Source organism: Pan paniscus, chromosome 9 (assembly GCF_029289425.2).
Source record: "Pan paniscus chromosome 9, NHGRI_mPanPan1-v2.0_pri, whole genome shotgun sequence".
Lineage (NCBI taxonomy): Eukaryota > Metazoa > Chordata > Mammalia > Primates > Hominidae > Pan > Pan paniscus.
The window spans coordinates 95,793,476-95,863,850 of NC_073258.2; the positions used below are offsets into that span (position 1 = coordinate 95,793,476).

The window sequence follows — 70,375 nt, forward strand, 5'->3', positions numbered from 1 at the left end:
TTTTGAAAAAATACGTGGGACTGGAAATATTGCTTTGCTCATCTTTGGAAAATACAATTTGTTGAAATGATAAAAAGAGTTTTAAAGGGAACACTATACTGAAATTAATCCATAAACATACCTTTGTCTTCCCTCTGACTTGACATAGGTTAGGTCTTCTAACCACATGCAGGCTGCTGCTTATATATTTTGGTTAGCCTGTATGAAAGGCAAGATTTGGGATTATCTTGAACAATCAGAAATTCTAGCAATGCTGAGCTGAAATTCTTGCATATCAGCAATTTGCTGAAGCAGAGTAATAGCTGCTCTTTTAAAAGCGTGTGTACTCTCCCCTTTACCTTTTTACTGTAGACCTGTTTACTTGGTGGTTTTCCATGCATTTCAGCCCCTTTCGTTACATGCCTGGTCCCCACAGATTTTTAATTTAGATCCTTGCCTAGGGGACTTGGCTGTCCCTAGTCCAACCACCTATGATGGTGAGAAAAAAAAATCAGATCTCAAGTTGGGCTAAGAAGGTATAATATAAGTGAAACTGTTACATTTACTACATTTTAGAATGGGTTACGGGTCTACTGATGTTTGTTCTAAGTTTGCCTCCCTGAGAGCTTGTGGTGAGAACATTATTTGCTGTTAGCTCTAATTGTCTTTAATTTGAACAATGATCTGAGGAGGCTTTTTGGCATGGGTCTGACAAACTGGGGCTTCAAGACCTGAGTTGCTAGAGGTGAAGGAAATTAGTTTGGTGAACTTAGAGCAAGGCTTTGTTAACCTGGGACCGGGGATTAGGGAGTCCATGAATCCCTGAAATTATATACATAATATTATGTATATATATGTGTATGTATATACATTTATATATAATTTTATGTATGTGGATAAAGAGCACATATTTATAGATTTCTCAAAGGGTCCTTGATCCCAAATGGTTAAGAATGTCTGTAATATCTAGAGGCAGAAGATCAAAGCAGTGACAAAAGGCCTCAAGGATATTTGTTGCATGGAGAAGCTGAATGAGACCTAGTGGGCAAAGGGCTGGAATCCAGGAGGTAGCACACCAGAAATGTAGGCCTAGAAGCCAGAGAAAACTTACCTGAAGTTGCTCTTGTCAAGGTCACCACTAACTTCCGTGTCGCTAAATCCAATGGTCAATTCTCAGCCCCCGCCTCACTTGACCTATCAGCCAGTTGATCATTCTTCCTTCTGGAAATGATGCTTTCTTTTGGCTTCCAGGACTCCAAGTTCTCCTAGATTTTCTGTGATTCACTGGCCGCTCCTTGTTAATCTTCTTTAACTGGGTACTCTTCTATTCCCTGACTATAGAAGGTCCTGGGGCTTTTCTTCTCTATAAACATTCATGTCCTTATCTAGCCCCATGGATTTAAGTAAGACTTACATCCTAAAGGTTTCCAAATTTCTCTCTTTCTGTAAATATTAGCTACAATAACTTTAACCTTTTTCATAACTTCATATTTAGATACCTAACTGCCTACTCTTTACCTCTACTTGGGATGATTTAAAAGGATCCCAATCTTTTCCAGACTGAATTCTTCTTCCCCCTGCTCATCCCACCATGAGCTCCCCATCTCAGTGAAAGGGACCTCCAGACAGCATTGCCAAGAGTTCAGTGCCCGCACTTGCCTCACAGAACACTGTAGGCTTCCCTGCATTTTCCTTTGATTGAGTCAGGACTGTCACAATCAAATCTGGGAGCCTAAATGAGATCCCCTGGCCAGTTCAATGTCTCCCACAGTTATTAATGGTGGACAGAAAAAACCCTGAGTTTCCTGCCCTTCCACAAAAGGGACCCCAAATAGGGGCAATTAAAATGTGGTCAGTAGCTAGCCCATGGTGCTGGAAACGTCAACCACAGCAGTCACCAAGAGGAGAATTTGAAGGACAGACACAAGTGATGTGAGCCCTCGGATTGCATTTATTTCAGAAGAAGCCTAGTCGGGGAGGAGTGTGAGGTGGAGGCTGTGAAGGCAGAATACGAACAAATCCAAAGAGTGTAACAGAATTTGAGGCAAATTCAGGCTGCGCAGGAGGCAGGCACCATTCCGCTGAGGGATGGTGTCAACATCCTTAATTGGGCACTGGCACCTCCTACAATTATTCTGCTAATGATCTGCAACAAAAGAAAAGAAAGGGCCCTGATGCACTTCTCCATGTGTCCCAGAAAAGCAAGCTTTCAGAGGTGAACATTACTTATAGAATGCTTAAAGGAACAGATGACAGGCTTGACGCAATCATTGTTATTATTTCTGATTCTCTGTGTAATTCTGCCATTTATATTTATAATGCGATTTGAGAGGTTGCTATAAAGCAACACCTTCCTGTAACACATATAATATTCCTCTAGTCCAGGGTAGAGCAAATGATAAATGTGATGCCCAGTGTTTTCCCCTTTCAGAAGGGCTCCTTACCTGCCCTTGTCCAGGCCCTGTGGGTTTAGAGCTTGGCATTTAAAAACCAGGTGGAAGTAATTTCTCTCTCTACCCTCTTAGCATGTTATCTAGCCCTCTACTAAATTCTCATGACTTTGCACTCTTTATTATAGTTACTTTTTTTTTTTTTTTTGCAGTTGTTCCTGTACCTTCTCTCCTCTTACAGTTTGGACTTGTGGAGAGCAAGGACCATGTCTGATTTATCTTTGATTCTCTGGTATTTACCACAGTGCCTGAAACCCACAGATGTTTAATAAATGTTTGCTGTGTAAATGAAAGAACGAAAAAGAATAAGTGAAGGCAGAGACTAAGTTTTAACAGTGAACATAATAGAAATAGCTACCATTTTCTTTTTACATGTTAGGGGTTATGCTAACAATTACATGTTGGACTCCAAAGCCAGTCAGAATAATCACTAGCCTGCATGAAATGGTCTGAAGAGTTCCTGAAAGCCCTTGGCCAGTCTGTCTGAAATGCATACTCTAAGTTTGCAAATGTGATACTCAAGTTGAAAGGCAAAATTGCAAAGGCAAAGGTGTTAACAGGAGATATGTCATATTAGCTTTGACTGAGAACATATTATTACCAAAGCTCTATACTAAGTGCTTCTGTGCTTTTTTTTTTTTTTTTTGAGGCGTAGCCTCGCTCTGTCCCCCAGGCTGGAGTGCAGTGGCACAATCTCGGCTCACTGCAACCTCCATCTCCTGGGTTCAAGTGATTCTCCTGCCTCAGCCTCCCCAGTAGCTGTGATTACAAGGATGCACCACCACACCTGGATAACTTTTTTTTATTTTTAGTAGAGACAGGGTTTTGCCATGTTGGCCAGGCTGGTCTCAAACTCCTGACCTCAAATGATCCACCGCCTTGGGCTCCCAAACTGTTAGGATTACAGGCATGAGCCACCGTGCCCACTCAACTTTATAAATTAGGAAATTGAGACACAAAGTTCAGTACTTTGCTCATGTTCCCACAGCTAGTGGGTGGTAAAGTCCAGGCTATGAACCCAGGCAGTCTGGCTCCAGACTCCTAACCACTGTCTTAGGGCAGTCATTTCCTGGAGAAGGCATCAATGTACCCAGAAAATGGTACACCAGTGGTACCAAACCTCTTTGGTACCAGGGACCAGTTTCATGGAAGATGATTTTTCCACAGATGGTGGGTGGGATGGTTTTGGGATGAAACTGTTACATCTCAGATTATCAGATATTAGATTCTCATCAGGAGCGTGCAACCTAGATCCCTCACATGCACAGTTCACAATAGGGTTCACACTCCTATAAGAATCCAATGCCACCACCAATTTGAAAGGAGGCAGGGCTCAGGCATTAATGCTCACTCACCCTCTGCTCACCTCCTGGGTACGGCCCGGTTCCTAACAGGCCACAGACCAGTAGCCCAGGAATTGGGGACCCCTATGGTACACAATATCTTAAAAGAACTGTGTACAAAACAACTCAGTCTTGATGCTAAGGGGAAACGGAAAGGTGGGACGCTCGGGCATTGCTTGAAGTGACTTCCGAGTCAGAGTGTGTTGAGTTAGGAGGCTCTGTGGGGGTGGCAGCCACTGTGGTGTGCAGCTTGGATCTCCTCAAGAGGACCTGCCATGGGGAGGTCGCTGGTCAACGGCTTTCATCCATACACATTTAGGTCCATCCAAGCCTTCATGCTGCAGCCATGCTCTCCCAGGCTGCTCCCAGCCAGTGAGGTAGGCATGGCAGGGGGACTGTGGCCTGGCCATCCCTGTTCAGTGCAGATTTCTCTGGTGAGAAGGGTCTCCTTTCACCTGGTGCTGCCTCCTTCCTTCCCTCTCTCCTTTCATAGGTGTCAGACCTGTACCAGGGACTGAAGCCTTCCTCACCTGCTCCTGCTCCTCTCCTTATATCCTTTACAGTGTTTCCCAAATAAACCTCCTGTACATCTCATTCTCTCTTGACATTGGCTTCTCAGAGAACCTGAACTGACACATGAGAGACATAAAAGAAGTGAAAAAATATATATATATGGCTTTCTTGTTTTAATGATTATTTAAGAAGATTAAATGTACATATTTAATGTAAGAAACCATTAGTGGCTGGGCATGGTGGCTCATGCCTGTAATCCCAGCACTTTGGGAGGCCAAGGTGGGTAGATTGCTTGAGGCCATGAGTTAGAGACCAGCCTGGGCAACATGGCAAAGCTCCATCTCTACTAAAAATACAAAAATTAGCCAGGCATGGTGGCGCACACCTGTTGTCCCAGCTACTGGGGAGGCTGAAGTGGGAGAACCATTTGAACCCAGAAGGCAGAGGATGCAGTGAGCCGAGATCACACCACTGCATTCCAACGTGGGCGACAGAGCCAGACTCTGTCTCAAAAAGAAAAAGAAAAAGAAAAAGAAAAAAGAAAGAAAGAAAGAAAGAAAGAAAGAAAGAAACTATTAGAAACCATTCAAGGCATCCTCTAATTTCTGAAATGTAGCATTTATTCTTTTTACCATAAAGGTTGTATGCTACTTACAAAAATACATATGACTCAAAAGACAAAAATAGTGGAGGGAATCCAGGCAAAGGGAAAATAAGGCTGGAGAGTGACTAGCAAAGGAAGACTGGGATGAGTGGGTGAGGCGTGAGGATCCACTTGGAACCCCATAGCTGGTATGAAGATTATTTTAAGCTGAAGATGTTTGAAATTCAACAGATGCAGAAATAAGTTTTCTTGGAGCTTCCTTTATCTGATTAAAATCAGCAACTTCTGGGAAATGAGGCTGCCATAAATTCCCTCTTCAGGAGGGTCTACTTTCAGAAGGAAGAACTGAAATATACCTACCATAAATCCCCTGGAGTTTTATGGCCCTGAAAAAGACCACTTGTAAGTACCTACAGAAACAAACATTGTCACAAACTTTCTTTTTCTTGTTCTCCTAAAAACCCAATTTGTCTTTCTTAAAAAAACGATTTGTTCTTCCCATAGGAAGAACTTCCCACTTCCTCCCCACCTCAACTTTAACTTTAATGAGCTAGTTACTTTAGTTACTTCTTTTGTTAGCTCATATGCATGTGAATAAACCTTTTTTCTCCTGTTAATCTGTATTTTATTATTTTAGTTTGCAGACCCCAGCTCCTGAATCTAAAAGAGTCGTAGATTTTGCAAAAATCTTTGCATATGAAAAAATAAAAAATAAATTAAAAAAATAAAAGAGTGGTAGAAAAAGTTTTCTACCTCATGACAAAAAGGATCCATAGAGATCTGAGACTTTCTTAGTGACTGAGCAAAGAGGAGCATCTAGCCTTTACAGGACTCATTGAGTCTGTGGAGTAAAACCAATCCGGTTTCTCTTGAAGATGCACTGCTTTTCCTGTTGGAAAGACCTGGCGCCATGGGAAATACTCCCATGACTCCTCATCAGAAAGACCTTGTTGTATGCAGTGTGGAAGATGGTCCTAAACAATACCCCATAAAAGCTACCATAGGATTTTGCCCAGGGCTGCTTTTCATGATATTCCACAGTGGAGAACAATTGCCTACCCTTGGGCAACTGTTCAGCAAAAGTGAATCTGTGGGCATCCAACTTATTGGTCTAAGAGCACAGCTATTTCATGTCCTAGTTTCATCCAGTGATAAAATTCATAATATGTAGATGAATGAAGAAATAAGGTATTTTTATTCATTGCTCCATTAACTTGATTTTTCATAAATCAGGCTCTTATAATGACTAAAATGTGGAAAAGCTCATGGTGGTAGCCTTTGGCAGGACCTTGAGGTATAACTACTACAAGTGGCTACAAGGGGTAAATTCTTGTGCTTTGCCAATTCTTGTGCTGCCTGGAGAGGGCAGGGTTAAATTTATCCTTTGAACATTAAGAGATTGAATTAAGACATGTGTCTGGAAGGGCCTTATGTGCCTGGAAGAACACATAAGCACTAAATCTGCATTTACAGGAGATGTGAAGTGAAAGAAGGGGGACGGGAACAAACCTTAGCCAACCTCACTACTGAAGATCTGTTTGGGGTTACAGTGAACCTAAGGGTAAAAATGGTATCTGGGGACTTAAGACTATGAATTAAGCACTGTCCCACTGTCGTTCATAATGTAGAAAATGGTTGCATTGCTCTTTTTCTCATGCACCCAAAATATGAAGAAGCCAAACAGAAACTGATGCAAATTGATTTTGCTTGTGTCTTAGTCTGTTCTGTGCTGCTATAAAAGAATATTACAGACTGGGTAATTTATAAAAGAATATAAATTTATTTCTCACAGTTCTTGAGGCTGAGAAGTCCAAAATCAAGGTACCAACATCTGATGAGCTGCTCCTTGCTTTCACAATGGTGACTTGAATGCCATGTTCTCTTGTGGGGAATGCTGTGTCCTCACACGGCAGAAGATGGAAGGGTAAGAAGAGGGATCGGCTCCCTCTGTCAAGGCCTTTTTTAAGGACATCTAATTCCATTCATGAGGGCAGAGCCCTTAAGACTCAATCACCTCCCAAAGGTCACATCTGCCAGTACATTGCTTTGAGGATTCAATTTCAACATGAATTTTGAAGGGAGACAAAAACATTCAAACCATAGCAGCTTGCTTGTTTTTTGTTTGTTTGTTTTGAAAGGGGAAGACAGTATGGAATCACTTGCCATATTCAAGCAATTAATCAAATATTGAGGACCCTCTATTTTTCTTAGGGATGGGAGGAGGTGAGAATAAATAACACTAGGACTCTGTGAAAGGTCAGGAGCTCATAATGTGGTATGGAAGAGTTAGACCCATGAGATCCCTGATACACCAAAAAAGAAAATACTGTGGAAATATGAAAGGAAAGGTGCTGATTGTGTAAATGGCATCTAGGAAAGTTCCTGAGAAGATAATAGATTTAAGCTGGACCATGGAGGAATGAGCATAACTTGGAAAGACAGTTTGGGATGAGTGAGTTGGCAATCAAAGGAGAAGGAATAGTTTGAGTGAGGTCAAGAAGCAGGGAGAGTGACAGAATACCTGAGAAACTACAAGCAGACCAACATAGGGCCTGAGTTAAATGGTGGTATTATTATCTTGAAGAACATTATTTAGGAAGCAGGGAATAGAGAGACTTGGAATAAGCCACAAGTGGCAAACACTGGCCTCCCTAGACAACTGTTCCTAATGTAGCAGGATTCTCAAAATCAAAGCCTTTAGGGTTGAAAGGGGTAAAGATCCTCTCTGCCCTCCCCAGCACGCTACACTTGAGCGCCCTCGCCCAGAAACCCAACCTGAAGCCATTTAGCCCACATTCTCACTCCTTGCCAGCACACAACACTGCCTCCCTGCACCTTGACAGCCCTGCCCTCGGATGGTGCTTTCTTCCCCCAGGCTGAAATCTGTCTTTAAGTCCAGACTCATCAAGGCTCATTGCCCATCCACACAACAGTCTTCCAGACAGATGAGTACAGGCATCAGTTCCCTTCTAGCCAACCCCTGGATGTTCTATTTTCTGGATTAAATATGAGATTTCTTCAACAGTCCCCTAAGTGGTAAAATTTTAAATCCATTCTCCATTCTTCTTGTACTTTCTAATTTACTTATTTTTAAACTTTTATTCAAGCCAGGTGCAGTGGCTCATGCCCGTAATCTCAGCACTTTGGGAGGGAAAGGTGGGAAGATCTGTTGAGACCAGGAGTTCAAGAGTAGCCTGGGCCACACATAGTGAGACCCCCAACTCCAAAAAAAATTAAAATTAAAAAATCAGCCAGGCATAGTGGCATGGGCCTGAAGTCCCTCCCAGCTACTCAGGAGGCTGAGGCGGGAGGATTGCTCGAGCCCGGGAGTTCCAGGCTGCAGTGAGCTGCAATCACACCACTGTACTCCATCCTGGGAGACAGCAAGACCCAGTCTCCTAAAAATTTTTTTGTCTATATTTTACTTATTTGTGTATTAGAGACCTGGTTTTGCTATGTTGCCCAGGCCAGAGTGCAGATGGTATTCGCAGGCTCGATTATAGCTCACTACAGTCTTGAACTCCTGGTCTCAAGCCATCCTCCCACTTCAGCCTCCTATGTAGCTGGGACTATAGGCGAGTGTCATCGCACCCAGCTTCTTGTACATTCTTGTTCTCCTCTGAATATGTTCATTTATTTCTCCTAAAGTGAAGCTTTACTATTTGACACTCTGCCTTCCTCCTGCATGCTACTTTGCACTCCTTTAAGCACTGGGAATACAGCAGTGAAGAAAATAGATATGGCTATTGTTAATATGAGGGGTGGGAGTAGGTGGGGTGGAGGCAGGAGCGAACTAAGATTTGCTGATCATTTACTAAATACCAGACAGTATACAGTATGCAAATAGCTGTATATATGTTATGTCTTATTCTTACAAGGATGGGATAATTATACCCATTTTGCAGATCAGTAAACTGAGGCTGAGGGAGATAAAATGGCTGGGCCAGTAAGTGGTGGAGCTGCGACTTGAACCCATCTCTGTTTGATCCAAGACAGGCTGACAGTCATGTCAGAAGACAGCATTATGTCTTAAACATCTTTCCCCGCATTTAGCATGGTGTCTTGCATATAGTAGGTAGGTGCTCAGTTTTAGAACACATTTTTTAGGCCTGCCCTCTAAAGAGAGTGGTGACTCACTGTTATAAGCAAAGCCCCATTCCAACTGCATTTCCTCTCTCTTTCTCCTGCTCTCTTCCTCTTTCTCCCTCTGTCTCCCTCCCTCCCTCTGCTTCAAAACCACAAACTTTTCCACACGAATGATCTTTCACTTTTCTTGGTATGCTGCTGGGCCTCGATACTCTCAGCCTTCTGACAACCTATTAAATTATTATGTTCTGCCTTCACATGTTTTATGAGCTCTTTTCCAATGACCCAGCTCAAGAGATAATGGGAGGGTGGATATAGTTATGTTCATCCAGGGCTGATGGTTGGGTCTGCTAGTCTTCAGTAATTTTCAAGTGTAAGAAAAACAGAAACTCAACGGAACCCTTTTTTTCTTTCTCCGATTTACATGGCCTCAAACAACTCTATTTCCCTCAGCCAGGCTAGAGTCCTAAGCTGCATAATTGCCTCCAGGCTGCTCTGACCTGGAGCCCCTTGTTGCTGGTGGCAAGAGAGTCAAGAAGAGCCCAGTCTGCTTCTCACTACACATCCACCTCATCGCCTGCCTCATCTTGCCTCTCACTTGAGTCTTGGTCAATGACAAAGTGGTAAAAGGTATCAATTCTGAGTGTCACTTTCCTCTCAAGGCTCTCAGACTTGGTTTATCTCTAAAGAACATTTTTTTACCTTAAGTGCCAGCACATTCTCTTTGACAATTCTGTGAACTTTTCCCCCAAATTGAGGGTTTTCTTACTTTAGAAAGGAGAGAAGGAAGGAAGGAAAGCAAGGAAGTGAGAGGGAAGAAGGGCGAGAGAACTAACATTTGCTGAACACCTAAGCTTCTTACGTGCGTAAGATCTTTTAAATCCCCACAAAAATTCACGTTCCCAGGATAAACACAAATGAAGAAATGGCAGTGCTGCCCTAAGTCATGATACCGGATGGAGAGATGAGGGGTTATATTCTGGAGATGTTTATTGAATTTTCAGGGCTTTTGGGCCATAAGTGGAGATGCTCATTAGAGAATTGGAAATAAAGAATAGGAGTTTGGAATATAGATCTGGGCTGGAGACATAGAGATCAGCGGCATAAAGCCTGTGTCATCGTCTTCTGAAACAGCTTAAACCAAGCGGAGAAAACTTCTTCCCATTTCCACTCAACCTCCCTATCACCTACAATTCCCTAAGTTGCTGAATTTTCTTTCTTTCTTTCTTTTTTTTTTTTTTCTGAGATGGAGTTTCCCTCTTGTTGCCCAGGCTGGAGTGCAATGGCGCGATCTCCGCTCACTGCAACCTCCGCCTCCCGGGTTCAAGCGATTCTCCTGCCTCAGCCTCCTGATTAGCTGGCTTTACAAGCATGGGCCACCATGCCCGGCTAATTTTTTTGTATTTTTAGTAGAGACGGGGTTTCTCCATGTTGGTCAGGCTGGTCTTGAACTCCCAGCCTCAGGTGATCTGCCTGCCTCGGCCTCCCAAAGTGTTGGGTTTACAGGCACGAGCCACCGCACCTGGCCGGTTGCTGAATTTTCAAAACCCCGGGGACTGTGACCTGGCTATCCTATGTGGATCTTGCTCACAATGTTAAGGGTAGGGGAGGCGGCCTAGGGAAACAGGCAGGAAGAGCTTAAGTGGAAGAGGCAATGAAATGAAAGGAAGAAATGAAAGGTCAACATCATGAAAAACCCTCATTGGAAGTGTCCATGCAGGGCATTCTCAAAACTTGAGGCAGCAAGTCCCCTTGTTTGTAGCATGAAAGGGAACAAGAAAGTTGTCGCAGCTGGGGGTGATGCCTGACATTCCTCTGTTCTCCTGTCCAGCCAGTACTTAGTATGACTTTGTGGTGACTGCCCAAACCTCTTCAGTACAGCACTGCTCAAATCCTCTTTGAGTTTATTACCACACTGTTCATATGAGGGGGAAACAGAAAAGAAATAGAAAAAAGAAATAAAATGAGCACTTAATCAACAGGTGATTGCTTGCGTAAATTATTGTAAACTTGCTCCAGTGATATACTGGCTCCCTGAAAAAACTGAAGACCCTGATTTATAGTGTTTTCATTATATAAAAACTGAAAAGCAGAAAGAAGGTGAAGGATCTAAAGCTGAAGAATATAATGTCAGGAAAGGATGGTTTGATAATTTTAGAAAGACAATTGGCTTTAAAATGCCAAGAAAACAAGAGAAGCAGCAAGAGGCAGCAGACGAGTTTCCAGACCCTGTTAAGAATATCACTGAAGGCCGGGCGCGGTGGCTCACGCCTGTAATCCCAGCACTTTGGGAGGCCAAGGCGGGAGGTCAGGAGTTCGAGACCAGCCTGGCCAGCATTGTAAAACCCCGCCTCTACTAAAAATACAAAAATTAGCTGGGCATGGTGGCAGGCGCCTGTAATCCCAGCTACCTGGAAGGCGGAGGCAGGAGAACTGCTTGACCCTGGGAGGTGGAGGTTGCAGTGAGCTGAGATGGTGCCACTGGACTCCAGCCTGGGCAACAGAGTAAGACTCCATCTCAAAAAAACGAAAACAAACCCCCCCACACACACACTTTTAAATGGACTATAACATTATTAAAAATACATTTGTAGATATGGGGCTGGGCACGATTGCTCAGGCCTGTAATTCCAGTACTTTGGGAGGCCGAGGCAGGTGGATCACCTGAGGTCAGGAGTTGGGAGACCAGCCTGGCCAACATGGCGAAACCCATCTGTACTAAAAATACAAAACTTAGCTGGGCATGGTGGTAGATGCCTGTAGTCCCAGCTACTTGGAAGGCTGATGCAGGAGAATCACTTGAACGGTGGGGCGGAGGTTGCAGTGAGGCGAGGTCATGCCACTTCACTCCAACCTGGGAAAAAGAGTGAAACTCCACCTCAAAAAAAAAAAAAAAAAAAAAGAATCCGTAAATTTGAAAAATCAATCTGCATAGTCACAACATCACTAAATTCCAGAACTGAATTTTTGAGAACAAATCACTTAGTTGTCTTAGGTACAACATGAGTGAGAGAATGCAGCAGCAATAAAATTTTTCCCCTGACCTTAGGACATTCTCTCAGGGTCAGAAACACAGATCTCCTAAGGCCTTTGGGCTTCCCTGTGGATCCAGAATTCCCACACAAAATGTAGTCAGTGTACCTCCGGACGAGCTATACTTGGGGTTTAACCAGTGAATTAACTTTGAAGAATGCCTCAACGTGAGTTAAAAATACATTCAGAACCTATATGTTTTTCTAACATGATAGAGCATCTTATCCTTGCTGTTCTAAAAAATATATTATAAATACCAAAAGTGCATGAATTGCTGGAGGGAAAGGCAGAGTTGAGTTTGATTTTCCGCCTTGCCAACTCTAACCTCACCATCCTCCCTGGGGTCTGGGGAGTCCTTTCTCTCTGTCCTTTCTTAGGGAGTAGTTAGTGCAGCCGTGACATCATGCCACCTCCCAGATCGTGGAGAAACAACTGGGATGGTAAGATCTTCATGCACTGTGGCAATTTGGGGTAGGTTGAGGAAAACAGATTGTGTATGTATGTGCATGTATGTGCAGGTGTGTGTGTGTGTGTGTGTGTAGAGAGACAAAAAACAAGTGTATATGTGCACATGGGTGTGTGTGCCTGTGAGAGTATTTTATGATGTCTACTTTGAACCCAGACTAGCCTGTGTACACTTGCCCTGATATATAGACAGAAACATGCAGAATTCAATTTTTTAAAAAATGACTTATGGGTAAGATATAGTGCTGGGAACCTTAGAAGGATAACATGGGATTTCTTCTTTCAAGAGGGAAAAATACAGTCTACTATATGACAAAAGCACAAATAAACTTTTATAAAAGACAGAATATATGTGTTAATATGTGTATGCTATCTGAACCAATGAGATCCCATTTCTGGACTCCATAAAGAAAGTTAAAATGAAAACCAAAATGTTGATGACCTCACTTCAAAATAAATAATTTATTCAATAGATGTCTTGGTTTAAAAATAATGACCAAGCATTTTATCTCCTCTTTCTAATAAGTAATGTGAGAAAGATTTTTTTAAATTACATGTCTAAACCCAGAACTGAAATAAGTTTGAATTGACTAAGATTGCATTTCTTATTTTGGAGAATAGGGGTAGGAAACACAAATTACATTGAATTATGGTAAAGCAAAAGTAAATATATTTTTGCATGCCTGAATGTGTGGCCTGAGAATTATTTACCATATAGAGGGCAGGAATTGTGTTTAAATAGATATTAATTTTATATATGTATAGTATATACACACACATACACACACAACACTGAAGAAAAAGATTTTGGTGGTTTAAAACATAGACAAAATTATGCAAGTTTTCAAACTAGGAAATGACGCAGTGGTTTTCAAACTAGGATAAGTATTGGTATTAACTGGAGAGCTTTATAAAATATTGATGCCTGGCTCTTATCCCCAAAGATTCTGATTTACAGTTGACCCCCTCCCTCCCCTGTGCAGTTAGAAATCTGCATATAATTTTAACTCTTCTAAAACTTAACTACTAATAAGCCTACTGTTGACTGGAAGCCTTACCAATAATGTAAATAGTCGATAAACATATTTTGTATGTTATATGTATTATATAGTGTATTCTTACAATAAAGCAAGCTAGAGAAAAGAAACTCATAAGAAAGAGAAAATATGTTTACTGTTAAGTGGAAGTGGACTGCTATAAAGGTCCTCATCCTTGTCATCTTCATGTAGAGTAGGATGAGGAGGAGGAAGAGGAGGAGTTGGTCTTGCTGTCTCAGGGATGGCAGAGGCAAAAGATGTGGAGGAAGTGGAAAGGGAGGCAGGAAAGGTGGGCACATTAGGTGTAACTTTGTGGAAATACAGTGTAATTTCTGTCTGACTTTTTTGCTTGTATGTGTCTTTAAAAATGTTTCTACACCATACTGATCCTTTCGCCGTTTGCTTTAGTTTTGGTACCCATATCATAGAAGGGTCCACGTTGTAAAAGAAGTCAAAAGCAGTCTTGAATAATGAGAATTCTTCTGACGGATTGCTTAATGTCAATTTATTTTTTGGCTCTGCTTCTTCTACATCTTTCTCATCATCTGGCACTAGTTCAGAAGCTCTAACCTCCATCAAATTGCCTCCTGTTAATTCCTCTGGTGTCTATTAGCTCTTGAATTGCCCCAAGATCCACATCTTGAAACCCTATCCCCCACTGCCCCCAACCTTTTTTGCTATATCCACAATCTCTTTCATGATTTCCTTGATTGACTTTGTCATAAATCCTGTCATGCACAACATCTGGACACTTCTTTTTCCAGCAGGAATTTATTGTTTTGGGCTTAATAGCTTTCATGCTTATGCTTTTTTTCTGTAAGAATAACATCTCCAATGGTATAATCCTTCCAGATTTTCATGATGTTCTCGATCAGGATTTTCTTCCGTAGCATTGACCGTCCTTTCCATAGTGTACCCTGTGAAATTAACCTTAAAGGTCCTGATGACCCCCAATTTAAAGGCTGAATGAGAGATGTTGTGTTTGGGGGCAAGTAGACCACTTTCGATGTTGAACTCATGGAGTTCTGGGTGGCCAGGGGCATTGTCTAATATCAAAAGAATTTTAAAAGGTTGCCCCTTACTGGCAAGGTACTTCCTGACTTTAGTGACAAAGCATCAATGGAATCAATTCAGAAAAAGGGTTCTGCTTGTCCAGACCTTCCAGTCCAAAAGACTGGAAACTGGTGTTCATCTTTTCCCTTCAAGGCTTGGGGGTTAGCAGCTTTATAGATAAGGGCAGTCCTGATCACAAACCCAACTGCATTTGCACAAAACAGTAGAGTTAGCCTACCCCTTCCTGCCTTAAATCCTGTTGCTGGCTTGTTTTCCTTACTAATAAACGTCCTTTGTGATACTTTTTTTTTTTTCTCAGAATAGGGCACTTTTGTCTGCATTAAAAACCTGTTCAGGCAGATATCCTTTCTCCTTAGTTAATTTTTTTTTTTTTTTTGAAGGAGTCTTGCTTTATCACTCAGGCTGGAGTGCAGTGGCACCATCTCAGCTTACTACAACCTCCGCCTCCTGGGGTCAAGCAGTTCTCCTGCCTCAGCCTTCGAGTAGATGGGATTATAGATGCCTGCCACCACACCCAGTTAATTTTTGTACTTTTAGTAGAGAGAGACAGGGTTTCACCATGTTGGCCAGGCTGGTCCCAAAATCCTGACCTAAGGTGATCTGCCTGCCTCGGCCTCCCAAAGTGCTGGGATTACAGGTGTAAGCCACCACACCCAGCCCTCAGTGATGTTCTTAACAGGTCTGGGAACTCATCTGCTGCCTCTTGGCAGGCAGAAACTGCTTCTGCTATTATCCTGACATTTTAAAGCCAAATCTCTTTCTAAAATTATCAAACCATCCTTTCCTGGCATTACATTCTCCAGCTTTATATCTTTCACCATCCTTTTGCTTTTAAGTTATCATATAATGACTTTGCTTTTTCTCAAATCATATTAGAGTCTATATGTATGCCTTTCTTATAGCAACCCTGTACCCACATAAAAGCAGCATTTTCAATATGAAATGAAGGAGTACTTCACAAAAAGTTCAAGGTTGTTGCACTTGGTGTCACAGCAACAGCCACAACTTCACAAATCGCTCTTTCTTTTTATGTACCTACGCTGTATTCATTCATCTTGAAATGGCTGGTAAGTGCAGCTGCAGACCTCAATCTACAGTGCATATCAAGAAATTCAACTTTTTCTTGTAATGTCATCACTTTGCTTCTTGAGAACACTTCCAGCACTGTTAGTGGCACTTTGTATGGGTCATATATTCAAGCTTTATGGTACTGCACTAAACATGATGAAAAATATTCAAGAACTGAGAGATTATTTTTTATTGCAACCTGCAACTTACTGGAGAGATGAATTGCTCAAGAGGAGATGATCAGCATCACACAGCACTTTAGGTGGATACTAGCAACACTTGAGCTCACTGCAGTAGCAGCAGGAGGTGACTAAAAAATTATTACAGTAGTTCAGTATATACTACAACTAATTTTATGCAGCTGTAATACTACATCTTTATGTTTGTTTACATTTCTCTTAACTGTGAATGGCATAATGTATGGTCTGTTTGTGTGCATAAGTTTTGATCAATTTTAACTTTTTAAAATAGATTCGTGTATAATTTTTGGTAGTAATTTATAAAATAGACTAGTTTTTATCTATATGCATTTACGACACATGTAACATCTTCTTAATTTTTTGGTATTTCTAGGCTACACAGTTCATCTGGGAGTTTTTTCAGATTGTTACATATCTCTACAATTTTTTCCAATATATTTATTGAGAAAAACCTGTGTATATATGGACCTGGGCAGTTCAAACCTGTGTTGTAATCAGTTGACCTGGGATGTGGCCTGAGCATCAGAATTTTTTAAAGTTCCCAGGTAGTTTAAATATGCAGCCAACGTTGAGAATCACTGGAATAATAGGAGAGGTTCAAAGAATAAGAAAGAAGTCTTGGCAATTTTAAATCTGAGTACAAAACTTAATTGAAATAATTAATTAGGTGAAATAATTGGAATAATTAGAAAATACCCTAGAAAGTAGAACAAAATGATAGAGACCAAAACATGGGAAAAAAAAAGAAAGACAGATGTTAATCTACAAACCAAGTGAAGTTCTGAAAGAGAGAACAGAGGAAATGGAGGAGATATTATAAAAAAAATGAGAATTTTTCCCAGAACTGAAGCCTATGAATCCTTGAAGAGTTCACTGGGAACCAAACATAGTAAGTGGTAAAAGACTCACGACTAAAAAAAAGAGATGATCCCAACAGATTACAGATTCAAAACAAAACTAGAATATATATATATTCTAGGAGAGCATTAAAGGCAGTCGCATAAATGACACTCATCCCTAGGCCACAGCTTAGATTGGATGGTTCTGGAAAAGAGAGGACTCGAATATATATAGAATATACAAAGAAATATAAAGGAGGTTGACATCAGCTTTCAAGAGCAATTCTGAAATTTAGAAGAAAACATAGCAAAAGCTTTCAATAACAGGATAAATTTATTTTTAACCTATATTCAGGAAAACTATCGTGTGTGTGTGTGTGTGTGTGTGTGCGTATGATGGAGGAGGGGTGGCAGAATAAAGTTAGATGTACACATACAAGGGCTCAATATGTTAAGTCTCCTTCATTCTTTCTTAGAAAGTTATTTTAGGATGTACTCCATGAAAAGAAAGGAGCAAATCAGGAAAGAAGAAAACATGGAACACTGGAAATTTAGGGGATTCTACATAGGAGAGCATTAAAGGCAGTTGTATAAATGACACTCATCTCCAGGCCACTGCTCAGACTGGATGGCTGGAAAAGAGAGGACTTGATTGTGTATCTGATATAATGAAACAATCTTTTAAAATAAAGATAATATATGAAGAAATTACAAGAAGAAAGCCAATCATTCTAAGAAAAAAAATCTGAAAAGGAAATTTAATCATAATACTGGCATTTTAAATTCTTTGATCTACAAAATCTTTCTGTGTAATCAATTTACCTGTTTTGTTTTTCTCTTATGATTTCTGCTTTTGATACCATGCTTAGAAAGGCCATCCCAGCTCAATATTAACACATATTTACCTATTTTTTCTCCAGTACAGTTTTTTTCCTTCAAATTTTTTAGACCACATGCAACTTATCCTAGAGAACTTGTGAGGTAGCAGTAGGAGAACAGCCCTGTGCTGGCACCCATGACTTCATAGCCATCTCTACAGGCGGCATAGGCAGGACGTGACCTACAGCTGGTCTGAATCTTGGCAGAACACTTTGTATCTCTCCTGGACCCTAAGAACATAGGATGCTTAGGAGGAGCTGCTGCAAGGGGCATTCCTTACTTGTTTCTCATCTCCTGGTTCTGGTGAGGTAGGAGGTGTTCTTCCTCACCACCCTTAGGGTACACCTGGAAGCTATAAAACGTTAGCTGCAGTGTCACACTAGGGTGTCCAATCATTAAGAGTCACTGTCACTTGGTCTCTTTTGTTTCTGTGTTGCCCTACACCAGGGTCACAGGGACTAGCCCCTTTGGCTACTTTCTTCTGAGTCTGACAGTACCCAACGATCTAAATCTAAAAGGATTTTGTTGTTTCCTTATTCACTGAATCTATCAGCCTTGCTTGGCCTTGTGCTTGACAGTAGCAACCTATTTTCTAGCAAATTGTTGGTAAATTTTCCTGACACTATTTACTAAATAGTTCATTCTCTTTTCCATTGTTTTTCTTACTTCTTCTCCTTTTAGAATTTTTTTTCCTATATACTAAATTATTTTGTAGCTGTGCTAGTATCTGACCTTTTATTATGGTCCATTTTTCCTTCATCTCTTTATTCTGGGGATAGAACCACACTAATTTTTGTACATTTGTAATGCATTTAAAAATTGGTAGAGAAAACCCCTCTCATTATTCTTGCTTGCAAGATTTTTTTTTTCTGGATGTTCTTACAAATTTATTCTAATGAAAAATTCTAAAAGAATTTGGTCAAAACACCAATTACATGGGTTAAAAAATATCCCAACCCATTTCGTAATTTCTTTTGGATAGAGAACTGGTATCTTTATACCACTGAGTCTTCTCATCCAGACATATGTATTCCTCCACATTTATTAAAGTCTTATTTAATGCCCCACAAGAGAGTACTGGCATTTTCTTCAAAGAGGTCCTGTACATTTCTTCTTCAGTTTATGCCTATGCATTTTACATTCTCTGTAGCTATCATGAATGGGATTGTCTGTCCATTATATTTCCTAAATGGTTATTGTTTATTGAAGGGTCTACAGGGATGGTGGGGTCAGGGTGGCCTAGCAGGAGGCACAAAGCCAGCTCAGGAACTGGGGCATCTGTGGGGCCTGCTGCCACAGGGAACATGCTTGGATGCTCTGCAAGCTTTGCCATGTCTGCTATCCCAGTTTTCTTCTCGTTAGCAGCTTCTTCCTCCCTTGTGACTTGTTTGATGTAAACTCTTCAAGAGAGTGACTCACCTCCCAGTTCTTACTGAAAATACTCTCTGGAAATAGGCCTCTGAGACCAAGAGTTAGACTTTGAAGGTGTGAGTGCAGAGGAAATCTCAAGGTGCATTAGAATTCTCTTCTCTGAAAAAGTCAAAATATTATTTAAGCCCCCACCCCTCTTTCCCCCTTTCTTGGGCTCCAGCACATACAGAGATGGCTGAGCTCCCAGAAAGCTGCTTCCAATTAGTCTAGGACTTTTAGGAGCCATTTCTCTGCCTCTTTCTGAAAAGGGAGGCTGTTTGAGACCACCCTAGAGAGGAAACCTGGCAGACGCCTCTCTCAGGAGTGTGAACACAACAGGTTTCTTCCTTCTCCTCTCACCTCCTAAAGTGCCTCTGAGAGCTAGGTCAGGTGACAGAGAACAGGACATTTTAAAAAATACAAAACTCCTAAAAGGGCCCTGTATAAAGATTTCAGGAACATAGATGTATGTGGAGGCTCTGTGGGAGTGTAATTTAGGAAAGATGCTGGTGACACATCTACAACATCACCACAAATAACAACAGCACCACAAATAAAATGACACCAAGCATTTACTAAAAGATGACTCCGAGGTGGATCCCATTTTTTCCATGCTTGACCTTGGCCAATATCCCACCCTTCCAAAGCTCTACCTGTCTCCTCTCCCAACATGAGTGGCTTAATTTAATTAGTCCTATTTCTTTTCTTTCTTTTTTTTTTTTTTTGTACTTTTAGTAGTGACGGGGTTTCACCATGTTGACCAGGCTGATCTCGAACTCCTGACCTCATGATCTGCCCACCTCAGCCTCCCAAATGCTGGGATTACAGGCATGAGCCACCGCGTCCGGCCTGATTGCCCTATTTCTGTATAAGTACCGTGCGCTAACCGATTGCGCCACTGGAGCTCTTGATTGCCCTATTTCTAAGAAGGTGCCCTAAAGACAGGACAAGCCCTCCCCTGCCCACTCGTGCCTGTGCTTCCGGTATCCAGCAGGAAACTGACCCAGCAGGACCTGATCCTGGGAGTCCTGCCAGGATCTTTAAGTTGCAGCTTTTCCACCCTGCCTGTATGGGTACCTGCCCCTCCCCAAGCCTGTGCCCATGCCTGCACCAGAAGTAGGCAGCAGAGAACCTGTCCTGGGGAGTCCAGGAGGCAGGGACCTCATATGACCCAAGCCTCCAAGCCCTGACACATGCTCCACTGTTCCATAACATTTTATTACAAAACACACATTCAAAGATAAAATTATGAACAATTTTAAGACAGCAACGGCTGAGCATTATACCCTGAAGGTGGGCTCCTCCTGAGTGTGGGGCGTGAGCAACTGCACTGGAGCCAGGATGCTGATTTGGATCCTCAGTTAATACTTTTCCTCTGTTTTAGATGATTGGAAATTTGGGTGAGGAAGACAAAGGAATAATCACCCCCACCCTCCAAGAGCGCCCAACAATTCTATAAACTAGGTACTTGTATCACCTCTAATCTTCAGCTTTTTGGGGGAAGTGTTGTTATTGTCACTGTACAAAGGAGGAAACAGGCTTAGAGATTTAAATAATTTGTTAAGGCCATAAGGCTGTCAAGTGGCAGAACTAAAATTTAATCTAGTTTCTTCAGGCTCTTGTGCTGTTTCTACTCTATTATAATGTTTCCTCCAAAATAGCACATATTTGAAGCCACCCAGTTTTTAGACAGGCCTTGCTGTGTGCCCAGCATGGTGGAGAAGATGCAGGTACTGCCCCTGAGGAGTCCGGATTTACAGCTGCAGTATCTTTGGTTTCCAGGTTTTATGTAACATGTACAGCTGAATATGTCAAGAGATTGTACTGTCAACGTCTTCCTGTCCGTGCCCACATTTGTTCCAGGTAGCCGGGTTCCTGCCCACTGCTCACAGGACCAGCTTTGTCTCAGGACACAGAGGCTCTATTGGCCGGTGGAGCTATAAAGACATGAAGTCCTTCTATCAAGGAAGCCAGAAGCATGAATGAGTGACCTCCATTTTTGTGGTACAGAAACCAAGTCTTGCAGAAAAAGTGGAACAGACAAATAGAGGGAAACCAAGAAAGAGCTGAATAGAGGAAATGCCTTTTAAGTCTTCTAAAGGTAAGTCTTCATTTTACTTGAGTGCTATGACTGAGTTTCTAATCCTAGTGACCAGGCAATGCCTGTCTCGGCCATACCTATGGCCCAACCAAAGTTCTGAGGGGTCAGGGAGCCTCTTAATTCAGAATCAAACTTTATGACAGAACAAAACAATAGGCTTTTGAACTTTTACACAGCCTCTGCTAAATGCTACTAGAGATAGGTGAATAGACATGCATGAAGTTTACTATGTGCCTGCCAGATATTTAAACCTTGTTATTTAATCCTCACAAAACTCTCTCATGATTGTCCTATTACTATTGTTCCATAGGAGAGAAAACAGTCAAAAGGGCTCATTAACAGAGAAGCAGTCAAGCAAAGCAATAAAGTGGATGGGCTTAGAATAGAGTTCTAGGTTTCAATCTTGGCCCACCTCCCTTACGTTTATGACTTTGCTTGTTTTTAAACTTCTTACAAATGACAGTTTCCTTATCTATAAAATGGGGAAAATAATATCAGCTACCTAATAGGGAGTGGTGTCAATTAGATGAGTAAAGTACAAATGCAGCTGGTGAACATTCAATAAATCTTAGTTCTTTTTTTTTTTTAATTTTTTTTTTTTTGAGACGGAGTCTCACTCTGTCATGCAGGCTGGAGTGCAGTGGCACCATCTCGGCTCACTACAACCTCCGCCTCCTGTGTTCAAGCAATTCTCTTGCCTCAGCCTCAGTAGCTGGGATTACAGGCACCAGTCACCACGCCTGGCTAATTTGTTTTGTATTTTTAGTAAAGATGGGGTTTTGCCATGTTGGCCAGGCTGGTCTTTAACTCCTGACCTCAAGTGATCTGCCCGCCTTGATCTCCCAAAGTGCTGGGATTACAGACGTGAGCCACCACACCTGGCCAATAAATGTTAGTTTGAATAAAGCTTGAAGTGGCACAGATGGCTTCACACCATGTCCTCCTGGTTTCAAAGACCTCTCTTTCCAATCAGCATCAGCTTTTGAAGGGATAAGACAGATTCCACAACCACTCCAACAAGAGGTATTTTACAAGGAGGGTACAAGGCAATTTAGCTAAGTATGTTGTTACTCGCGCTGTAAATCTGAAAGCTAACAACACATTTATGTATCTCCTGGATCTGACTCAGGTTATAGGATGTTTTACATTGAGAAACCACAGGGAAAGGAAGAAAGAAATCAATGAAATCAGCTTTACTCTGATTCTTCCTAAACCTTTCAGGCTCAAATAGGGAATCTGAAACAAGTGGACCCTGGAGAAATAGTGCACCTAAGTCAGACCCCTGGCCCTAGAGATGCTAAAAAGTGCAATTCCAAGAACCACAGTTTTAGAAGTCTGATAATGCCCATTACATCTATAAGCATATTTTTATGTAATTGTAAGGTGCTCATACATGATCCATCATGCATTAATCCTAAACAAGTTACTTGGCTTGAGCTTCATTTTCCTCAACTTTGAATAACACAGCACTTCCTACCTAAGGTTGCTATGAAGATAACCAAAAATGAATGTAAATTCATTTTCTTTTTTAAATTTTTATTATTTTTGAGATGAAGTTTCACTCTTGTCATCCAGGCTGGAGTGCAACGGCACAATCTTAGCTCACTGCAACCTCCGCCTCCTGGGTTCAAGCAATTCTCCTGCCTTAGCCTCCCAAGGAGCTGGGATTATAGGCACCTGCCACCACGTCTGGCTAATTCTTGTATTTTTAGTAGAGACAGGGTTTTACCATGTGTAAATTCATTTTCTAAGCTGTAAAGTTGGAGATAAAAAGGTTTTAATATTAAAAGCTTCTTAAAAACACTAGCTGAAGTATCCAAAATTTTGTTTAGGAGCTCAGTTTGAAAAAATTTAGAATATAAATGTGGAATCCAGACCTGGGCTCCATTTCCAGCTCTACACCGGACTCAGGATAGTTATAACCAATGTCCAAGCTTCCACTGGGAAAATGGAACTTTCCATTTAATTAGGAAATGAGGTATTAATGGACTTAAATAGTAACATATTATTTTGCTTTAAAACTTCTATCTTTAACCTTAGGAACCTCAGTATTTTTCATGGCTGAGGAAGCCTATGAATGAGTCTCTATCTATAAAAGGCTCAATTTTTGGTCTCAAATTTTCTATCAGAAGTGGCCTTCTTAAATCACAGCCTAGGTTCACAAAAACTTCATTTTCCAGAACTACTGCTTTTAGTATAGCCTAGTCTTCCTCTCACTTCGCATAGACACATCCTCCAAGATAACAAAACTGTTATTTCCAAAGGTTTTATTTTATATATTGTTTGAAGCTTTCTCAGGCTTTGCACTAAATGCATGTCAGGTGCATATTCAATCTCTTTCAAAGGAAACATGGCAGTTGAGTATCCAGAACACAAGTGAGTACCGTATACTTTAAAAGAATGCTTACAGAGCTCTCCTCTTCGGCCATGAGAAAAAAAAAAACAAGTACCTGCAGAAGTGAGCGATACCCAATGCTCTCCCAGACACACGCTTGGGGTGCTTACTGTCAATGACACTCCTCCACACCAACATGTGGTCCAAAATAGAATCCCTCTCATCTTCCATTATACTCTTTTAAAAAATGCAGAGAAAATATGAATTAACTCATCTTAAATGTGAGAGAAACAGGGGGAAAAGGGCAAGTTAATGCACAAGCACAATACACAATGGCAATTTTTCTTTTCAAAAGAAATTATGGAATGTATTACTAGCAGCATAAATTCCAACAAAAAGTTGGGCACCCAGATTTGGTTATTTAGATTAAAAATATTTATTACAGGCAGATTTGCTTTTCCCAGGAAAACATATCACTGGAAACATTCGGAGAATGCAAACTGGGTTAAACCTATTCCCAAGTCCATTATCAAGTAAGGTATCACTAAAGAAAAAGATAGGAGTTTAAAACTGGGGAAGCCCACACACAATTTAGACAGGGGAAAAGAAAAAAAAACTCATAAAAAAAGTCAGAATGATCCTTTATGTTTTACAGTCTTTAATTAAGCACATAAAACTGTACTATTTAATATATTTCTCCATGAACTTTTTGTGAAATTCAGATCGCAGTGTGTCATTTACAAATCTTTTGTCTTTCTTCTGGTCATCTACACCTTTTGCACAGTTCTTGAAGACAACGTCATCATCCCACCTGAGGAAGAAAAAGCAAACAGAACGTCTGAAAATGTTTGTATCAGGAGACAAGAATACTACATGCACTGCAAGGCTTAGTCAGTTACACAGAAAGATGCTCAACACGTGTATCATCTGATGCAGCAATTACACTCAAAAGAATAATGTCATCCTTAATATATAATCTTGCTTTCTTATAGCAAGAATGGCAATTCCTACTTAGAACATTAAAACATTCTTATTATTTCTCCAGTAAAAGAAACTTTTGAGTTAAAAAATAGAAATATATAGATTTTAATTGCATAAATATTTAATGTTTTTAGGTCTAATAGAAAGAAGCAGCACCTAGGTCTACCCTAATATTAGTGTAGGCATCTGTACATGATAGTAGCCAATCAATTTAATGTAGTTTAGATTATGTGGTTTTGAGGATTGTAGATATTCCTCTTTTATCAGTTAATGTTTAGTAATCATCTACTGTAATATTCACATTATAGGCCAACAAAAGGAGAAGGAATCATTGGGGTATAATAATTAAGGCTCAGATATGGCCCACATGTACATTAACCAAGGAGAAGTACCAGCTGAAGAGCTCAGAGCAGAACTCTGGTTGGATTCCATAATGTATAAGCATGAAAAAAAAAACACCCATAAATAAGTTATAAAATACATGTGTTATAGAAAATAAAAAGCATGATTTCAGAATATCACCTAGCATATAAAATACAGGCCCATATACATAATATTGATACCCTCACAAATATATATAAAACACAAGTCCATATAATGTGTGTGTTTATGTGTGCATGCGCTTACATGTCAGGAGAAACTGCACATGGGAACAAATGTGGGAAAGTGCACAATGAGCAACAAACGTGGGCACCTTTGGAAAACAGTGCAGTAAAGTCATCACTGATGCAGTACACAGAAGCATAACAAGCTGAGCAGATCAATATGACTGGGATATAAGACATGTTTCTATCTCCAATTCCATTTACATTCAAAAAAGGCAAAAGAACAAACTATATAGCTTTATTTTTGTATATAATCAGTACAGTTTTTTCTGTATCCGGTCTTTCCTCAACTCCAAACAGGCTTTTTGTCCCTCCTTCCTAACACCAAAATGCTCTTTCCTGACATTAGTATTTGTCCTCGATGATCACTCCTCTCCTCCTGAAACACTTTGTTTCACTTCTTTCAGTTCTCCTCCCTTCCCAACTGGCTGCTCCTTGTTAGCCTAGACTTTTTCATTCAAAATTAACTCAATCAATATTTATCAGGCACTTGTATAATGTTTAGAGGTTGGCTAGATGATTAGAACAGGTACTGGTAACTAATAATCTACCTAACCTCTAAACATACCAAGCTCAGTTCTGACTTCTCCTCTCTAGCTATACCCTTCCCTAGGTGACTTCATCCTGTCTTATGGCTTTAAAAAGTTTATCTGAGCCGATAACTTCCAAATCTACTATCTCCAGCTTGGACTAATTCCCGAACTGTATCAGGAGTACTGCATCACTCCAGAGGGGAGAGCAGTCAGCAGTACTGCATCACTCCAGAGGGGAAAGCGGTCAGCAGTACTGCATCACTCCAAAGGGGAGGGCAGGTAGCAGTAATGCATCACTCCAGAGGGGAAAGCGTTCAGCAGTACTGCATCACTCCAAAGGGGAGGGCAGGTAGCAGTAATGCATCATTCCAGAGGGGAAAGCGTTCAGCAGTACTGCATCACTCCAGAGAGGAGGGCAGGTAGCAGTACTGCATCACTCCAGAGGGGAAAGCGTTCAGCAGTACTGCATCACTCCAGATGGCAGATAACAGCAGTAGAGGTGGTGAAAAATAACGAATATGGTTTAAAAATTAAGCACTGTGGTTCCTTGACGAATGCATATAAAATAACAACCAATCTTCCTCCCTCAGCATTTCCTGTAAGCTTTTCTGTTTTATTTTATAGATCACCATCTGAAGGATTTACAGTATTTACAACTTATATTTTCTCCCTTTTCAGCCCTCCTTTTTTACCCCTCCAAACACACACACACTGTACAGAATTTAAAAAGCAGGCCTAGTACTACAATCCTTAGAAGAAATGCCTGCTTGCAAGGCTGGCCCCTGGCTGGCATTTGAAAATTTGGATCTAAGAAATCTTCTGTCACTGTGACTATAATTTGCAAATAATGTGGTTTACACTGAACACCTACTATCCTTTTAGGAGTCTGGACTTTGGTATGTGCTAAGCAAAAGCTGCGTAAATGACTAGCCACTCCCAGTAAAAACCTTGGGCGCGGGATCTTTAATGGGCTTCCCTGGGCAGAAGCACTGCACACGTTGCTGCACTGTCCTTGCTGGGGGAAACAATGTGCTGTGTGACCACTCATGGAAGGGACAGAGCATAGTGAAACCTGCACATGGATTCCTCTATTCTCTGTGTGTGTCTTTTCCCTTTATAATCTAGCTGTGTGTCTTTATTACCTTAGCCAAGCATATTAACTATACACCAAGTCCCCTGAGTTCTTCTAGTGAGTGTCTGAATGTGAGAGGCCATCTTGAGGACCCTTGATATGCACACCTAAAATGTAAGGGCCTCAGTTTATTACTCTGTCCCTAGTGCTTACATCATTATCTAGTACACAGCTGGTTATTGCAACTATCTATTGAAAATAAGTTTATTTTCTTTCATTTGGCTTCTTCCATTATTCCTAATTGAACAGAGAAGAGTATCAGTGAATGGACGGTGGACTTTTAGAAGCTTTTTACAATGCACCTTGCTATCCAACTTATAATCTGCATGCCTGTGTGTATACACATACATACACACACACACACACACACACACACACACACACACACACACTCCATTACTCCGTTACTGTATAGTACCTTCTTTTAACTTTGAAGTTGGCCTGAGGCTGGGATGGGCCAGTGAGATTAAGGAGAGGGTTTCCGCTCAGAATGTTTTCCATACGAATCCTCTCTTCTTCAGCTTTTTGTTCTTGTTCCTGTCAATGACAAAGGAAGATTAACACTTACTTATTTTAACTCTGGGTTCAATTTTTTTTATATTAGTTCACTGAAAAAAAAAAAAAAACTGCTCATTAGGATTTTATGGCAACAAAAGCATCAAGGCAGGCTTTTTTTTTTTTTTTTTTGGTTTTCGAGGCATACTAGAAAAGTCTCCCTCATCAAAATAAAATAATTTAGCATTTTTATTATAAATATTTCATGGTTGATATCATACAGTAATTAGTCTCTTCCAACTGTGAAATGCTACAGATCCATATTTAAATATATTTTCTTTCTTGAAGTACATGTCAAATTAATTGCTTTAAATTTTAAGCATATATCAATAAGCATATTCTAATAATTTAAGAACATATTGAATATCAAAAAGATACATTTAGCAAAACTATTACCTCCATTTTAAAGGGTCATACCTAACTGTGATTAATTTTAATCTTATTTTGAATTACTAATAATGTAAACTTGCATCTCTAGGTTTGGTGACAAGTTATGAATGAAGAAGTAACTCCTAAAATAGGACAAACTACCATGTACAAAATTATATCCAGTTAACATGAATTTCTACTAATTTACCTGAGGTTGATCTATTTTGTTTTTATTGACTTATTGAGTTTTTCTTTTTTTTTTTTTTTGAGACGGAGTCTCACTGTTGCCCAGGCTGGAGTGCAATGGCATGATCTCAGCTCACTGCAACCTCCACCTCCCAGGTTCAAGTGATTCTCCTGCCTCAGCCTCCGGCACGTGCCATCATGCCCGGCTAATTTTTGTATTTTTAGTAGAGACGTCATTTCACCATGTTGGCCAGGCTGGTCTCGAACTCCTGACCTCGTGATCCGTTCACCTTGGCCTCCCAAAGTGCTGAGATTACAGGCGTGAGCCACCGTGCCCGGCCTCAGTTTCTATTTTTATACCTCCCATCCTTTATCAGTTACAACACTGTCTTTCTTCACTTTTATTTTAGCATCAACTTCTTCAAAGTCAAATCACCCTGAGTTTCCTTCTCAGAATGTGGAATATAAAATGTCTAAAATCCTTAGCTATCACTTCTAGATCTACCTGTTAACATGTTATCTTAAGCCAAATATAAATCCCATTTTGCTGTGTTTTGGGGATAACAGAAATTGATGACTTAATAGATCAAGGAAAAACAGATGGTATGGAAGTCATTTAAAAAAAGTTATTATTTTAATAATCTAATTTTTCACACAGGTTACTGATACTTCATTTCAATATTCAAATGTAAACAATGAATTTCATTTTTATGAAGAAAAATAAAAATCAAAATGGGAGGTGAGAAGATCTAACTTGTAAGGAAATAGGAAAATTCCTTTATGTCACTGGTCAGAACTTAAATCAGGAACTATACATCACAGAACAGGTGGCTTTCTAAAAGCTATATATTTATTTGTAACAAATTATACCGATGCTTAAAGGGAAAAGATATTTCTCTGAAATACTAGAAAAATAGGAGCTTAAGTATACCATATATCCAAACTTATAATGTGTATGACATATAAAGGTTATGGACATTTTATGTTTGGAATATTATTTCCTTTGGGGTTACTGAATGATTGCCACACACAGCACTGGGAAAAAAGGCATAAACTCTTTCTATATTCAAACAGCAGGCATACTATGTTTCATAATATAGGCTAGTCGTCAGATGGCATGTAGGTCAAATCCTAACTAACTGTTTTTGTAAATATTTTATTGGAACATTGCCACACTTGTTCACTTATGTACTCTGTGGGTGTTTTTATGTTATAACAGTGGAGGTGAGTAGGTGTGATAGAGGCTCCATGACCAGCCAGCCTAAAATATTTACTACCTGGCCCTTTACAGAAAGGGTGCTGACCCCTGACAAGGGCTAAATGGTTTGAAAATCTTAAATTTGGAACATGGCAAAAACCAGCCAATAGAAAGGGAAACAGGGATAAAAGAAACTATCATTCAACCACAAGAAATATCAACACATTTTAATACAGATATTAGATGAAACTCACAAAACTGCAAGGCCTTCTGTCTAAAATGTTTATCTTCCCTCAAGGTCAACCAAAAGCATTTAAATTGCTCATCTCTATGTGTCCAGAACTATTAGGCAAGCTAAAAAAAATTTGGAACAATTGCCCTCTAGTGGTATGCAAGTGGGACTGGGAATGTTTTTATAATTCTTTGACTTGTAAAAACTAGATGTAAAAACTATAAGCTATTACAGGAATTATGCTCTCTTATACAAAACTTTGATGAGAATTGTATTTTGAAATGCTTTTCTTCTTCCAATCTGAATTCTAAGTCTTCAAAGTCTATCCCAAATTCTACCTGTTTTCTGAATTCTTCCCTGGCCCTCCTGATTCACATGAAGTCTACTTCCCTAGATTCCTGGTATTGACCATGCAGTATATTTTCTTACTTTCTTTTTTAAAAACAGAACAATTCTTGCCTCAAATAAAATTTTACACAGAAATCTATGAAAAAGCTGTGCTGCTCTGGTTGAAAACAGGGGCAGACAACCCTACCTGAATGTCTCACAATGTGTCAAATTTAACATGTTCAAAACAGAACTCATCAACTACCTCTTCTCTCTGCCTAAATATGGCAATTCTTTTGCATTCCCTGTATTGATGGCACCAACATTTACCTAGAAAGTGAGGGTCCTCTCTGCTGCTACAATCAATCAGTCACTATCTGTCAACTCTACCTCCTTTTTTATTTTTTCCTGCTCCCCTTCCCACTTTGACCTCCTTGATAATCAGCTTTATCAGCATCTAATTACTTACCTCAATTCCAACTCCTATCATACAAGCTAAGAGTCTCTTAATTGGGAGGATTACTGGAACAGCCTCCTAACTCAGTTTTTTTCCAATCCATCCTCCATATTTTGCCAGAGTAATCTTTCTAAAATGCGTATCCAATTTTATCAATCTCCTGCTGAAATCAACCAGCTCTTCATGTCCTTTAGAAAAAATCTAGACTCCTTCAGTATTGTTTTGCAAACCTCTAATGCTCTGATTTGCACTTGCCTCCTCAGTTTCACCTCTTATTATCACTCTGGGTAATTTATTCAGAATTTTAACTATCTTTGAGTTTTATATTTTTTCCTCATATTGTGTAAACAGAGAGACTGTGGGGGCTCAGAGAAGTTAGGTAGCTTGACCTAGGTTATATAATATCTACTGACTGATTGCCTTAATAGTACCTAGGCAGTAGACAAGCAGAGAGATAATCTTTGTAGACCACAACTATATCTTGATCATCTTTGATTCTCCTGTCAATTAACAGATATCGACTAAATGTTGAACAAATGAATAAACAAGTAAATGACTAGCAAGCCTGTGAATATTACTCAGTGCATCTGAACTATTTGGAAAGAATTTCTTACATAACGAGGATACCTAGGATGTCATAAAAATAATCACATTTATAGATCTACAAGTGCTATAATATTTAGACACGGTAAGGGAGATTTCTAATAGAAGAAGATATTACTTATATTCAAAAAAATTTCTACCTTAGTGTATGTGAGAAGATAGATGTAAATATTTAATACTTTGGTTTTACCTTCCTGGCCTGCTCTTCAGCTCTTTCTTTTTTAATTTTTTCCAGTTCTGCAAGAAGAGCTGCAGTATCATCATCATCACTTTCTTCTTCAAAATCTTCATCTTCCTCCTAAAAGAACAGTGAGAGCCCAGAAGATTGGAGGGAAAATACACACTACCAAAACACAGTACATATGTACAACGTATCACCCTAAGAAAGTCAAAACAATTTTATGTAGCTCAAAACAACTTTAAGCTAGCAGCAAAGATACTCAAAAGTGCAAAAAAGTGTGCTAAATTCTCAGAAGAAAATAATTTCAAATGAATAATCATTAAATTTCAGTTGAAATTAGGTTTCCTGTTTTAACTATTATGAGTAACTCCATCAATTAACTCTAGAATTAACTGCTGATATGTATACATAGTTAGATATTACTCATTGGATGCCACTCAGGTTTTTCACTGTCCTGTATGTAGAAAACTGCAAATTGATTATAGGCTCTAGGGTCCCACAGAATTTTAACATTAACTGATGTGCTAATCCTTAAAAACCTTCTGCTTAGATTACTTCCCTCCCTAAGCACAGTGGGAACCATTAAGTGTATTGCACTTATAGAAGGGGACATATCTAATATGGAAAGGCCTCCAGGTACAACTCTAGAGGGCACTGTTTATAGGAAGCCCAGTATGAAGAGTGCCCTGGAGAGGTGTGTAACACAGCAGTAGTGCAGTAGTTTAGTACAGGACATTATTTTGGGGGAAAGCATATCCTTTTATAGATTCCTTCCATATTTGGTTCTCTAGAGATCAAACTTGCTCTTAAAGTCCCACAAAATAATACTTTTGGTTTTAAAATTAACTATAAAGTTTAGCACTGAGGTCAGGGCTATATTTGAATAACAGTAAGTAAACATAAATATATGTCACTTCTTAAAGCAAAGACATAACAAGTATTTTAGAAAAACATGGTAAATCAATTATTAGAGATGAAAGGAGGAAACAAAACATACATCTGTTAGAGGGTCATCGGCATCAAGGTTGGCAGCAGGAATCTGGTCTAACCGTGGCTTTTTTGACACTGAAGAGGAGGTTGTATGTTCTGGGGGGAAACAAAAATCATTTAACTTAGTAAAACAAATACTTCATTTCTTAAAATGTTTTAGGGACCTGTGAGCACAAGGAGCCCACATTAAAAGCATTATCCACAGTGAACTCACATCCACAGTGCCTGGGCAAATAAGCCTTTGGTAAATATTTGTTGTTATTATCTCTGATGACCTAAGAAAGTAGTACAGCTCACATCAATCTGTAAAAGTAAATGGTTAACATTTTCCAATTGCTACATAATGAAAAACTATCAACAACATAATTTTATGAGACAAATGTCTTGGATAGTGTTGGTACCTCGGGTTGGACGATCCCTATTTTTCTCTCTTGCAGCAGCTCTCTCTCTTTCTTCCAACTCTCTCCTGAAGTCACGGTTACGAACCTCTTCAGGGGCATCCTGAGTAGTCTGTCTAAAGTAGAAACAAACCAGGGCAAAAATGTTACTTAAACACACACACACACACAGAGACTGTAGTAATGGAAGACAATTCAGGAATGAGACTTTGTCCTTCGAGCAGAAAAAAGGGAAGTAGACAAGATCATAATTTAATGTGAAGGTTACTAACAGCCACTCTTGTGATGTTCCCAATATTTCAAGAAGTCCAAATTCAATCACATATTTTCCTATAATAAGGCTTTACAATGATTAAAATGTCTTTAATTTTTATTAGGATTATATCAACTCAGAACTTAACAGTAATACTTTTAATATACTGACTGGTGCTCATAGTGCATAATCTCTCTGAGGCATTATTATTTCTATTATTTATTGTTCTATCTACATATGAAAATTCCTGGTTAGTAGGAATTTCACGTTTTAAAATCACAGCAGAATTTTAGTGTTAAACATCCTATTGCATTCTATTCCTATGAAAATAGGTAAGTGACATAACTCAAACATACTACTATATCATGACCACGCCATTTAACAGATCTGGTCTTGTTTTGTGAACAATAAAAAAAGAAAGTCTTACTACCTGTATTTTATCTTTGTATGAGAGGGTAGGTCTCTGCTTGAATACTGCTTTGAAAGTTGGCTCAAATCACCTTCTCCTTTTCCCCTTCCACCTCTTGCAGGTTCAAAGGTTGGCCTGGCTGCTGTTGTCATCTTTTATGCTTTGAAGAAAAATATAATCAAGTTATTTCCAACATTACAAACACTCATTTTATAGAGTATTAATCAATATCCATACTGGTAAAGTAAGTTCTAAAACTCATTCCCCAAAACCTGCTTAATCTTCTTAAACAAAAGTTTTCAAGAAAACAAATTATGAGGCTTAGGCTGTACAAGGAATATGGCTTCTCAGGCTTGCCTTAGTACAAAAAATTCTGTCATGAAGATCTGAGTTTGCATCCCTATTCTCCTTCTGACTATATGGGCTTGAGCAAGTCACCTGGCTTAACTTTGTCATCTGTGGAATGGAGATATTCCTCATAGATTATAAGAATTATGACACTTGACATGTCAAAACCCTAGTAAAATACAGTACTGCCATGACTGAGTTTTAAAAATTTCCAACTCAACCTTACTCTACCAGACTCTGTAAGGTTTGCATTTTATCTAAACGTCACACAATAGCAAATAGGCTAGTAGAAACAAAAGCTAAAAACAAACAAAAAATATCACTGACAAAGTTACTAAATGTCCCAGAGAAAAGTGTGTTAAACTTCAATGACAGTTACACAGAAAAAAATTCTTAAACAACCGTTTGTTGAGCCAATTTTCTCCTACAACAGGCATCATACTATAAATCAGATCGTTTGTGGGTTATAATTTAAGGCCTGTTCAAAAAAAACAAGAACCTCACCCCCAGAGGATTCTGATGCCAAAAATCAGGGACTCATTCCTCAAGTTACTTTCTGCTTGGAGCAGTCACAAGAACACTGTGTAGCAGATGCAGTCACTAAAACCCCGTTAGTGTCGGAAAAGCAAGTGTGTGGGGAGGGTGGGCGAATTGGGAGGATTTTTTTGGGGGGGGGGCGGTGCTAATTCTCTCAACTTTCAAAAAGGGTAGAGACATGTATACAAAGAAGAAAACAGGGTTATCTGGCGCTGGGGGCGCCGCCCCTTCCCACACACCCACGGAATTATCACTCCGGCCTCCCGTGAGCTAGTCTTTGGCTATAATCAGAAACTCGCTGCCTCTTCACCCGTGCCCAGCACTGCAGGGGTGCGAAGGGTAGTGAAGGGAGGACCTGGGGTTCGCTTTACGCAGTAGGCGAGCTGCCTTTACGCTGCGATCTCCTCGGCGGGCCCGAGAGCTCCAGACGCGCCTGACAGGCACTCGGTTCCGCCCCTAGCCCGCTGCTCCAGGGCCTCCACCGCCCGCGCTCTGCACTCTGCCGCCGACTCCGACCCCAACTGCCCTTTCCCGTCCCATCGCGATAAGAAAGATAATCTCCTATCCTCTTGCCGCTCACACTGGCCGAGGTCCGATGCAGCAGGCTCCGAAGATCATACGGACGCCATTACCACTCTTGGCTCCCAGAAACCTCTGCGCCCAGAGCTAGCGCCTACGACCCGGAAGCAAAATCCAAGCGCTTCGGGGGCGGAAGCAACGACCAATCCGCAGTGGCCGAAGTGGAAGTCGGCGTAACGGCACTAAGGGGCGGGGCCGAAGCGGCCCAGGGGGCGGGCGTTTGAATTCAGTGCCTTAGAGTAGACCCTAAACCTCATTTTATACCTTCAAGAACCAATTACTTAATGTCTCTTCCGTCTTTTCCGTCCCCGACCCCCTCCCAGACTCCTTCATTCCGGTACTGCGTGGACGGAAAGCCCCGGGTAGCCGACACCACGTCCCCGGCTAGCGGGAGAGAGCGTGGAAAAGGATTACACCAAACTGTTTAAATCCAACGACTCCTGCTTCCATCCTTTCTCCTGAGCTAGAACCAACAAACCTAGAGAGTTGGGCTTCGGAAAAACTAGTGTTTTCATTTAATTGGATATGAAGAAAGAACAAATATGTACGGGGCAACCACGATCTTTACAAAGGTACCATTCCTGCAAAAATATTAACACTTCAAAGCAAAGGTTGTATTCGTAATGTTTGCTAAAATTTCTTATTTAAAAAACGTTAGTTTTAGTGGGAGGGGAGATATCAGTATTTACGAGAGCGTTTACAACGGTGGGCCCAACTACCAGGAGCACAAGATGTAATTATTAAGATGGCTACTTAAGTGTTAAGTTTTAATAAGACAACGAAAAGTAGAAAACCCGAAAACCAAAAACCCACCAGTCGTCTCTCCTCCCTTCCATAAAAACAAATTCTGAGAATAGAGATCTTGGTTGTTTAGCTCATCTTGGTATCTCATCACATAGACCTTGACGTATAGTAGCTGCTCAATTAATATTTGTTAAACAAATGAAAATTCAACTTCCCCAACTTAGTTTAAAATGTAAGGAACTCACAAAATTGAATATTTAAATGCTTTCTTACCCCTAAATTCTTTGCAACTTTTTAATGAAGAAAGAAAAGCAGAAAAAGCCCTTTCAGTCATAGAGTTCAAGATGAAAATCCTGATTTTTCTTACCGAAGGTATCCCTCCTCCAGTCTTAACACGTCTCACTAAAAGACGCGATCATCACGCTAGTTACTCAAACCAAAATCCCGGAGTGCCTACTTAAATTCCTTTTCATTCACTCTTCACATACGGTTCATTTACAGGTCTTAACAATTCTACTTTTAAAACTCACCCGAAATTTTATTCTACTGCCACTACCCTTGCCTTTGCCAACACCATCTCCTACCTGGATTGTAATTGCTTCCTATTATATCTTCCTGCGTCATCTTTTATCCTACAGTCAGTGTTGCATATAGCCAAGAGAGTGATCTTTTAAAATTAATAAAATGGTGTTACTATCCTGTGTACAATTTCACTGCACTTAGAATAAAAATCACATTTCTTAATGTGACCTGAGACCCCACGGAGTCTGGCTCCTGCCTACCTTCCAGACTTCACTTCCAATCAGTCACTCGCTTACGCACTAAGCTCTAGACATAGCCAAGTGGGCATTTCTGTTTTACAAAACAGGGCAAGATTCCTTCTATTTTAGGGCCTTTGCACTGGCTTTTCTCTATTGCCTGTGCCCCAAGATAACTGTATCACCATCCTTCATGTCTCAGGTATCACAGTGAGGTTTTCCTACCCCCACCCCTCCAACACTTGTGTTTGTACACCATCACATCACCCTGTTTCATTTTTCATACCACTAAACATTACCAGAGTCTATTCTATTCATTTTTTATTTCCATGTCTCTCAGGAGACAGCATGCGAAGGTCATTAAGAGAAAAGGATCTTCAGCCTGCCCATTTTTGTTCTAAATTCCAGTTCTGCCCTTTCCTAGCTCTATAACCTTAGGCAAGTCATTTTCCCTTTCTGTGCTTTCAGTTTCCTCACGTGTAAAATGGGCGTAATTCTAGTCCCTAACTTGTAATACTACTCTAAGGATTAAGTGAATTAATACTTGTAAAGTGCTTAGAACTGTCTCAGCAAATAGTACTTGCTAAATAAATGTTAGCTATTATTATTCTTATTAATATTATTTTTATTATTATTGTCTATCTTCCTATATTAGAACATAAGTTCCAGGAAAGCAGGAACCTTGTCTCTCTTGTTCACTGGGTGTATCCTCTGCATATAGAACAGTGCCTGGCACATAATAGGTGCTGAGTAAGTATTTGTTGAATGAATGAATGAATGAATGAATGATGCACTATGAAGTAGAGGAATGACGTAACAATGGCAAGATGGTAACACAATTATAGGAGATACCCACAGTTTTTATGTTCCAACTGTCCTCATTAGCCCGGAGTGAATCACTTCGTTGATTTAACTCCCAGCCCACTAACCTAATCTTTTGGTTGCCAGTGGTGATAAATAGCCACCCTATAATTTCATTAACACCAATATACAATATAGTCAATCCACAAAATTAAAAGCTTTTGACTTAAACGAAAGTGCTAATAAGAAAATGAAACTAAAGCTTTTGACTTAAATGGTTTGAAAGTATTAAGAAAAAGAAACTTAAGTTTACTAAAATCTTGAAATTCATCTGATCAGTTAACCTAGCTGGCAAAAATCATATAACCTCCCAAGAATTCTTATGTTAAACCTGTTACCACAAAATCTAGTTTGGCCCTTAATTCTGCCTGCCAGTCCTCTTATGCTCTCCTAATTGTTTATTTTCCCCCTCTGCAATAATATAATTTCCCACATTCCCCTTTCTTCAAGTCTACATGCCTCTTTCACCTCCTTTTCCCTCTGCATTCTCTTTCCTGGCAGTAGATCTTCTCAGTTCTCTGAGAAAACAGAAGCTCTTAAACAAGGACTTCTCATCTCCTTTTTTCCGCAGATCTATCGAGCTGCCTTTGGCTATTCCTGTATCCTCAGATTCCCATGTATTACTGGAGATGAGGTGACCCACACTCTCCCTTGTGCTCTGGGTCCTAATTCCTCCAGGTTTCTTAGTGGCTGGCATTTTGCTATATATTTTCTCTTTCTTATGATCTATGAGGCCATCCCTTTCAGATCATTTTTATCAGCTTTTGGACATGGTATAGTATATCTTAACCTTAAAAAAGGGTCTTTCATTTTAGTATGCCAAAGGTAGCATTTAATTAAATGTGAAAGGGATGTAGTTTGGCCCTTGATTGCAAAACTTACTATTTTTATGGCAGGAGTAGCATAGGAATTCCAGTTTAAAGCTTAAACAAAATCAACACCTAAAAGGGAAAATAGAAACCATAAAAACCTAAGAAGAAAATTTAAGAAACTATTTATAGAACCTAGAATTTGGAAAGACCTTTCAATCAAAGCAGAACACCTTAAGAGCTTTAAAAGAAATACTTTTAAAAATTCATTTATCCAACAATTAATTTTATAGCAGTAGATGCCAAAAACAAGTCAATAAATTCTAGATTCGCAAATAAATTTTGTAATGCCTATAACATATAAAGGATTACTGCTACTGCTAGTGATACACATAATATAAAAATCACAAATTACCCAATTAAAAATTGGACAAAAGATATAAGCAGGCCATTCAGAAAAAGCAATTTCAAATAGACAAGTCAATAAACATGAAAGACACTCAACCTTCTAATGAGGAAAATGAAAGTAAACTAAAAATGGATTATCACATTACAGCATCCGATTGGCAACAATTAAAAAAATTAATAACATAGTTGGATGGGATTGAGAGAAAAGGGGATCCAGTCAGACAGCGGGGGGCATTGGTCCCCCATTACCCTCACAGTAAAAGCCAAGGTGTTCACAATGGTTTCCAAAGTTTTCTATGGTCTACCCTTTCCCCTACCTCTTTGACCTCATCACTTGCTCATGCTTTTCATGGCTACCTCCTTCCTATTGTTGCTTGGACACGCACACAGCTGCTCCTGCTTTAGGGCCCTCACACTAGCTATTTTCTCTGCCAAGGCTATTCTTTCCTGTCTTACTCAAGTCTTTGTTCAAATGGAGGCCAATGAACCTTGGGCATCTCTACTTAAAATTGCAACTGTTCTCCCTCTCTGTCCCCTAACATTCTGTACTCCGTATCTCCCTTCCCCTGCTTTCTTCTTTTTATCTTTTAAAATTATATTATATATAATGACATGGCATTTATCATCTTCCATGACCCTATATAATTTAGTTATGTTACATTTATTGTCTCTTTCTCTACTTCTCCCATGTAGAATATAAGTTCTAAAAGGGCAGGGATCTTTGTTTTGCTCAGTAATATAGGCCAAGCATTAAAACAATGCCTGGCACCAATAGCTACCCAATAAACAGTTTCCATATGAGTGAATAAAAGAAAGAATGAATGGACGAATGAAAGAATTAGTTTTAAGAGGAAAAAATTGTGTTCTGTTGTAAAAAGTTATTGCCTTAATCTATTTTATATTTTAAAGGAAAAAAGTAACTTACATTGTATTAGTCTGAAATCCCGATTTCAAATGAAGATATGATAAGACCCAGAAATATGACTTTCTTTCGGGAGAGAATCTCTAAATGAAAAAAATCATATGAGATCAGGCTTTATATGTACCATCAAAATCCTAATTAAATCAGCCCTAATCCAATCACAACTCTAATCCAACTCTCTCCATCTCTTCCAGTTGAATCACTGTCTCCAATTCTACTAAACTCTCATTTACCAAGTTATTGGCCCACAAAATGTGAACATTTCGCTTAAAAATGTTTCTTTGTGGCTTTTAAATAGGAATACGAAAAAAGAATGCCCACCTCAGAAATTACATTTTAAAATAAAGTAACATAAATAATGAAATCTACTTCAAATTTTTAACCTGAAAATGACACATTTTCTAATATAAAAAACTAGTGCTTTCTTTGATGTTTTGACAAGTGAGAATATAAAAATAAAGTGTCTAGCCCTGTACCAACAAAATCTTGATTTTAAATGAAGACATTCTAGGGCTTAGAGAGATTATTTCCTGGAGACAGCCTCCAAATGAAATATCATTTGCTGATGGTCCAGGCTGGGTTACTGGATAATGTCATAAGTTACTCACCTCTCATCTAATCTAATCACATAAATACCTCACCAGCTGACCAGTGTACTACTGCGAAGACAATTAAAATCAAACATATTAAAAATAGTTAAAACTAAAAAACTAAAATGTAGAAAATAGAGATAGAAAAAGACATGCCAGGCAAATTCTAATTTAAAAACCTTGATGTAGCAATGTTAGTTAGCAAAAGTATTCTTAGGTTGAATAACATTAATAGGGACAAAGAAGTGCATGTATTACATTACGAAGAAAAATCCACTAGGAAAATTACTATCGGACATGTATGCAGCTAATGACATAACTTGAGAAAATATGAAGCAAAAGTAAGAAAAAGTGACAAATCTAAAATCATGGTGGGAATTTTTTTAAGATAAATTTCTCTCAGACGAGCAGATCAAGCAAACAACAACATTGATCTACTATATAAGTTATATGTGTGTACATATATGTGTGCATTATATATGTATGCTTATTGTATTTCTATGTGCATGTAAAAAGTTCACTGTAATCAGAGCAGAATATATATTCTTTTCAATAAACATTGAATATTTACAAAAAGTAATCAAGTATAAAGCCCCCCCAAAATTTCAACAAATGCCAATGTATGCATTTCCTTTTTTATTTATTTATTTATTTTTTTGAGACAGAGTCTCACTCTGTCACCCAGGCTGGACTGCAGTGGCACAATCTTAGCTCACTGCAACCTCCTTCTCTCAGGCTCAATGGATTCTCCTGCCTCAGCCTCCCGAGTAGCTAGGATTACAGGTGCGTGCCACCATGCCTGGCTAATTTTTGTATTTTTAGTAGAGATGGAGTTTCACCATGTTGGCCAGGCTGGCCTCGAACTCCTGACCTCAAGTGATACACCTGCCTCGGCCTTCCAAAGTGCTGGGATTACAGGTGTGAGCCAGCGCACCTGGCCCAATGTGTGCATTTCTAAATGATAATAGTCTTGCCAATTTTTAAATTTTATATAAACATTCAAAATGTTTATGTAAATGAATATGTATTCCTTTATGTTTTTGCTTTATTCCTCCCACTTAATGTATGCTATCTGTAGCTCTGATATACTATTTAGGGTTTCATTGTATAAAAATACACACCATAACTTGTTAATTCTAGTAATTATCTTTTCATTGTAGTGATAATTGCAAATAATGCCACAATGAACATTTTTGTAAATGTGCAAAGGTGCATGTGTGTGCATTTTTCATATATATATTTCATCAACAGGAGATGAGAGTTCTTGTTCTATAATCTCACCACACTTGATTGTCCGGCTTTTCAATTTTAGCTCATTTGGTGGGTATATAGTGATATATCATTGAGGTCTCAGTTTGCATTTCCCTGATTATTAATTCACATGTTAATTGTCCATTTGGATTTCTTCTTCTGTGAGGTATCTGTTTAAATCTTTCTATTGAATCATCTTTTCTTTATGGATTTCTATGATTTCTTAAGTTTAGGCATAGTTCTCTGTCACTTATTTGTGCTGCATATACAATTCGCCACTTCTCTGCTTCTCTTTTTGGTGTATTTTGATATACAACAATCTTTAATTTTAGAGTGGTTCAATTATCATTCTTTTCCTTTTTGCTTAATGCATGGTATTTCTTGATTATGAATGTCCCTACTTGGGAAGTCATAATGATATTCTCAGGTATTATCTTCTAAAGGTTTCATAGCTGCACATGAAATTCATTTTTGTGCGTGGCATGCTGGAGAAGGGGCCTTGAAATCCGATGGAGCAGATATTCTTACCTTGTCCCACTTTTATAAGAGTGGCTTTGCTATTCTTGGCCCTTTGGACTTTACTATAAAATTCAGGAGCCAATTGTCAAGTTCCACAAAAATACTTTTGGAATTTTAATTGTGATAACATTTAATTTACAGATTAAGAAAACATTCTTAAAAATGTAATGACATTTTTACAATACCAAGTCTTCAAATCTATTAACAGGTTATATTTTTCCATTTGTTTAGGATGTCTTTAGTTTATATTAATATGCTTCTCTAAGTACATTCATATTGTTGTCTTCATAGAAATTTTGCAAATTTTTGTTAGCATTAGTCTTGTTACTTAATGCTTAATGTTATTATAAATGGCGTCTTCCTTAAATTTTGGTTGTCTCATTGTTGCTGGTGTGTAGAAATATCATTGATTTTTATATGTAGCTATTTTAAATTCAGAGAACTTGCTAAGCTCTCTTATTAATTCAAAGGGTCTATTCAGAGATCTTTCAGATTTTGTCACATGTACAATCATGTCATCTGCCAATAGTGACAGCTTTGTTTCTTCCTTTTCTGTTTTCCTTCTTTTTTCCTTGCCTTCTTATGTTGGTTAGGACTTCCAAGATAATGTTGAATAAAAATGCTGATAGCAAGCATCCTTGTCTTTTTCCTGATCTGCAAGGGAAAACGTATAACTTTCATTATTAAGTATGATTTGGCTGAAGGTTTTGGATAGATGCACTTTATTAAGATTTTTGCCTACTATTTTTAATTTGCTGAAAGAATGATGAATTGATGAATTTTATCAAATACTTTCTCTGCATCTAATGAGATTCTCTTTAGTTTGTTAATATGTGCTATTACACTATTATTTTTTAAAGTTTCATCCTTTCATTACTGGAATAAACCCATCTAGGTCATGATGTATATATTGCTGGAATCAATTTGCTCAGATTTCAGTTAGGATTTTTTCATCTATGTTCATAAGCGAGATTGACCTATTTTCTTTTCTCATAGTATCCTTGTTGGGGATTTGTACCATAAAATGAATTGGGAAGTATTCTTTCTTTTTCTATTCTCTGAGAAAATTTATCTAAGATTGGAATATCTTTCTTGAATGTTGACTAAAATTTCTTGGTGTAGCCATCTGGGCCTCGAGTATATTTTCTGGGAAGAGTTTTACCTACTGCTTCAGTGTCCTTGAGGGTTATGGATATATTTATTGTTCTGTTTATTCTTTTGTCAGTATCACTGTTATATTTTTCTAAAAATGTATTTACTTCATTGAAATGTTAAACTGTATTGGCATAAAGTTGTTCATACTTCTTTGTTGTCTCTTTTATGTCTGCAGCATCTGTAGTGATGACTTCTTTATCTTTGTTGATATTGGTTATCTGTGCCTTCTATTTTTGTTCTTCCTCATTTTCACCAGTCTTTTAAATTTTATTAGACTTTTTTAAAAAAGCCCAACTTTTGGTTTTGTTCATCATATTTTATATTGGCTTTTTATTTCATCAGTTTCTGGTCTCTTATTATTTCTCTTCTTTTTCTTTCTTTGCTGTTACTTTTTTCTGACTTCCTCAGATGGGTGCTTAGCTCATTTAGTTTTTTTAACCTTTTTCCTTTTCTTAAATATTTATTTAAATTTATAAATTTCCCTTTTAATGCTATTTACCTGCATCCTACAAGATTCGAAATGTAGTATTTTCATTTAGTTCAAAATATTTTCTAATTTCCATTTTTTATTTTCTCATTAAAAATTTATTTAGAAATATACTTTTTATTTTATAAATTTTGGGGAATTTTTTAGTTATCATTTTGATATTACTAACTTCATTGTTTGTGGTCAAATAACATATTCTGACTGTTCTCAACCATTTGACATTTGTTAAAGCTTGTTTTATGGCCACAGTTATGGTTAATTTTGTAAATTTTTTATAGAACTTGGAAAAATATATATTCTGCAGCTCGGCAGAACTGAATTTTATATGACTATTGCTTTTTAACTGCTTGATCAGTAGGGTCCAGATTTATGCCTGTCATCCTTGGGTCTCTGTTATTCTCAAAAGTGTCTCAGCTTAGATGGTAAATGATAGGATATAATTAATGTCAAAGTTTAGAGCCACTCTTATTAAAATCTTAGATGAGTATAGAATTTCTACCAACTCAGTCAACATTCAGCATTTTGCTAGAGATCATATCTAGTTACTTAAGACTTCCCTATTTCTAAAAAAAAAAAAAAGACATGACTATTAAAAAAAGAAGAGATATAATTTTTATGATTTTTTTCCTAGAAAATATTATCTACGTGGAAAATTCTAGAATTAATGGCCAAGCTAATAGTACTAATAGGAAATAAGAGGTACAAGGTTTGAAAAGGGATGTAAGATCAATAAATAATAAGAAAACTTAATAGAAAAAAATTTCCATGTACAGTACACGCAAAAAATTATAAAGTTCCTAAGGTTTTATCTAAGAAAACAGATTCATTATCTTTTTGATGCAAATCTGAAGCTTCATTGATATACATGCAACAAGATCTGAATAAATGTATAAATATACCAGTTAATTGGTGGGAATGATCAATGCAGGAGCTATGAAAATACACCTCTAATTTTCCTTTAATTTCAATGCATTCCCAATTTAAATTAACAGTATTTGACAGAACCTGACAGATTTATTCTAAAATGAATACTGAAATTTTACTCTATAAATATACCCAAGATAATTTTGAAAAAAGTTGAATAAGTACATGGAGACTTGCCTTACCAATTATCCTAAGTATAAAGCTTTAGTAATTAAAACAATCTAACATTGGCATAGAAATGTACAAATAAATAAATGGACCAGATGAAGAGTTTAGAAAGACATCTATCCTTACATTGTAACTTAGCATATGTGAGAAAAGGATTCCAACTGAATGGGGAAAATGGTGGCAAACAACTGGATTTCTTAAAAAAAAAAAAAGTTCTGTTTCTTACAATAACAACACAGTATTCTAAATAGGCAAAACAAATAAAAGTGAAAAGCAAAGAAAACAATGACAAGAAAATATGATCTTTTTGACCCCCAAAGAATACATGGATTACTTAAATAGTACACAAAGGCACAAATCATAATGGAAAAGATCAATAAATTTGACTACATTTAATTTTTTCAAATATCAAAAAAACATAAACAGTAAATGGAGGTGGTGTGCTGAGATAAGTTATTTGCAACAATACAATAGACATAAAATTATCCCAAACATTTAAAGAACTTTTAAAAATCACTAGAAAAAGAAAGCAATTTAACTGAAAAAATCGGCAAAAGGTATAACTGGTAATTCAGAAAACCGAAACCCACAAAAGAAATAAATCAGTGAAAAATTACTTGACTTCACCAGTAAACAAGTCACACAATAATAATAACAACAACAACAACTACAATAATAAAATAAAAGGAGATAAATCATTTTACCAAATTGCCAACAACTGAAAAGTTGACATTATCAAATGCACCTGGAGGTGTGGAGAAACAGAAACTCCTATTAGTACATAGGTTTATTAGGATAGCCACTAGGTAGAGCAATTTGACATTGCCTAGTAAAATTAAAATGTTGTTTCTTTATCATTTAGAAATGATAATTCAAAGTATCTACCCTAGATAAATTGTCACATATAAGAAAGAGAACACACACAACACTGAAAGTAATAGGAAACACTGGAAGTAATGTAAATACCCACCAATAGGAAAGTGCAATAATAAAATATATTTTTATAACAGACCATATATAGTGTATGTATGTGTATGTATGTATATATACATATGTGTACCTATGCATATGTGCGTGTATGTATATATGAATATATCTTGAAACTGTTAATGTTGAATTTAAAAATTGCAGAAAATGAGGCCAGGCACGGTGGCTCATGCCTGTAACCCCAGCACTTTGGGAGTCTGAAGCTGGCAGATTGCTTGAGCTCAGGAGTTTGAGACCAGCCTGGGCAACATGGCAAATCCCTGTCTCTACAAAAAATAGAAAAATTAACTGGGCATGGTAGCATGTGCCTATGGTCCAAACTACTTAAGAGGCTGAGGTGGGAGGATGGCTTGAGCCTTGGAGAGGGAGGCTGCAGTGAGCCAAGACTGCACCACTGCAGTCCACCCTGGGCAACAGAACCAGTCCCTTTCTCATAATAAATGAATAAAAATAAAAATTGTAGAAAATGGGCATATTTAGCCTAAAATTATTTATATGAAATAAAAATAGCAGGCCAGGCATGGTGGCTCACACCTCTCATCCCAGCACTTTGGGAAGCCGAGGCGGGCAGATCACCTGAGGTCAGGAGTTCGAGACCACCCTAACCAACACGGTGAAACCCCATCTCTACTAAAAAAAAAAAAAAAAAAAAAAAAAAAAAATTAGCCAGGCTTGGTGGCAGGCACCTGTAATCCCAGCTACTTGGGAGGCTGAGGCAGGAGAATCACTTGAACCCGGGAGGTGGAGGTTGCAGTGATCCGAGATTGTGCCATTGCACTCCAGCCTGGGCAACACAGCAAGACTCCATCTCAAAAAAAAAATAGCAGATACACAAAACAGTATTATTGATGGACACCCAAACATGGACAGTGTAGCCTATTCATGACTGTAGTTGCTTATAGGCAGGGGGAGAGAGAACAGGATTTAAGATTCAGATCAGAGAAGGAATCCCATTTCATCTGAAATATTTATTTATTTCTACTTAAAAATACTTGTAGCAGGAGCAAGATTTTTAATGGATATCTGTTTTTACTACTTTATGCAGCATTACACTGCCAGGGTAATTAGGCATGAGAAAGAAGACATTCAGACTGAAAAGGAAGAACTAAAACTATCTTTATTGACAGATTGCATGATCTTATATATAGAAAGTCCTAGGTAGCTTGCTAAAAACCACTAAAACTAAAAACGAAGTCCAGCAAGGTTGCAGGATACAAGATCAATATACATAAATTGATTTCTGTGCATTAGTAGTGAACAATGTGAAAACGAAATTTAGAAAACAGTTCCATTCACAATAGTGTCAAAAAGATCAAAATGCTTAGGAATAAATTTAACAAAAGAAGTGCAAGACATATACTGGGGACTAGAAAATATTGTTAAGCTAAATGGAAAGACATTCCATGTCAATGGATCAGAAAACTTAATATTATTAAGATGGTAATGCTCTACAAATTGATCTCCAGATTGATGCAATCCTACCATCATTCCTACTGGCTTTTTTCCCCCAGAAATTAAAAATCGGTCCTAAAATTCATATAGAAATATGAAGGAACCAGTATAGCCAAAATAATCTTGAAAAAAAAGAAAAGACTTTGGAGGGCTCACACTTAGAAAAGCTCTAATAGACATTGCTAATTGCTATAAGGATAAACATGGTTCAATGGAATAGAATTGAAAGTCCAAAATAAACCCTTAGGTTTATGGTTAACTGATTTTCAACAAAAGTTTCAAGACAGTCAATGGAGAAAGAAAACAAATGGTGCTGGAACAACTCGATATCCACATACAAAAGAATGAACTTGGATTCCTACCTCACAGCATACACAAAAATTAAGATTGATTGTGAGCCTGAATGTGAGCTAAAACTATAAAACACCTAGAAGAAAACAGGAAAAATCTTTGTGACATTGAGCTGGGCAATAACTTCTTAGACACAAAGCCAAAAGCACAAGCAACAACAAAAATTGATAAGACGGGCTTCATCAAAATTCAATTCTTGTGCACTTCGAAAGACATAGTCAAGAAAGTGAAAAGAACACCTGCAGACCTGGAGACCACATTTTCAAATCATATATCCAGTAAAGGACTTGTAACCAGAACACATAATGAACTCTTGCAACACAGTAATAAGAAAACAAAGAATAAGCAAAGGATTTGAATAGAAATTTCTCCAAATATATATATGAATGGCCAATAAGCTTATGAAAAGATGTGCAATATCATGAGTCATTAAGGAAAGGCAAATGAAAATCACAATGAGGCCAGCCTTGGTGGCTCGCACCTGTAATCCCAACACTTTGGGAGGCCAAGGTGAGAGGATTGCTTGAGCCCAGAAGTTCAAGACCAGCCTGGGCAACGTAGTGAGACCCTGTCTCTACCAAAAATTAAAAAAAAAAATTAGCCAGGCATGGTGATGTGCACCTGTTAGTTCCAGCTACTTGGGAGGCTGAGGCAGGGGGATTACCTGAGCCTGGAAGGTCGAGGCTGCAGTAAGCTGTGATCATGCCACTGCACTCCAACCTGGGCAACAGAGTGAGACCCTGTCTTAAAAAACAAAAAATTAAAAACCACAAAAATTACGACTTTTTACCTGCTAGAATTGCTGTAATGAAAAAGACAATAACAAGTATTGATGTGGATGTTGAGAAATTGGAACCCTCATATATTGCTGGTTATAAATGTTACATTTACTTTGAAAAACTGTGTAGCAATTTCTTAAAACGTTAAACATGGAGTTATCACATGGCTCAGCAATTATACTCCTACGTATCTACCCAAGATAAATAAAAACACGTTCACACATAAACTTGTACATGAATGTTCATAACAGTATTATTCGTAATAGTCCCAAAATGAAAACAACCCAATTGTCCATCAAATGATGAATGGATAAGTAAAATGCAGTATATCCATACCATAGATTATGATTTGGTCATAAGAAATAAAATACTGATATATACTACAACATGGTTGAACCTCAAAAACGTGGAGTAAAAGAAGCTGGACACAAAATATTACCTATTTTATTATTCCATTTATATTAAATGTCCAGAGTGGGCAAATCTATAGAGATAGAAGGTAGATTAGTGGTTGCCTGGAGTTGGGGGTGGAAATGAACTGTGAATGCAAATGGAACAAGGTTTGATTTTGAAGTGATAGAAGTATTCTAAAATTAGGTTTTGGTGATGGTCACACAGCGTTGTAAATATACGAAAAATCATTGAAGTGTACACTTAAAATTGATGAATTTTGTGTTGTGTAAATTATATCTCAATAAAGTTGTTTAAAAACTACTTGAAGCAAATTTGATAAAATATTAAGGTTTCAGTTCTGGCTGGTTGGAATGCAGGTTTTTGTTTCTCAAAACAAAAACTCGGACACCACAAATTTGGGCCCCAATATCAAAGGAGATAAACATATAAATGTAGAGTCTTTTCATTATAGTCTTATCTTCAACTACTGACAGGTGCCCCCATCTTCAAAGGAAATGAATAGGTTCCTGTAGGAGCACTCTCAGTGATGCCTACCAGTCATACATAGCAAACGCAACTCTTCAGTGCCTGACTCAAATACAAGCCAAGAATAACTAGACATACGAGGAAAACGTTTAACATGAAAGACAGAAACAAAGACATTGTGGAAGGGCAAACTCAGAGGAAACAGACACAATGTAGAGAGCAAATAAAACTTAAAAATTCTTATAATACTTAGAGAAGAGAAAATCTGCAGCCATGGAAAATTTCAGAAATACATGATGAAAGGAATATTCAGAGAACAAAAAAAATCCTGGAAATTAAAAATAATTGCCAGAAGGTGTGGAAAATAGTAACAAAAGAAAAAGCATTAGGAAATGGAGAGTAAAGAAAATTAGAGGATCAATCAAGAGGTTGCTGTCTAACAGTATTTGCTGTCTAATGGTATTTCCAGAGAAGGAGAAAACTGAAAATATAGAAAGGAATGCCAAAGGAATAATGTGAGGCAATTTCACAGCAAGGAACAACATGAGTTTCTATATTGAAAATTCTAGCACAATGATTGACAAAGAAGACTTACCAATTATATCTTAATGAAATCTCAGAAAACAAGGAACAGAAGAATATGCTAATACTGTTTAGAGAGTAAAGACAGATTACAAAAAGGAACAGAAAACAGGTTTTGGATTTTTGGAAGGTAGAATTCAGCAGAACAATGTCTTGAAAATCCTGAAAGAAAAGCATGAGGATAGAACAAAGACATTTTCAGACTCAGACATGCATACTTTGGGAGAGAGTTGTGATATTTGTGGCCATCAAATAACTTTAAAATTCCCTTTTTATTTTTCGGTAAACCTCCAACTTTATGACCCCTGCCTCATCAAGGTCAAAGCCGGAACTCAATTATCCAGCACCTATTGCAGTGAAGACATAGAGATATGACCTAGACTCTTCCAATCAGACATTCCCATGGAGGACTATAATGTAAAGAAATATGAGGAAGTAGATTTCATGAAGGATCTGTTCCTGGAGAAGGGTAGTGAGAGACAGTGACCTTTCAGAGGCAGCAGTAGCTTAGACTCTAATTGGAAATGTCCCTTGCCCAGAGTCTTTGGTGTCTTTGACCAGAGGATGTATAGGAATATCTAACTATTGTTTGTTGGGTAATCTGGATATTGTTCCTGGATACACAGGCTCCAATCCCTAGTCTCTGGTCCTGCTGAAGATTCTGTGAGCTACTTAATAATCTCTAATGAAGCTTCTAAGGATGCTTCTGGTAGACATGCTTTACCAACACAAGGGAGTAAACCAGGAAGGAGACTTGAGATGGGGGGAATCAGGATCTAACATAATAGAGAGGGAAAGGGAACCCCCAGGATTACAATGACTAGAAACCTCAAGATGCACGTCATGCAACAACCTGAAGACTCATCAGTCTAGATTTAAGTAAGCATCTGAGGGCTCCAGTAAGAATATTTCTGAGAAAAGAAATCTGATTCAGTACCAGATGTGTTTTATGCATTTAGAAGAGATTTACCTTTCTGGAAATGAATCTGGGAATGAATTAATATAAAGTGTAAAGCCAAGCAAATGAAAGAATGAGACAATTATTAACTGCAGAATAAAGAAAAATTTATACATGTATATAGAATTCACTTTAAGCCAAAGGGGATTTTTTTAAAAAGCTAAAAAAGTTATTGAGTAGTTTACAGAATCTCTGGGAGAGTCCATGTAAGTCCAAACTTACATGCTACTCAAGACATGTATTTAAAATGTATTGACAGTCCAAAGAAGCATATATTAGATAATTCCTTAAAACTCAATGGAGTGGTGTGTCCTTGTAGATGGATTCAGCAGGAAGACTTCTGGCTCCTGCCTCTCTCTGCTGCCAGATACCACTGTTACTGCTGCAGTATCCATGCAACAGATGAAAATAAAGATGATTTGAATGAGGTTAATAATCCCATGTTCAATTTATTATATGTCAGAATGAAATAATAATGCTGCACTTAAGATGCTGGATTTAAAGGCCAAGTCCCAAACTTTGGGTTTTATGTCACAGTTTATGCTGTCCATGCCTGATACTTGCTGCCGTGTGTCTTTCTCCTTTATATCCACACTCCTCTAGATGTTCATAAAAAGAAGTCCACACCAAATATTGGCATTTGTAGGCACAAAAGGTACAGGAAAAGTTGCCCTTTAACCTTCTTTCTCTCTCTCTCTCTCTTTCTTTTTTCTTTCTTTTTTTTTTTTTTTGACAGAGTTTCACTCTTCTTGCCCAGGCTGGAGTGCAGTGGCGTGATCTCAGCTCACTGCAACCTCCGCCAGGTTGAACCTCCCAGGTTCAAGTGATTCTTCTGCCTCAGCCTCCCAAGTAGCTGGGATTACAGGCCACCACCACGTCCAGCTAATTTTTGTATTTTAAGTAGAGACAGGGTTTCACCATGTTGGCCAGACTGGTCTTGAACTCCTCACCTCAGGTGTCCCACCCGCCTCGGCCTCCCAAAGTGCTGGGATTACAGGCGTGAGCCACCATGCCCAGCCTTACCTTCCTTTTCTCATGCAGCTTATCAGGAAAGGTCTGTCAAAGCTTTTGGGTCAGAGACATGCAGATATTTTGGAGAGAGAAGCAAGCACATCTCATGGAAGAGACTTATTCCCTTAAGGCAAGTGCCCATTAGAGATGAAAGCTGCTTGTCAAGTAAGACACATTCTGGAGAGCTGCCACCTCAACAGCTTGTATTAAGCACCAAATAAATGTAGCACTCATGGAGTATAGAAGATAGAATTCTCACCAAGGTCTGAGGTTGGTATAGAAGGAACCCTGATGTAGGAGAGCCTCAGATTGGTCTGGAAGGCAGAGTTTATAACTTAGAAAAGAGAAGGAAGAGATAAGTGAAGCAAGGGAAGAAAAGCATAGAGTCAAGGACAGTGATTAGGACCATTTGACTGGAACTACGTTTGTATAAGAAAATTGAGAGAGAAATTTGGGAAACAAGAAGCAATAAAGATGTGGTTTAAACACAATCATTTACTTTGTTCCCTTTCCAAACCTCACTAAAGTGACAGTAACAGGATTTTTGTTTTAAGAAATGAACTTACAAAGACAGAAAATGGTAAAGGAAAACAGGTAGTGGCCAGTTTTGGAAATTGGAAAGCAGATGGACAAGTGTAAACTGATTTATCAAACACTGGAAAGTTGAGTCCTAAATTGGCAATGAGGAAAGCCAAGAAGCAACACAATTGTCTCTACAGAACCCAAAAGGCTTAGGATGTCATGGCATTAGGTACCTCTGGGAGTGACAGTTAAAATGAGGCTAAGGAGAATTTGTTGAAATCTGTCTAACAAAACAGAGCCCTAGGTTCCCACCCTCCTCTAAGCAGCTGGATAAACTGTCCCTCTTACACCCTGGCAGAAGATTGAGCTTCATTTTTTCTAGAGTGGGGAAAAAGGTGGCCTCTGGACTGGGAATTTCCAGATACTTTTGAGAGTGTGGTTGTCATAGGGAAAATAAGTTGATAAAGTGAACTGTACAAGTAGGGTACTTTTAGAAATGTGTAGCCTCTTTTGCCATTTGGGAGGGAAGTCAGACCTGTACTCTCCAGGAGAAAGACTGAAGCATCTTTTGCATTGAATATGACCAGCTCTAGAAATATCAGTGTTAGGAGTTCACCTAGGAAACAGCCCAGTTAGAATATCATGCAGGGAAGCATAATCACTAAAACAATTCATGTACCCTGAGCTTCTAATCTGCCTTTTTTGTGCTGTACTTTTATATATAAGGCAATTACTAAAGGCTACCAGACATGTGAGGAAAGCCTTAAATATGAAAGAGACCAAAGCAAAAAAAAGAAAGATAAAAAGGACAAAAGGCAATTTCAAAGAAACAGACCATGCAGGGAGAAAAACAAAACAGAATTTCAAAAACCATTGAGATTTTAGTATTTCTAGAGAGATAAAAGAAGAAATGCTCCCATGAAGCAAGAATAAGACAATAAGAAAGAAAAGCAATGTACATACATGCAGGAACTCTCAGGTAACAGAAATGATCACTGGAAATTAAAAATTTGATTGGAGAAATGAAAAAGACAAAGAGAAAGGAAGTTTAGAGATAAAGATGAAGAAATTTTTTAGAAGATAAAATGTAGTGATAAAGGAATAGAAAATTTGGGGGAGGGGAAAACAGGTAAACATTAGAGGTCTAATCCATGAAAGGTCCAATATCTAAATAAGAGGAGTTAATACACAGACGAAAAGGAGTAGAGGAAATCAAAGAACTAAAAAAAAAAAAAATCCTAAAATTAACTTCATTTTTGAGATGGATAAAATGTAAGAATATGGGTTCAAAAAAAGCTTCTATAAACGTTGATAGAGAGACAAACAACCTAAAATAAACAACACACATAATGAACAGGTCATCTGTAAAGAACCAAGAATCATATTCATATCCTCTTCATACTCATGCTCACACCAATACCCACACAATAATTTCAAAAGTTAATAACCCCCCCTCTCCGAAATACAGAATTAAAAGTATAATTAAAATCAGAATTAAAGGTACAATTAGCATATACAAAGGAAAAGACTATAGGATAATATTTATCTCCATCTAGATGAAGAAGTATTGTAACTTTCTAAACATGAAAAGCATGAAAAATATTACAAAGGAAAATAAAATATTGTAAGTCAAAAACATTTTTGTTAAATAAATTTAAAGAAATACAAGTTAAATGACAAACTGGCAAAAAAACTATTAACATATCTAACAAAAGGGTTTAATATGTAAAATATTCATGTAATTAATATGTAAAATGTTTATATAAGTAGGTAAGAAAACACCCTGGGACCCTATTAGAAAAAAACAGGCAAAGGATATGAACCAATACATAAGATGAAATCCAAGAGACTAATATTTATGAAAAAAATCAAAATCAACCTTAGTGGTTGTCCAAGAAATGTAAATTAAAACTTGATCTAACTTTTTAACTTACCAAAATTAGTAAAATATATATTTTTTCAAAGTAAATTTGATCAGTGTTCAGGATGTAAAATATATTTTTTCTTTAAAGTTTTGGCAACGTGTATTAAAGATCTTAAAATATTTAAATTCTATAACTTATAAATTTCATTTATAAGTATCTAATCTAAGAAATTTCATTCATTCAACCAATATTTTACGGGATGTACTGTTTTAGATACTGAAATACGGACTACATATTTAAGTAAAAGTGATTGGTAATAATCGTGCAAAAGTAAAAACAAAATAGCTGTCCAATAATACAGGATAAGTTTAATCACTTGTCTACACAGAGTAGAATTTTTTCAGTTATCAAATATATTATGCTTATAAATTATTTTAAATAAGTAGTAGATTTTCTAACTGAGAAAAAAATTTGATTAAGCATAGCATTTAGATATTGACTGTCAGAAGAAACAAGGGCTGATGTCTGAGGCATTTTGTTAACAATCCCCCACTTGAAGTAATAGATTTGAAATACATATGCAGCAAGAAACACGAACAGTTTGGGCAAGGGCTGCAGTGAAAGGGACTGTTAAACTTACTCAGCTTCACTTCTTAACTTGCCCAGTTTAACACCCCCCAACACACACACACAGCAAGAAGCTTAGGAGGCATTATTTCTAAAAGACCCGAAGAAAGACTTTCTAATTTCCAGAAATCCATTAATTTTAAGGGATCAAGTATTATTTTTAAATTATTCTGATAAGAAGAAAATACTTTTTCTTTGGTTGTCAGAACTGTCAAGTTTTCTTAGATGACGAATTCTGCCTTATTGTGATTACTGTGGGTAAGGGTAAAATGGAACAGTATCAAGTGACAGTGTAATTATTCTCTACTGGTAGCTATGGTTCCAGTTGAAAGAAGCAAGTAGTCTCACAACAAAAGCAACCATTGAAGACTCATAGAGAAGTGACACATTTGGCTAGAACACTGAAGGATCACTCCATCATTGTACCTGGCAAATTCTAAGCAGTTTTTTTTTTTTTTGGAGCGCAGTCATACTTACAAATTGTAGTATTTTCTTTTGATATGCAACATCTGAAGACTATATGTATAAGGAGACATTGCATCATTCTTCCTAGAATCCTTAGAAATGTAGAAAAGAAGTAACGCAGTTTATAAAACAGATGCAAAGTGCTCAACCCAAAGCTTATTTTACTTGTATATTCAAAAAAATATATAGGTTTGTGTGATTTTCATAGTCAGCATTTTGTTACTTCTTGAGGGAAAGACCCTCAGCATGATATTTAAGTTTCTGATATTTAATTATCCTTCTAAATTGTCTCACTTTTCTCTTTTCTTTTCTTTAGAGCAAGTTTTCTAATAGAAAGAATGAAATATTTTATTTTATATTCCAAAAATATAAAGAATTTATAATAAAATCATTGTAGAATAATTTTTAAGATTAAAAATTGGGATGAGATTGGAAGACTATCATATGATACAGGTAATCACTTGTACATCCTCAGTGTCTCGCTTGAGTGGTGACAGCTTTAAGTAGGAGAGGAAGACAAGCTGGATTCTTGGGTTCTTCTATAAGGAAGATAAAGAGAGCACACCCTGGGGTGTCTAGATGTCCTTGGGGCCTCATGGAAGACTATCATTGGATCCTCTGACAGGCACTGACCATATGTCTGGGAAAAGGGAGATGTAATAGTCAGTGGTGACTACGATAACACATTATTGCCCTTGATAGAAATAAAAGACATATAAAGGAGTAACTTAGTTTCAGGAGAAAGATCATCAATTTGTATTAAACCAGTTGACTTTCAGGGGCTCACTGGGCCATCTAAGTTGGAGAAGGAGAGCAGAAGCTTAGGAGAGAGTCAGTTATTGGAGAAAGTTATGACAATAAATAACATGTTTAAAGGGAAACAGCATGGTACTAACAGAAACCCTGAATATAAATAGGAAATTTTAAGAGAGAAAGAAAGTTAAGAGGGATAAAAATTGAACTTTGAGATGTCTGCATGTGTGTGGTAGAAGAGGAGGTAGAACCCAGAAGAAAGAAAAGAACCAGTGTTAAAAGAAGTATCAGTGCCCTGGAGGTTGTAGGAGTTTTAGGAGGAAGGGGGAGGTGTTCCGTGAACCAGTGATGTTCTGTGAACCAGATGTTCACAGAACCACTGGTTCTGTGAATCAGTGAAGTGTAACCCCTGGAGCAGAATTTGGGAGGCAGTTTGATGATTTATGGAGAACAATGTCAGTAGAAAGGTGGGGGCAGGACCTGGGGTTGGGTGGGGGAGAGAGAGAGAGGAGCCTGAGAGGAGGGAGAGAGGGAGTAAGGACAGTAGCTTAAATTAGGAAAGAGATTGATGACTGATGATTTAATAAAGAGAAAAATAACTGATTATTTAATTCAACATAGTCCTGGACCAAGTGGTAAATGTTGATTTAAGGAGTTCAAATGGAGAAATTAGCCCTAGAAAGCAGTGTTTTCTCCTGAGAGGACGGAGAACAGTGAGAAACATGGGATGTAATCAATAGGTGACAGAGGGAAGTGTGTGCCAACTCATTTAATTATTTAATAAAAATGTTTTGGGTGCCTACAATATATAAGAAAACCAATATTCTTGGAAAACACAATAGTGAACAAGACACAGATCATGTTCTCAATACTTTTATATGGAAGATAAGTCAAGGATAGACATAATTGTAGAGACTGAAAACACAAGCTATTGAGTTAGTTATAAATTTCTCTATACCTTGGTTTCTTCCTTCATAAAATGGGGATAATGATAGTACCAACTTCATAGATTAGTTGTGAGTTTTGAATAGAATACTATAAAGTGCTTAATAAGGGGTCTGTCTAAATGAAGTGCTAAATAAAAGTGACACTGTTCACATTATATAAGGTAGAAGTGATAAGTGGCAAGAGAACTACAGGATATGAAAGAAGATGTGCTGTTTTGTTGGGACAGTAAAGGAAGATGAACAGTCAAGTTCATCTACTTGGGAAGGAGTGGAACTTAAGAACTGACAAAGAAGGGAAAGTTTGGGAGAGAGAATGTGGGAGGGGAGAAACAGTTTGAAGTTGAATAATAGCATAAAGTCAAAACTCAGGAAGATGTCAAGACATCAGTAAAATAGGCACTCAGTTAAAAACTGCCCCTAGTTTAAAAAATCTGTTTCGAGCATCCCAATCTTTTTTGAGCTTCCCTTTCCTAGTGTCCTAACAGGACTATTTGACCAAATAGAGAAATCTAGCCCACGAACCTCCCTCAAGTTCTTATTTTCTTTTTTATCCAGGATAGATATAATGGTTCATTCTCCATTCAACCCATCAACAACCTTATCCCTTTCTCACTGAGGTATACTTGCCTGGAAAAATCCTAACCCTGATGGAACCTTACTATCTGCTTTCTTCATCTCTTTTGAATGGCCCTTCTCTATGGGGAAAATTCCTGTCATGCTAGATTGGTCCATGTAGGGCTGATACCAGTTGTGCGAGGGATAGGGGACACATACTGCAAAGTCACACAGTATGAGTTAAGGAAACACATCATCTTTATTCTTTGTTAGTTCCGTACCTTTCCTCTTTCTTTCCCTTAACTCTAATTTGCTGCCTTTATCACCTGAATGTATAGTTTATTTTCAGTCGTTCTTTCTTTTCCTTTTAATACAATGAAATATGCCTCTTAGTTGTCTTTAACGCTTTTCCTCCTAAACCCTATTTTTAAATGAACATACAGAAATTTGTGAAAATCATCATACCTTGATGAATTAACACAATGAGTTATTCTGATGGGTATGAAACCAGCACCCAGGTTCTGAACAGATTAACTTTACTCAAGAGATCCCCTCAAGCCCCCCTACACAACAACCCCTCTTTTCCCAAGGTAGCCACTACTCTGACTTCAAACATAGATTACTACACTTGATCTTAGCCAAGAGGCCAAGAAGCAATTCAAACATAGATTACTTTGCCTCCTTTTCATCTTTATATAAATGCAATTGTGTAATAGGTATTCTTTTGAGTCTTGATAATGTTACTCAATATTGATCTTTATAAAACTGCATTTTCATGTGGCTTTGGTTTATCTTCATTGCTATATGGTATTCTGTTGTGTGAATATACTGCAGTGTACTTATTTATTCTATTGCTGATGGACATTTGGGTTGTTTAAGTGTTTGGCTACCAGAAACAATGTTGTTATGAACATTACTGGATGTGACTTTCAGCTCACAACCATACACATTTCCTAGGCATGTGGAACAGTTGGATCACAGAACATATGTATGTTCAGTTTTAGAAGAAACTGTCCAAATAGTTTTCCAAAGTGATTATAGTGCTTCATATTCTCTGTAGTAGGGTATGAAAATTCCCACTGTTCCACATCCACACCTCCACTTGAATTATCAATCTTATAAAATTTTAGCCTCTCTTTGTAATATTAGTATTCTATTCTGGTATTTAATTTCTGGATGCCTAATACTTTTTTCCAAATATTAATTTTTATTCTCTGTGTATTCTTTCTTTTAGATTTTGTTCTAAACACTGAGGACATTCTCTGCTACATTTGGGTCGTACCCCCAGGTCTGAGTAATTCAATAGACTTAAGAAGACAGAGCCCAGCAGCAACCGAAACATAACAGAGTTGCAGGGTCAGCTAACATCAATGCCTGGGCAAAGCTGCTGCCCAGAGTGGAATCTCACTAGTGAATAAACAAGCCCAAGAAAGATTATCATCTCATTTGCAGAAAAAAAAAAGTACGCTGGTAGATCCTGCTACCTCATAGATAACACCAGTCAATTTTTTTTTAAAGTAGCATTTTCCTACATTGTCAACTATCTAGAACATACCTAAACACTAAGAGTTTACTGCTTATTAAATGGAAACTATGAAGTCTAAGGCCAACTGTGCCCAGAATCCAAATTGTAACATAATGATATTTCATCCAACCAAAGAAGAGTTTAATGATTTTGATAAATATATTGCTTACATGGAATCCCAAGGTGCACACAGAGCTGGCTTGGCTAAGATAATTCCACCCAAAGAATGGAAAGCCAGAGAGACCTATGATAATATCAGTGAAATCTTAATAGCCACTCCCCTCCAGCAGGTGGCCTCTGGGCGGGCAGGGGTGTTTACTCAATACCATAAAAAAAAGAAAGCCATGACCGTGGGGGAGTATCGCCATTTGGCAAACAGTAAAAAATATCAGACTCCACCACACCAGAATTTCGAAGATTTGGAGCGAAAATACTGGAAGAACCGCATCTATAATTCACCGATTTATGGTGCTGACATCAGTGGCTCCTTGTTTGATGAAAACACTAAACAATGGAATCTTGGGCACCTGGGAACAATTCAGGACCTGCTGGAAAAGGAATGTGGGGTTGTCATAGAAGGCGTCAATACACCCTACTTGTACTTTGGCATGTGGAAAACCACGTTTGCTTGGCATACAGAGGACATGGACCTTTACAGCATCAACTACCTGCACCTTGGGGAGCCCAAAACTTGGTATGTGGTGCCCCCAGAACATGGCCAGCGCCTGGAACGCCTGGCCAGGGAGCTCTTCCCAGGCAGTTCCCGGGGTTGTGGGGCCTTCCTGCGGCACAAGGTGGCCCTCATCTCGCCTACAGTTCTCAAGGAAAATGGGATTCCCTTCAATCGCATAACTCAGGAGGCTGGAGAGTTCATGGTGACCTTTCCCTATGGCTACCATGCTGGCTTCAACCATGGTTTCAACTGCGCAGAGGCCATCAATTTTGCCACTCCACGATGGATTGATTATGGCAAAATGGCCTCCCAGTGTAGCTGTGGGGAGGCAAGGGTGACCTTTTCCATGGATGCCTTCGTGCGCATCCTGCAACCTGAACGCTATGACCTGTGGAAACGTGGGCAAGACCGGGCAGTTGTGGACCACATGGAGCCCAGAGTACCAGCCAGCCAAGAGCTGAGCACCCAGAAGGAAGTCCAGTTACCCAGGAGAGCAGCGCTGGGCCTGAGACAACTCCCTTCCCACTGGGCCCGGCATTCCCCTTGGCCTATGGCTGCCCGCAGTGGGACACGGTGCCACACCCTTGTGTGCTCTTCACTCCCACGCCGATCTGCAGTTAGTGGCACTGCTACGCAGCCCCGGGCTGCTGCTGTCCACAGCTCTAAGAAGCCCAGCTCAACTCCATCATCCACCCCTGGTCCATCTGCACAGATTATCCACCCGTCAAATGTTAGACGTGGTCGTGGTCGCCCTCCTCAGAAACTGAGAGCTCAGGAGCTGACCCTCCAGACTCCAGCCAAGAGGCCCCTCTTGGCGGGCACAACATGCACAGCTTCGGGCCCAGAACCTGAGCCCCTACCTGAGAATGGGGCTTTGATGGACAAGCCTGTACCACTGAGCCCAGGGCTCCAGCAGCCTGTCAAGGCTTCTGGGTGCAGCTGGGCCCCTGTGCCCTAAGTCCATGGGCTGTCTTTATATCCCACTGCTCTGCTGTGTGACAGTTTGATGAAACTGGTTACATTTACATCCCAAAACTTTGGTTGAGTTTGCAGGACTCTGGGCATGCATGAAAGAGCCCCCCTGGTGATGCCCTTGGATGCTGCCAAGTCCATGGTGGTTTTCAATTTTGCCATACTTTTGTTCTTCCTACCGGACCCTGGAATGTCTTTGGATATTGCTAAAATCTATTTCTGCAGCTGAGGTTTTATCCACTGGACACATTTGTGTGTGAGAACTAGGTCTTGTTGAGGTTAGCATAACCTGGTATATGCAACTACCATCCTCTGGGCCAACTGTGGAAGCTGCTGCACTTGTGAAGAATCCTGAGCTTTGATTCCTCTTCAGTCTACCCATTTCTCTCTTCCCCTCCCTCACCCCCTTTTTCTTATAAAACTAGGTTCTTTATACTGATAAGGTCAGTAGAGTTCCAGAATAAAAGATATGACTTTTCTGAGTTATTTATGTACTTAAAATATGTTGTCACAGTATTTGTTCCCAAATATATTAAAGGTAACCAAAATGTTAAAATCTGATTTTATTTCAAATATTGTGTTTTCAGCCTGTGTGTGTATGTGTGTGTGTGTAGATTATTCTTTATGTACTTCATAATTATTTGAAAACATTTATGGCATTGTGTGGTGGTGAATGAGCTCAGGGGATGGTTGTCGCATTGTGGCTGTCTGGCTGGGTAGGGGGGCTGGGTTGCAGTCATGCTTCGAGGATGGTGGATTTGTCTGTCCTTGCATTGCTGTAAAGAAATACCTGAAACTGGGTAATTTATAAATAAAACAGGTTTAATTGCCTTACAGTTTCACAGGCTATATGAGAAGCATGATGCCGGCATCTGCTCAGCTTCTGGGGAAGCCTCAGGAAACTTAGAATCATGGCAGAAGGCGGCCAGGTGTGGTGGCTCAGGCCTGTAATCCCAGCACTTCGGGAGGCCGAGGTGGGCAGATCACGAGGTCAGAAGATTGAGACCATACTGGCTAACATGGCGAAACCCCGTCTCTACTAAAAATACAAAAAAATTAGCCGGGTGTGGTGGCAGGCGCCTGTAGTCCTAGCTACTCAGGAGGCTGAGGCAGGAGAATGGCGTGAACCCGGGAGGCGGAGCTTGCAGTGAGCTGAGATCGCGCCACTGGACTCCAGCCTGGGCGACAGAGTGAGACTCCGTCTTAAAAAAAAAAAAAAAAAAAATCATGGCAGAAGGCGAAGTGGAAGCAGGCACCTCATGTGGTTGGAGCAGGAGAAAGAGAGAGGGGGGTGGTGCCACACACTTTTAAATGACCAGGTCTCATGAGAACTCACTTACTATTGCAAGGACAGTACCAAGGAGGGATGATGGTAAACCATTCATGAGAAACCCAATCCCATGATCCAAGTACCTCCCACCAGGCCCCACCTCCAACACAAAGCTGGAGGCATCACAGTACCTTATTGCAAAATCTACTACAAATCTGTAGTATCAAAACAGCATGGCAGTGGCATAAAAACAGACACATAGACCAATGGAACAGCGTAATGAGCCAAGAAGTAAACGCATGCATTTTTGGTCACTTGATCTTGTTAAAGGTGCCAAGAACACACAGTGGGGAAAGGACAATCTCTTCAGTGAATGGTTCTGGGAAAACTGGATAATCTACATGGGGAAGAATGAAATGAAATCCTCATTTCACACCATATACAGATATCAACTCTAAATAGTTGAAAGAGTTAAAACATAATACCAGAAACTGTAAAACTACTAGAAGAAAACAGGGGGAAAACTTACTTTTTTTGGTGTGGTGCAGATTTTTAATTTGATTTATTTATATTTTAAAATTTTTTATTTCCATAGGTAATTGGGAAACAGGTGGTGTTTGGTTACATGAGTTTTTTAGTGGTGATTTGTGAGATTTTGGTGCACCCATCACTCAAGCAGTATACACTGCACCCAATTTGTAGTCTTTTATCCCTCACCCCCTTCCCACCCTTTGCCCTTGAGTCCCCAACATCCATTGTGTCATTCTTATGCCTTTGCATCCTCATAGCTTAGCTCTCACTTATGAGTGAGAACATCTGATGTTTGGTTTCCCATTCCTGAGTTACTTCACTTAGAATAATAGTCTCTAATCCCATCCAGGTTGTTATGAATGCTGTTAACTCATTCCTTTTTATGGGTGAGTAGTATTCCATTGTGTGTGTGTATATATATATATACACACCACAGTTTGTTCATCCACTCGTTGATTGATGGGCATTTGCATTGGTTCCACATTTTTGCAATTGCAATTTGTGCTGCTATAAATGTGCGCATGTAAGACCTGAATAGATGTTTGTCCAAAGGAAACATTAAAATAGCCAACAAGTATATTAAAAGGTGCTTAGCATCATTAATCAGGGAAATGCAAATCAAACCACTTTGAGATACCCCTTCACACCTGTTAGGTTAGCTATTATCAAAAAGTAAAAAAAGACAGCAAATGTTGACAATGGTATGGAGAAGAGGGAACTCTTATACACTGTTGATGGGAATATAGATTAGTACAGCCATTACAGAAAACAGTATGAAGGTTTCCAAAAGAAATTAAAAAGAAACTATCATACAACCCATGAATCCCTCTCCTGGGCATATACCCAAAGGAAATGAAATCCTCACCTTGTAAAGATATCTGCATTTCTATGTTCATTGTGGCACTATTCACAGTAGCCAAGATATGGAAACAGCCTGGCTGTTGACTGATGAATGGATAAAGTTTTTTTTTTTTTTTAAGGTGGAGTCTCGCTCTGTCACCCTGGCTGGAGTGCAGTGTCACCATCTCAGCTCACTGCAACCTCTACTTCCCATGCTCAAGGGATCCTCCAGCCTCAGCCTCCTGAGTAGCTGGGATTATAGGCCTGTGCCACCACGCCCAGCTAATTTTTCTATTTTTAGTAGAGATGGGGTTTCACCATGTGGGCCAGGCTGGTCTTGAACTTCTGACCTCAAGTGATTGGCCCGCCTCGGCCTACCAAAGTGCTGGGGTTACAGGTGTGAGCCACCATGCTCAGCCAATAAATCCTGATACATAGACACTATGGAATATTTTTCAGTGCTAAAAATGAATAAAATCTTGCCATTTGCCACAATGTGGATGAGCCTGGAGGATGTTATGCTAAGTGACATAAGCCAGACACAGAAAGAAAAATATTGCATGATCTCATTTGTGGAATGTTAAAAAAAAAAAGAAAAATTCAAATATACAGGGATAGAGAATAAAATAGTGGTCACCAATAGCAGGAGTGTGGGATGGAGGAAAAATGAGGAAATGATCAGAGGATAAAAGGTAACATATATAGGATGAACAAGTTGAGAGATTTCATGTATCACATGAAGACTATAGATAATAAAATTGTCTTGCCAGATGTGGTTGCAGAGGCCTGTAATCCCAGTGCTTTGGGAGGTCAAGGCAGAAGGATTGTTTGAGCACAGGGGTTCAAGATCTGCTTGGGTAACATAATGAGATCCCCTCTCTGCAAAATAAATAAATAAATAAATAAATAGTGCTAGATTCATGCTAAATGAGTAGATTTCAACTACTCTAGCCACAAAAACACAAAACAATGAAACAATGGGCATGTGAGATGATGGATATGTTGATTTGCTTCACTGTAGTAACCTTTTTATTGCCTATATATGTTCTGTAAAAGCACGTTTTATATCTTAAATATAAATAAAAAATTTTAATAAATAGAACTACCAGCAATCCCACTACCAGGTGTTAAAAGGAAAAAGCCTTAGACTTTTACGTTTAACATAGTTTATTTGAACAAAGCAAAAAACAACCCTTGAGTCAGGCAGTCCCCAGAGCCAAAACAGGTTCAGGGTACTCTGGCCAACAAGGTGATCTGGCAGCATTTATAAAAAATGTTATTGAGGTCTAGGGACAATTTAATTGGTCACAGCTTCATTGGTTTATTGGTTACAGAACCTCCTGCAATTAATTGAAGTACAGCTACTATGATTAAACTCTATATTGGTTTGGACTGTTGAGCTGAATGCAGGAGCTGAGTCTAAATCAATGGCCTTTTACAATTTTGCTTAACAATTTCCCTCTTTTGGTCATGCTCTTAGCAACTAAAGTGTGACCAAAATTAGGGGAATTGGTGCTACTCTCAGTCACCATTGTCTTGGGTTTCTGGTCTCAACATGTCATTCATAGGTTATGGTGTCCGCATAATCATACATTTATTTAAGTTTTTGTCATTTCAGGCTGAAGGGAAACCATTTAGCATTCATCACATGGCTGAGTGTGGACATTTGAGACTTTTTGAGAAAATGCAGTTCATGAGGGAGACTATTGTGACTTTTAGGAGAATAATACCAAAAATTTGAAGTATGTTCCTTAGCCAGGGTCCTCATCAACCAAGCCAATCAAAATTGATTACCCAAAGAATGAGCCAGATTAGTCTATTCATTTTAGCCTAATAGCCTGTTCATTAATATTTTTGGTAACTGAGTCCCTACAATGCTCAAAGTATTTATTCACAAGCAACAAAAAGTATTAGCAACTAGACAAACTCCTCCTTGTTCACTAGTATGTATTCTAGCATCCCATGAATTGGTTAAATTAAAACAGAGTGAGACCAAGTGAGTCTTGAAGTCTGATTACAGTATTGTCCTACCAAGGAAAAGAGGTAGCCATAACGAAGAAAAAATTAAGAAAAGTAAGAGTCTTGTTATGATTAGTCTTGTTCTTGCATTTTGGGAAAGGCTGTTCACATCTAAGATGCTGTCTACTTCTGGGGAAGCTTGTCCCTAGTCAGCTTTACCTTAAAGTCTCCAACAAGTATACAGTTCAAGAAGTCTGGAAGGATTCTCCTGAGTTATGAGATGAAGACCAAAGGCTTGAGGCAACAAACATCCACAGTAGTGTGGGATGAGGTTTTTGCATGACAAGACTTGAAATGTCCATAAATAAAGATCTGATGAGAGTTCATTACAATAATGATGCAATTGACAAGGAAATTCCATTATTTCTGTTGTATACAACATCTTAATAACTACAATTATGACTGACAGCATCCAGGATGATCAGATTTATACAAATTTTATACTATTTCTGAAATACATATGAATAACATCCATACAAATATAACTCAAAGAAGGTCTAGCATCACTTACTATTTGAAAATGCTTTCCATAAAGTTTAATATATCAAATAATCCTAATTAGTTTAATATATCTCTTTCAGATATTTCAGGGGCCCTTCTGGAATGCAACAAAGTCAATTCAAAGTCAAAAGACTTACAATTTAAAATTTAATTTTGGGAAGTTTTTCAAAAATCTCAAAATTTAAAACACTTGATAAAAATGAAGACACAGGCCACTGTGAATAATAGTCATTCTTTTAACAAAAATTACAAAATATTTCAAAGACAAATACAGAAAGCTACACAGTCACAGAAAAATCTCAGCTCTGTTAAGAGAAAACTGTCTTCTTAAGTGACTGAAAACCAAATAACATGAATCAGAAGAAATTATCCTGGTAAACATAGAATCTTTGTTTACCTAGGCCAGTTTCCTAAAATGTAAATGAAACTTCTCACAATTTTTTATTCAGAGCAGATCAATATGCTGACAAAAACTTTAACACAGGAACCAAATTCCAGTTTTTCATTCATGTACTTTTGATATTAATGCTCAATTATTAGAAAAACTTATAAATAATTCCCTTCTAATTGTAGCCAGCTTGATTACTTATAAAATTCCTTTCACAAGATTCATCTTCTGCAGGCTTCTTATGCATTCGACTTTATCTCTATCTTTCCTTCCTTCCTTTATTCATTCTGAAACAAGCTTTAAGCAACTTCCAAACTAGACATAATTACTCTTTTCCTGGACAAGAACACATCTTTTATGACTTACAGCTTCACTTACATGTCTTACTTTCTTCAAATAAGGCATGATTATTTCTAGTTCTAATTACCATATGTTAGTTTTTTGTTTTGTTTTGTTTTGTTTTGTTTTTTGAGACAGAATCTCGCTCTGTCACTCGGGCTGGAGTGCAGTGGCATGGTTTTGGCTCACTGCAACCTCCGCCTCCTGAGTTCAAGCAATTCTCCTGCCTCAGCCTCCCAAGTAGCTGGGATTACAGGCATGCACCACCATGCCCAGCTAATTTTTTTTTTTTTATTCTTAGTAGAGACAGGGTTTCACCATGTTGGCCAGGCTGGTCTTGAACTCCTGACATCAAGTGTTCCACCTGCCTTGGCCTCCCAATGTTAATTAGAATTTTAACTCTTAGTAACTTTAGTTTCTAGTGAAAACTTAGGGAGTAAGCATTCTCCCCTTCCCTTCCCTTCCCTTCCCTTCCCTTCCCTTCCCTTCCCTTCCCTTCCCTTCCCCTCCCCTCCCTTCCCTTCCCTTCCCTTCCCGTAAGCATTCTCCCCTCCCCTTCCCTTCCCTCCCCTCCCCTCCCCTTCCCTTCCCTTTCCTTTCCTTCTTTTTTTTGTCTTGCTCTGTCACCCAGGCTAGAGTGCAGTGACCCAATCATAGTTCACTGAAGCCTCAACCTCCTGGGCTCAAGTGATCCTCCCACCTCAGCCTACTGAGTAGCTGGGACTACTCCCATCACACCCAGCTAATTTTTTACATTTGTAGAGATGGAGTCTCGCTATGTAGCAATCCTCCTGCGTCTGCCTCCCCAAATTCAGGGATTACAGGCATGAGCCATCATGTCCAGCCAGAGTGAGCAATTTTGAACTGTTTTATATCAGCATTTTGTAGATGAAGCCCATTTCATAATTTTAGAAAAATGTTTCCTCATAATACAATCCCTTTTATGTTTATTAATACCCAGATACACCTAGCTTCTTTACATCATATAAAAAGATGTATCACTAGTAGAATTTATCTATTTTCAAACATTAACCTGTGATACTAGCACTATGTCTAATAAATGACATAGTGTCATAGCACTGTCTAATAAATGACCCTATGACAGATAAATGACAACAAAAATGGCTGACATGAGTTCAATTCAACCATTCATCTATTTGCAGATACTAACACAGAACACAGGGAGTGAATAATACTTTTTCTTCATAGCACTTAAAAAATTATTAATTTTCTGACTTATACTGCGTACATGTGTACATCTAGTTCTTCTGTGACACTGCATGATGGAAGAAACTACATCTGCCTTGTTTACCATTACTTCCCTGGCCCTGGTAGGATGTTACACATACTAAATGGTCAAATATCAGTTAAAGAAATGAATATGGCCATGCATTGATTATCAGCCTCAACCAGCTCATCATTTCATTACTCAGTGTTTTCCAACCAGTTAAGACACATTCCATATTTTCTGAATGAAAGCAGTGAACAGTTGTTTTCTCTTCATTACAATTTCTAGTAGCCTACCCCAATCATTAAAGCTAATTGAGAAATTCCCCACTAGTCAGTATCACATTTATCCTCTCTTCATCGGAGACCCTTCTTCCAAAACACAAAATCAGAATGGTTGAGCAGCATATTTCAGCATTTTAATTTACTTTAAAAGGGCTCAGAAACCATGTCAAGTTCATCCACAAACTTCCATCCCATTTATACTCCTCCTAATTTACTCATTCTTAACAATTATCCTTAAATTGCTCATTAAACAAAGCCAGCATTGAAGAAATTTAGGTAATGCTACCCTAAAAATATATTGCTTTATTATAATGATTATTTTGAGCTGCAGGAACTTGAAAAACACAAGATGCAAGGCTCTCTGAGGGTCCCTCCATCTGCCTTAAGATAGCTTTTACAAAAGGAACTCAATTGTCATTAATCCTCTGAAAATTAACTCATTGCGGGAAAGGAGACTTCACCACACCCAGACAGACCTTGTTACAAACCATCATCTATCCTTCTAAGGGTCTATTCATCTTTCTCAAAATCTATTTATCTGAGGATATTTTCTTCAACCCCTGAGGGTTTTATTCATTTCAGCAAAAGACTTTAGTCAAAGGGTCCTTGTAATTTCCTTGACTGACGAGCCTAATTATTGTTTGTTAGGTTGTCATTGCATCAGATTTCAGGCCTAAACACCATTACCTCTTGAGACAAAGAAAAGCATATAGGAAGCCTAGTTAGGACAAAATGGTCAAAGGTGAGACTCCTTACACAGACCTAAGTCTTTGACTTCTCCATTCTAAAAAGCTTCCAGTGATTTAATCGTCCTTCTCCTCCAGGTGCAGAGAAGGAGACTCCCTTACAAATGGAGATATACTTTTTAAATTTTTCTTACAACCAAGAAAGAGTTTGGAGGTGCAGAGCAAAGATCATTACAACACAGATCGTTGGCAGTGCATATAGTCAGCAGGGGACTGAGAAGAGAGATTTTAGTAGACTAAGAGGTTCCCATGGGAGAAGCAGGATCAACTAGAGAAAAGGTTCCTATGGGAGAAGCAGGAGCAAATAGAGAAAGAAAAGCAGAGAGGACTAATTAAATAAGTTGATTATTGCCCTAGCAGCAAAATCTTTAGGAGTTTCCTTTAGAGGGGAAATTTAGAGGGGAAATCCAGGCCAAAATGAGTGGATAAAGTAGACACTTTCATTTCCAGTGGCATGACTGTTTACAATAAAGTCACACATACCAGGACACAGGGATTTTTTAGTTTAGAAATCCTTGGTTTTGGTTCAAAATATGTACAAGAACCCTCTTGGACACTGTAGCTATTGAAGCTGTAAAAACATGCACCTGTTTGCCCTTTGTAAGGAGGCAACTTTTGATACATTTAATCTTTTAGATGCCAATGAAATAAATAAAAATGCCCAATAGTTTGCAAATCTTTTCTCCCATTCTGTAGGATTAATTTCAAAAGATACAGAAAAGCATTCAATTAAATTCAACAGGGTGTCTCTTCAGTTTGTTAATTGTTTCCTTTCCTATGCAGGAGCTTTTTAATTTGATATAACCTCATTTGTCTACTTTTGCTTTAGTTGCTTGTGCTTTTAAGATCTTACTCAGGAAATTTTTGCCCAGACCAATGTTCCAAAGTATTTCTCCAATTTTTTTCTAGTAGTTTTATAGTTTCAGGTCACACATTTAAGTCTTTAATCCATTTTGATTTGATTTTTGTGTATGGTGAGAGATAGGGGCATAATTTCAATCTTCAACTTTTGGATATCCAGTTTTCCCAGCACCATTTATTGAAGAGTGTGTTCTTTCTCCAATGCACATTCTTATTGCCTTTGTTGAAAATGAGCTGGCTGTAAGTGCGTAAATTTATTTCTGCATTCTCTATTGTGTTCTATTCGTCTGTATGTCTGTTTTTATACCAGTACCATGCTGTTTTGGTTACTATCCCTTTGTAGTATATTTTGAAGTCAAGAAATGTGATGCCTCCAGCTTTGTTCTTTTTGCTCAGAATTGCTTTGACTATTGGGTGTCTTTTGTGGCTCCATATAAATTTTAGGATTTTTTTTCTATTTCTGTGAAGAATATCACTGGTATTTTGAAAGGGATTGCAGTAAAGCTGTAGATCCCTTTGAGTAGTATGGACATTTTAGTAATATTAATTATTCTAATCCATGAACATGAAATATCTTTCCATTTTTTGTGTCCTGTATTTTTTTATCAGTGTTTTATAGTTTTAATTGTAGCGATCTGTCACTTCTTTGGTTAAATTTATCCCTAGGTATTTTATTTTATTTTTTGCAGCTATTGTAAATGGAACTGTTTTCTTGATTTCTTTTTCAGATTGTTTGTAGTTAGCGTATAGAAATGCTACTGATTTTTGCCCGTTGATTTTGTATCCTGGAACTTTATTGAATTCATTTGTCAATTCAAACAGTTTTTTGGTGGTCTTTAGTTTCTTCTAAATAAAAGAGTATATAATCTGGAAACAAGGACTATTTGACTTCTTCCTCTCCAATACAAATGCCCTTTATTTCTTATTCTTGTCTAATAGCTGTAACTAGGATTTCTAGTACTATAAAGAATAAAAGTGGTGGAAGTGGGCATCCTTGTCTTGTTCCAGATCTTAAGAGAAAAGGCTTTTAGCTTTTTCCCATTAAGTGTGATGCTATCTGTGGCTTTGTCATATATGGCCTTGGGATGTTGAATTTTATTTAATGCTTTTTCTGTACCTTTTGAAATTCACCTTTGCTTTTCTAATGTGCCTCAAAATTGAAAAACTTTATCTGAATTAAAACTTCCCCACTGTGGCCACAGGAACCCTAACTTACCTTTGGTAAGGTTCATCCATTTATCTATAAAAGCATTCTTGTACTGTATATAAAATTAACTGGAGTTACAGATGGAGGAATTCTTGACTTTTTAGATTCATATGAACTCATGATTCCTGGTCTGCTAGGACAGAGAGTTCTAGACTCCTTAATCCAAATGAACTCCCTATCTTGTAGTCCAGTTTCTGTCTGATCTAGACACGGCAAACCCCAAAGGTTATATGCCTTCTTACAGCACAGGATAATCCTTGGTACCCAGCTCAAGTTCACGTGCTCTCTCATAGCACAAATTAACCTCGGATTTGGGCTCAAGGCAAAAAGAAAGATCCTTTATTCATGATTCTAGAATCAACTTCCAAATCTA

General features: G+C 38.5%; 2 protein-coding genes across 3 annotated transcripts; one reads left to right on the top strand and one right to left on the bottom strand.

Annotated features, from left to right (window-relative positions):
- Positions 1-24,051: 24,051 nt before the first annotated feature.
- CWC15 (CWC15 spliceosome associated protein homolog) lies at positions 24,052-34,422 on the bottom strand. Of its 2 annotated transcripts, none has more exons than XM_003828416.6 (7): positions 34,291-34,422; positions 32,847-32,985; positions 32,167-32,279; positions 31,773-31,861; positions 30,785-30,892; positions 27,086-27,204; positions 24,052-24,227 (listed from the first exon to the last, which is right to left on the bottom strand). In XM_003828416.6, the coding sequence occupies exons 2-7, from the start codon at positions 32,975-32,977 to the stop codon at positions 24,098-24,100; spliced, it is 690 nt and encodes a 229-aa protein (XP_003828464.1). In that variant the 5' UTR covers positions 32,978-32,985; positions 34,291-34,422; the 3' UTR covers positions 24,052-24,097. The 2 variants fall into 2 exon arrangements, with proteins under 2 accessions (XP_003828464.1, XP_008952058.1); XM_008953810.5 differs by lacking the exon at positions 34,291-34,422 and adding an exon at positions 34,066-34,206.
- Positions 34,388-60,344, top strand: KDM4D (lysine demethylase 4D). Its single transcript, XM_003828415.7, has 3 exons — positions 34,388-34,861; positions 36,447-36,541; positions 57,853-60,344. Exon 3 carries the CDS (start codon positions 58,203-58,205, stop codon positions 59,772-59,774), a length of 1,572 nt encoding a protein of 523 aa, XP_003828463.4. The 5' UTR covers positions 34,388-34,861; positions 36,447-36,541; positions 57,853-58,202; the 3' UTR covers positions 59,775-60,344.
- The last annotated feature ends 10,031 nt before the right edge of the window (positions 60,345-70,375 follow it).

Excerpts from the sequence above, each read along its gene's own strand:
- CWC15 (XM_003828416.6), bottom strand. The coding sequence starts at position 32,977 with ATGACAACAGCAGCCAGGCCAACCTTTGAACCTGCAAGAGGTGGAAGG. Across the intron at positions 32,280-32,846 it reads CATACAAAGATAAAATACAG|ACAGACTACTCAGGATGCCC; the intron begins GTAGTAAGACTT and ends TTTCTACTTTAG. Across the intron at positions 30,893-31,772 it reads CCGATGACCCTCTAACAGAT|GAGGAAGATGAAGATTTTGA; the intron begins GTATGTTTTGTT and ends CTGTTCTTTTAG.
- KDM4D (XM_003828415.7), top strand. The coding sequence starts at position 58,203 with ATGGAAACTATGAAGTCTAAGGCCAACTGTGCCCAGAATCCAAATTGT.